Genomic DNA, 72,089 nt, shown 5'->3' with positions numbered 1-72,089 from the left:
AACACAAAGTTTCTTTTCAGTTGCAAACTCCACTCCATACATATATATGGGGAGGTCCTAGCTCCAACTCGGTTTTACAGTGAAAACTGCAGGAACTTCAAACCGGCACTAGGAAACAGACTGAGAAACCAAAGTAAAATTTCTCCTGCAACCCGTTCCCTTTGTGCTAGATGAACGAATGTCTCTCTACATGCTCATTTTTGAGAGATTAGCGTGTGTGAACGCCGTACTTCACCTAGCTTGTTGGGAACACAAAGTTTCTTTTCAGTTGCAAACTCCACTCCATACATATATATGGGGAGGTACTAGCTCCAAATCTGTTTTACAGTGAAAATTGCAGGAACTTCATACCGGCACTAGGAAACACACTGAGAAACCAGAGTAAAAGTTTCCCCTGCAACCCGTTCACTTTGTGCTAGATGAACGGAAGTCTCTCCACATGCTCAGTTCTGAGAGATAAGTGTGTGTGAAAGCCGTCCTTCACCTAGCTTGTTGGGAACACATAGTTTCTTTTCACTTGCAAAATCCACTCCATAGATATATATGTGGAGGTACTAGCTCCAACTCGGTTTTACAGTGAAAACTGCAGGAACTTCAAACCGGCACTAGGAAACAGACTTAGAATCCTGAGTAAAAATTTCTCCTGCAAACCGTTCCCTTTGTGCTAGATAAACGAACGTCTCTCCACATGCTCAGTTCTGATAGATAAGTGTGTGTGAAAGCCGTCCTTCACCTAGCTTGTTGGGAACACAAAGTTTCTTTTCAGTTGCAAACTCCAATCCATACATATATATGGGTAGGTCCTAGCTCCAACTCGGATTTACAGTGAAAATTGCAGGAACTTCAAACCGGCACGAGGAAACAGACTGAGAAACCAGAGTAAAAGTTTCTCCTGCAAACCGTTCCCTTTGTGCTAGATGAACGAACGTCTCTCCACATTCTACATTTCTGAGAGATAAGTGTGTGAAAGCCGTCCTTCAACTAGCTTGTTGGGAACACAAAGTTTCTTTTCAGATGCACACTCCAGTCCATACGTATATATGGGTAGGTACTAGCTCCAACTCGGTTTTACAGTGAAAACTGCAGGAACTTCAAACCGGCACTAGGAAACAGACTGAGAATCCAGAGTAAAAGTTTCTACTGCAACCCGTTCCCTTTGTGCTAGATGAACGAACGTCTCTCCAAATGCTCAGTTCTGAGAGATAAGTCTGTGTGAAAGCCGTCCTTCACCTAGCTTGTTGGGAACACAAAGTTTCTTTTCAGTTGCAAACTCCAATCCATACATATATATGGGGAGGTACTAGCTCCAACTCTGTTTTACAGTGAAAATTGCAGGAACTTCATACCGGCACTAGGAAACACACTGAGAAACCAGAGAAAAAGTTTCCCCTGCAACCCGTTCACTTTGTGATAGATGAACGGAAGTCTCTCCACATGCTCAGTCCTGAGAGTTAAGTGTGTGTGAAAGCCGTCCTTCACCTAGCTTGTTGGGAACACAAAGTTTCTTTTCAGTTGCAAACTCCACTCCATAAAAATATACGGGTAGGTACTAGTTCCAACTCGGTTTTACACTGAAAAATGCAGGAAATTCAAACCGGCACTAGGAAAAAGACTGAGAAACCAGAGTAAAAATTTCTCCTGCAACCCGTTCCTTTTGTGCTAGATGAAGGAACGTCTCTCCACATGCTCAGTTCTGAGAGATAAGTGTGTGTGAAAGCCGTACTTCACCTAGCTTGTTGGGAACACAAAGTTTCTTTTCAGTTGCAAACTCCACTCCATACATATATATGGGGAGGTACTAGCTCCAACTCGGTTTTACAGTGAAAATTGCAGGAACTTCAAACCGGCACTGGGAAACACACTGAGAAACCAGAGTAAAAGTTTCCCCTGCAACCCGTTCACTTTGTGCTAGATGAACGGTAGTCTCTCCACATGCTCAGTTCTGAGAGATAATTGTGTGTGAAAGCCGTCCTTCACCTAGCTTGTTGGGAACACAAAGTTTCTTTTCAGTTGCTAACTCCACTCCATACATATATATGGGGAGGTCCTAGCTCCAACTCGGTTTTACAGTGAAAACTGCAGGAACTTCAAACCGGCACTAGGAAACAGACTGAGAAACCAAAGTAAAAGTTTCTCCTGCAACCCGTTCCATTTGTGCTAGATGAACGAATGTCTCTCTACATGCTCATTTTTGAGAGATTACCGAGTGTGAACGCCGTACTTCACCTAGCTTGTTGGGAACACAAAGTTTCTTTTCAGTTGCAAACTCCACTCCATACATATATATGGGGAGGTACTAGCTCCAAATCTGTTTTACAGTGAAAATTGCAGGAACTTCATACCGGCACTAGGAAACACACTGAGAAACCAGAGTAAAAGTTTCCCCTGCAACCCGTTCACTTTGTGCTAGATGAACGGAAGTCTCTCCACATGCTCAGTTCTGAGAGATAAGTGTGTGTGAAAGCCGTCCTTCACGTAGCTTGTTGGGAACACATAGTTTCTTTTCACTTGCAAAATCCACTCCATAGATATATATGTGGAGGTACTAGCTCCAACTCGGTTTTACAGTGAAAACTGCAGGAACTTCAAACCGGCACTAGGAAACAGACTTAGAATCCTGAGTAAAAATTTCTCCTGCAAACCGTTCCCTTTGTGCTAGATAAACGAACGTCTCTCCACATGCTCAGTTCTGATAGATAAGTGTGTGTGAAAGCCGTCCTTCACCTAGCTTGTTGGGAACACAAAGTTTCTTTTCAGTTGCAAACTCCAATCCATACATATATATGGGTAGGTCCTAGCTCCAACTCGGATTTACAGTGAAAATTGCAGGAACTTCAAACCGGCACGAGGAAACAGACTGAGAAACCAGAGTAAAAGTTTCTCCTGCAAACCGTTCCCTTTGTGCTAGATGAACGAACGTCTCTCCACATTCTACATTTCTGAGAGATAAGTGTGTGAAAGCCGTCCTTCAACTAGCTTGTTGGGAACACAAAGTTTCTTTTCAGATGCACACTCCAGTCCATACGTATATATGGGTAGGTACTAGCTCCAACTCGGTTTTACAGTGAAAACTGCAGGAACTTCAAACCGGCACGAGGAAACAGACTGAGAAACCAGAGTAAAAGTTTCCCCTGCATCCCGTTCACTTTGTGCTAGATGAACGGATGTCTCTCCACATGCTCAGTTCTGAGAGATAAGTGTGTGTGAAAGCCGTCCTTCACCTAGCTTGTTGGGAACACATAGTTTCTTTTCACTTGCAAAATCCACTCCATAGATACATATGTGGAGGTACTAGCTCCAACTCGGTTTTACAGTGAAAACTGCAGGAACTTCAAACCGGCACTTGGAAACAGACTTAGAATCCTGAGTAAAGATTTCTCCTGCAAACCGTTCCCTTTATGCTAGATAAACGAACGTCTCTCCACATGCTCAGTTCTGATAGATAAGTGTGTGTGAAAGCCGTCCTTCACCTAGCTTGTTGGGAACACAAAGTTTCTTTTCAGTTGCAAACTCCAATCCATACATATATATGGGGAGGTCCTAGCTCCAACTCGGATTTACAGTGAAAATTGCAGGAACTTCAAACCGGCACTAGGAAACAGTCTGAGAAACCAGAGTAAAAGTTTCTCCTGCAACAGGTTCCCTTTGTGCTAGATGAACGAACGTCTCTCCACATGCTCAGTTCTGAGAGATAAGTGTGTGTGAAAGCCGTCTTTCACCTTGCTTGTTGGTAACACAAAGTTTCTTTTCAGTTGCAAACTCCACTCCATAAATATATATGGGGAGGTACTAGCTCCAACTCGGTTTTACAGTGAAAACTGCAGGAACTTCAAACCGGCACGAGGAAACAGACTGAGAAACCAGAGTAAAAGTTTCTCCTGCAAACCGTTCCCTTTGTTCTAGATGAACGAACGTCTCTCCACATTCTACATTTCTGAGAGATAAGTGTGTGTGAAAGCCGTCCTTCAACTAGCTTGTTGGGAACACAAAGTTTCTTTTCAGATGCAAACTCCACTCCATACGTTTATATGGGTAGGTACTAGCTCCAACTCGGTTTTACAGTGAAAACTGCAGGAACTTCAAACCGGCACGAGGAAACAGACTGAGAAACCAGAGGAAAAGTTTCTACTGCAACATGATCCCTTTGTGCTAGATGAACGAACGTCTCTCCCCATACTCAGTTCTGAGAGATAATTGTTTGTGAAAGCCGTCCTTCACATAGCTTGTTGGGGACACAAAGTTTCTTTTCAGTTGCAAACTCCACTTCATACATATATATGGGGAGGTCCTAGCTCCAACTCGGTTTTACAGTGAAAACTGCAGGAACTTCAAACCGGCACTAGGAAACAGACTGAGAAACCAGAGTATAAGTTTCTCCTGCAACCCGTTCCCTTTGTGCTAGATGAACGAACGTCTCTCCACATGATCAGTTCTGAGAGATAAGTGTGTGTGAAAGCCGTCCTTCACCTAGCTTGTTGGGAACACAAAGTTTCTTTTCAGTTGCAAACTCCTATCCATACATATATATGGGGAGGTACTAGCTCCAACTCTGTTTTACAGTGAAAATTGCAGGAACTTCATACCGGCACTAGGAAACACACTGAGAAACCAGAGTGAAAGTTTCACCTGCAACACGTTCACTTTGTGATAGATGAACGGAAGTCTCTCCACATGCTCAGTTCTGAGAGATAAGTGTGTGTGAAAGCCGTCCTTCATCTAGCTTGTTGGGAACACAAAGTTTCTTTTCAGTTGCAAACTCCACTCCATACATATATATGGGGAGGTCCTAGCTCCAACTCGGTTTTACACTGAAAACTGCAGGAACTTCAAACAGGCACTAGGAAACAGACTGAGAAACCAAAGTAAAAGTTTCTCCTGCAACCCGTTCCCTTTGTGCTAGATGAACGAACGTCTCTCCAAATGCTCAGTTCTGACAGATAATTGTGTGTGAAAGCCGTCCTTCATCTAGCTTGTTGGGAACACAATGTTTCTTCTCACTTGCAAACTCCACCGTATACATATATATGGGGAGATACTAGTTCCAACTCGGTTTTACAGTGAAAACTGCAGGAACTTCAAAACGGCACTAGGAAACCGACTGAGAAACCAAAGTAAAAGTTTCTCTGGCAACCCTTTCCCTTTGTGCTAAATGAACGAAAGTCTCTTCACAGGCTCAGTTCTTAGAGATAAGTGTGTGTGAAAGCTGTCCTTCACCTAGGTTGTTGGGAACACAAAGTTTCTTTTCATTTGCAAACTCCACTCCATACATATATATGGGGAGGTACTAGCTCCAACTCGGTTTTACAGTGAAAACTGCAGGAACTTCAAAGCGGCACGAGGAAACAGACTGAGAAACCAGGGTAAAAGTTTCTACTGCAACCCGTTCCCTTTGTGCTAGATGAACGAACGTCTCTCCACATTCTATATTTCTGAGAGATAAGTGTGTGTGAAAGCCGTCCTTCAACTACCTTGTTGGGAACACAAAATTTCTTTTCAGATGCAAACTCCACTCCATACGTATATATGGGTAGGTACTAGCTCCAACTCGGTATTACAGTGAAAACTGCAGGAACTTCAAACCGGCACGAGGAAACAGACTGAGAAACCAGAGGAAAAGTTTCTACTGCAACCCGATCCCTTGGTGCTAGATGAACGAACGTCTCTCCACATACTCAGTTGTGAGAGATAAGTGTTTGTGAAAGCCGTCATTCACATAGCTTGTTGGGAACACAAAGTTTCTTTTCATTTGCAAACTCCACTCCATACATATATATGCGGAGGTACAATCTCCAACTCGATTTTACAGTGAAAATTGCAGGAACTTCAAACCGGCACTAGGAAACACACTGAGAAACCAGAGTGAAAGTTTCACCTGCAACACGTTCACTTTGTGATAGATGAACGGAAGTCTCTCCACATGCTCAGTTCTGAGAGATAAGTGTGTGTGAAAGCCGTCCTTCATCTAGCTTGTTGGGAACACAAAGTTTCTTTTCAGTTGCAAACTCCACTCCATACATATATATGGGGAGGTCCTAGCTCCAACTCGGTTTTACACTGAAAACTGCAGGAACTTCAAACAGGCACTAGGAAACAGACTGAGAAACCAAAGTAAAAGTTTCTCCTGCAACCCGTTCCCTTTGTGCTAGATGAACGAACGTCTCTCCAAATGCTCAGTTCTGACAGATAATTGTGTGTGAAAGCCGTCCTTCATCTAGCTTGTTGGGAACACAATGTTTCTTCTCACTTGCAAACTCCACCGTATACATATATATGGGGAGATACTAGTTCCAACTCGGTTTTACAGTGAAAACTGCAGGAACTTCAAAACGGCACTAGGAAACCGACTGAGAAACCAAAGTAAAAGTTTCTCTGGCAACCCTTTCCCTTTGTGCTAAATGAACGAAAGTCTCTTCACAGGCTCAGTTCTTAGAGATAAGTGTGTGTGAAAGCTGTCCTTCACCTAGGTTGTTGGGAACACAAAGTTTCTTTTCATTTGCAAACTCCACTCCATACATATATATGGGGAGGTACTAGCTCCAACTCGGTTTTACAGTGAAAACTGCAGGAACTTCAAAGCGGCACGAGGAAACAGACTGAGAAACCAGGGTAAAAGTTTCTACTGCAACCCGTTCCCTTTGTGCTAGATGAACGAACGTCTCTCCACATTCTATATTTCTGAGAGATAAGTGTGTGTGAAAGCCGTCCTTCAACTACCTTGTTGGGAACACAAAGTTTCTTTTCAGATGCAAACTCCACTCCATACGTATATATGGGTAGGTACTAGCTCCAACTCGGTATTACAGTGAAAACTGCAGGAACTTCAAACCGGCACGAGGAAACAGACTGAGAAACCAGAGGAAAAGTTTCTACTGCAACCCGATCCCTTGGTGCTAGATGAACGAACGTCTCTCCACATACTCAGTTGTGAGAGATAAGTGTTTGTGAAAGCCGTCATTCACATAGCTTGTTGGGAACACAAAGTTTCTTTTCATTTGCAAACTCCACTCCATACATATATATGCGGAGGTACAATCTCCAACTCGATTTTACAGTGAAAATTGCAGGAACTTCAAACCGGCACTAGGAAACACACTGAGAAACCAGAGTAAAAGTTTCCCCTGCAACCCGTTCACTTTGTGCTAGATGAACGGTAGTCTCTCCACATGCTCAGTTCTGAGAGATAAGGGTGTGTGAAAGCCGTCCTTAACCTAGCTTGTTGGGAACACAAAGTTTCTTTTCAGTTGCAAACTCCACTCCATACATATATATGGGGAGGTCCTAGCTCCAACTCGGTTTTACAGTGAAAACTGCAGGAACTTCAAACCGGCACTAGGAAACAGACTGAGAAACCAGAGTAAAAGTTTCCCCTTCAACCCGTTCACTTTGTGTTAGATGAACGAAAGTCTCTCCACATGCTCATTTCTGAGAGATAAGCGTGTGTGAACGCCGTACTTCACCTAGCTTGTTGGGAACACAAAGTTTCTTTTCAGTTGCAAACTCCACTCCATACATATATATGGGGAGGTACTAGCTCCAACTCTGTTTTACAGTGAAAATTGCAGGAACTTCAAACCGGCAATAGGAAACACACTGAGAAACCAGAGTAAAAGTTTCCCCTGCAACCCGTTCACTTTGTGCTAGATGAACGGAAGTCTCTCCACATGCTCATTTCTGAGAAATAAGTGTGTGTGAAAGCCGTCCTTCACCTAGCTTGTTGGAACACAAAGTTTCTTTTCAGTTGCAACTCCACTCCATAAAAATATATGGGTAGGTACTAGCTCCAACTCGGTTTTACACTGAAAACTGCAGGAACTTCAAACCGGCACTAGGAAAAGACTGATAAACCAGAGTATAAATTTCTCCTGCAACCCGTTCCCTTTGTTCTAGATGAAGGAACGTCTCTCCACATGCTCAGTTCTGAGAGATAAGTGTGTGTGAAAGCCGTCCTTCACCTAGCTTGTTGGGAACACAAAGTTTCTTTTCAGTTGCAAACTCCACTCCATACATATATATGGGATGTTACTAGCTCCAACTCGGTTTTACAGTGAAAACTGCAGGAACTTCAAACCGGTACTAGGAAACAGACTGAGAAACCAGAGTAAAAGATTCTCCTGCAATCCGTTCCCTTTGTGCTAGATGAACGAACGTCTCTCCACATGCTCAGTTCTGAGGGATAAGTGTGTGTGAAAACCTTACTTCACCTAGCTTGTTGGAAACACAAAGTTTCTTTTCAGTTGCAAAATCCACTCCATACATATATATGGGATGGTACTAGCTCCAACTCTGTTTTCAGTGAAAATTGCAGGAACTTCAAACGGGCACTAGGAAACACACTGAGAAACCAGAGTAAAAGTTTCCCCTGCAACCCGTTCACTTTGTGCTAGATGAACGGTATTCTCTCCACATGCTCAGTTCTCAGAGATATGTGTGTGTGAAAGCCGTCCTTCACCTAGCTTGTTGGGAACACAAAGTTTCTTTTCAGTTGCAAACTCCACTCCATACGTATATATGGGTAGGTACAAGCTCCAACTCGGTTTTACAGTGAAAACTGCAGGAACTTCAAACCGGCACGAGGAAACAGACTGAGAATCCAGAGGAAAAGTTTCTACTGCAACCCGATCCCTTTGTGCTAGATGAACGAACGTCTCTCCACATACTCAGTTCTGAGAGAAATGTGTGTGTGAAAGCCGTCCTTCACCTAGCTTGTTGGGAACACAAAGTTTCTTTTCAGTTGCAAACTCCACTCCATACTTATATATGGGGAGGTACAAGCTCCAACTCGGTTTTACAGTGAAAACTGAAGGAACTTCAAACCGGCACTAGGAAACAGACTGAGAAACCAGAGGAAAAGTTTCACTTGCAACCGGTTTCCTTTGTGCTAGATGAACGAACGTCTCTCCACTGGCTTAGTTCTGAGAGATAAGTGTGTGTGAAAGCCGTCCTTCACCTAGCCTGTTGGGAACACATAGCTTCTTTTCACTTGCAAACTCCACTCCATAGATATATATGGGGAGGTACTAGCTCCAAATAGGTTTTACAGTGAAAATTGCAGGAAATTCAAACCAGCACTAGGAAACAGACTTAGAATCCAGAGTAAAAGTTTCTCCTGCAAACCGTTCACTTTGTGCTAGGTAAACGAACGTCTATCCACATGCTCAGTTCTGAGAGATAATTGTGTGTGAAAGCCGTCCTTCACCTATCATGTTGGGAACACAAAGTTTCTTTTCAGTTGCAAACTCCACTCTATACATATATATGGGGAGGTAGTAGCTCCAACTCGGTTTTACAGTGAAAACTGCAGGAACTTCAAAACGGCACTAGGAAACATACTGAGAAACCAGAGTAAAAGTTTCTCCTGCAACCCGTTCCCTTTGTGCTAGATGAACGAACGTCTCTCCACATGCTAAGTTCTGAGAGATAAGTGTGTGTGAAAGCCGTCCTTCACCTAGCTTGTTGGGAACACAAAGTTTCTTTTCAGTTGCAAAATCCACTCCATACATATATATGGGGAGGTACTAGCTCCAACTCGGTTTTACAGTGAAAATTGCAGGAACTTCAAACCGGCACTAGGAAACACACTGAGAAATCAGAGTAAAAGTTTCCCCTGCAACCCGTTCACTTTGTGCTAGATGAACGGAAGTCTCTCCACATGCTCATTTCTGAGAGATAAGTGTGTGTGAAAGCCGTCCTTCACCTAGCTTGTTGGGAACACAAAGTTTCTTTTCAGTTGCAATCTCCACTCCATAAAAATATATGGGTAGGTACTAGCTCCAACTCGGTTTTACACTGAAAACTGCAGGAACTTCAAACCGGCACTAGGAAAAAGACTGAGAAACCAGAGTAAAAATTTCTCCTGCAACCCGTTCCCTTTGTGCTAGATGAAGGAACGTCTCTCCACATGCTCAGTTCTGAGAGATAAGTGTGTGTGAAAGCCGTCCTTCATCTAGCTTGTTGGGAACACAAAGTTTCTTTTCAGTTGCTAACTCCACTCCATACATATATATGGGATGGTACTAGCTCCAACTCGGTTTTACAGTGAAAACTGCAGGAACTTCAAACCGGCCCAAGGAAACAGACTGAGAAACCAGAGCAAAAGATTCTCCTGCAACCCATTCCCTTTGTGCTAGATGAACGAACGTCTCTCCACATGCTCAGTTCTGAGAGATAAGTGTGTGTGAAATCCGTACTTCACCTAGCTTGTTGGAAACACAAAGTTTCTTTTCAGTTGCAAACTCCACTCCATACATATATATGGGATGGTACTAGCTCCAACTCGGTTTTACACTGAAAACTGCAGGAACTTCAAACCGGCACTAGGAAAAGACTGAGAAACCAGAGTAAATATTTCTCCTGCAACCCGTTCCCTTTGTTCTAGATGAAGGAACGTCTCTCCACATGCTCAGTTCTGAGAGATAAGTCTGTGTGAAAGCCGTCCTTCACCTAGCTTGTTGGGAACACAAAGTTTCTTTTCAGTTGCAAACTCCACTCCATACATATATATGGGATGGTACTAGCTCCAACTCGGTTTTACAGTGAAAACTGCAGGAACTTCAAACCGGTATTAGGAAAAATACTGAGAAACCAGAGTAAAAGATTCTCCTGCAATCCGTTCCCTTTGTGCTAGATGAACGAACGTCTCTCCACATGCTCAGTTCTGAGGGATAAGTGTGTGTGAAAACCTTACTTCACCTAGCTTGTTGGAAACACAAAGTTTCTTTTCAGTTGCAAAATCCACTCCATACATATATGTGGGATGGTACTAGCTCCAACTCTGTTTTCAGTGAAAATTGCAGGAACTTCAAACGGGCACTAGGAAACACACTGAGAAACCAGAGTAAAAGTTTCCCCTTCAACCCGTTCACTTTGTGCTAGATGAACGGTATTCTCTCCACATGCTCAGTTCTCAGAGATATGTGTGTGTGAAAGCCGTCCTTCACCTAGCTTGTTGGGAACACAAAGTTTCTTTTCAGTTGCAAACTCCACTCCATACGTATATATGGGTAGGTACAAGCTCCAACTCGGTTTTACAGTGAAAACTGCAGGAACTTCAAACCGGCACGAGGAAACAGACTGAGAATCCAGAGGAAAAGTTTCTACTGCAACCCGATCCCTTTGTGCTAGATGAACGAACGTCTCTCCACATACTCAGTTCTGAGAGAAATGTGTGTGTGAAAGCCGTCCTTCAACTATCATGTTGGGAACACAAAGTTTCTTTTCAGTTGCAAACTCCACTCTATACATATATATGGGGAGGTAGTAGCTCCAACTCGGTTTTACAGTGAAAACTGCAGGAACTTCAAAACGGCACTAGGAAACATACTGAGAAACCAGAGTAAAAGTTTCTCCTGCAACCCGTTCCTTTTGTGCTAGATGAACGAACGTCTCTCCACATGCTAAGTTCTGAGAGATAAGTGTGTGTGAAAGCCGTCCTTCACCTAGCTTGTTGGGAACACAAAGTTTCTTTTCAGTTGCAAAATCCACTCCATACATATATATGGGGAGGTACTAGCTCCAACTCGGTTTTACAGTGAAAATTGCAGGAACTTCAAACCGGCACTAGGAAACACACTGAGAAACCAGAGTAAAAGTTTCCCCTGCAACCCGTTCACTTTGTGCTAGATGAACGGTAGTCTCTCCACATGCTCAGTTCTTAGAGATAAGTGTGTGTGAAAGCCGTCCTTCACATAGCCTGTTGGGAACACAAAGTTTCTTTTCAGTTGCAAACTCCACTCCATACATATATATGGGGAGGTCCTAGCTCCAACTCGGTTTTACAGTGAAAACTGCAGGAACTGCAAACCGGCACTAGGAAACAGACTGAGAAACGAGAGTAAAATTTTCTCCTGCAACCCGTTCCATTTGTGCTAGATGAACGAACGTCTCTCCACATGCTCATTTCTGAGAGATAAGCGTGTGTGAACGCGGTACTTCACCTAGCTTGTTGGGAACACAAAGTTTCTTTCAGTTGCAAACTCCACTCCATACATATATATGGGGAGGTACTAGCTCCAACTCTGTTTTACAGTGAAAATTGCAGGAAATTCATACCGGCACGAGGAAACAGACTGAGAAATCAGAGTAAAAGTTTCCCCTGCAACCCGTTCACTTTGTGCTAGATGAACGGAAGTCTCTCCACATGCTCAGTTCTGAGAGATAAGTGTGTGTGAAAGCCGTCCTTCACATAGCCTGTTGGGAACACAAAGTTTCTTTTCAGTTGCAAACTCCACTCCATACATATATATGGGGAGGTCCTAGCTCCAACTCGGTTTTACAGTGAAAACTGCAGGAACTTCAAACCGGCACGAGGAAACAGACTGAGAAACCAGAGTAAAAGTTTCCCCTGCAACACGTTCACTTTGTGCTAGATGAACGGAAGTCTTTCCACATGCTCAGTTCTGAGAGATAAGTGTGTGAAAGCCGTCCTTCACCTAGCTTGTTGGGAACACAAAGTTTCTTTTCATTTGCAAACTCCACTCCATAAAAATATATGGGTAGGTACTAGCTCCAACTCGGTTTTACACTGAAAACTGCAGGAAATTCAAACCGGCACTAGAAATAGACTGAGAAACCAGAGTAAAAATTTCTCCTCCAACCCGTTCCCTTTGTGCTAGATGAAGGAAAGTCTCTCCACATGCTCAGTTCTGAGAGATAAGTGTGTGTGAAAGCCGTCCTTCACCTAGCTTGTTGGGAACACAAAGTTTCTTTTCAGTTGCAAACTCCACTCCATACATATATATGGGGAGGTCCTAGCTCCAACTCGGTTTTACAGTGAAAACTGCAGGAACTTCTAACCGGCACTAGGAAACAGACTGAGAAACCAGAGTAAAAGTTTCTCCTGCAACCCGTTCCCTTTTTGCTAGATGAACGAACGTCTCTCCACATGCTCATTTCTGAGAGATAAGCGTGTGTGAAAGCCGTCCTTCACCTAGCTTGTTGGGAACACAAAGGTTCTTTTCAGTTGCAAACTCCACTCCATACATATATATGGGGAGGTACTAGCTCCAACAATGTTTTACAGTGAAAATTGCAGGAACTTCAAACCGGCACTAGGAAACACACTGAGAAACAAGAGTAAAAGTTTCCCCTGCAGCCCTTTCACTTTGTGCTAGATGAACGGAAGTCTCTCCACATGCTCATTTCTGAGAGATAAGTGTGTGTGAAAGCCGTCCTTCATCTAGCTTGTTGGGAACACAAAGTTTCTTTTCAGTTGCAAACTCCACTCCATAAAAATATATGGGTAGGTACTAGCTCCAACTCGGTTTTACACTGAAAACTGCAGGAACTTCAAACCGGCACTAGGAAAAAGACTGAGAAACCAGAGTAAAAATTTCTCCTGCAACCCGTTCCCTTTGTGCTAGATGAAGGAACGTCTCTCCACATGCTCAGTTCTGAGAGATAAGTGTGTGTGAAAGCCGTCCTTCATCTAGCTTGTTGGGAACACAAAGTTTCTTTTCAGTTGCAAACTCCACTCCATACATATATATGGGATGGTACTAGCTCCAACTCGGTTTTACAGTGAAAACTGCAGGAACTTCAAACCGGCCCAAGGAAACAGACTGAGAAACCAGAGCAAAAGATTCTCCTGCAACCCATTCCCTTTGTGCTAGATGAACGAACGTCTCTCCACATGCTCAGTTCTGAGAGATAAGTGTGTGTGAAATCCGTACTTCACCTAGCTTGTTGGAAACACAAAGTTTCTTTTCAGTTGCAAACTCCACTCCATACATATATGTGGGAGGTCCTAGCTCCAACTCGGTTTTACAGTGAAAACTGCAGGAACTTCAAACCGGCACTAGGAAACAGACAGAGATACCAGAGTAAAAGTTTCTCCTGCAAACCGTTCCCTTCGTGCTAGATGAACGAACGTCTCTCCACATGCTCAGTTCTGAGAGATATGTGTGTGTGAAAGCTGTCCTTCACCTAGCTTGTTGGGAACACAAAGTTTCTTTTCAGATGCAAACTCCACTCCATACATATATAGGGGAGGTACTAGTTCCAACTATATTTTACAATGATAACTCAGTATCTTCAAACCAGCACTAGGAAACAGAATGAGAAACCAGAGTAAAAGGTTCTCCTGCAACCCTTTCCCTTTGTGCTAGATGAACGAACTTCTCTCCACATGCTCAGTTCTGAGAGATAAGTGTGTGTGAAAGACGTCTTTCACCTAGATTGTTGGAAACAAAAAGTTACTTTTCCGTTGCCAAATCCACTCCTTAAATATATATATGGAGGTACTAAATCCAACTCTGTTTTACAGAGAAAACTGCAGGTACTTCTAAACGGCACTAGGAAACAGACTGAGAAACCAGAGTAAAAGTTTCTCCTGCAACCCGTTCCAATTGTACTAGATGAACGAACGTCTCTCCACCTGCTCAGTTCTGAGAGATAAGTGTGTGTGAAAGCCGTCCTTCACCTAGCTTGTTGGGAACACAAAGTTTCTTTTCAGTTGCAAACTCCACCCCATACATTTATATGGGGAGTTATAGCTCCAACTCTGTTTTACAGTGAAAACTGCAGGAATTTCAAACCGGCACTAAGAAACAGACTGAGAAACCAGAGTAAAAGTTTCTCCTGCAACCCTTTCCCTGTGTGCTAGATGAACGAAAGTCTCTCCACATGCTCAGTTCTGAGAGTTAAGTGTGTGTGAAAGCCGTCCTTCACCTAGCTTGTTGGGAACACAAAGTTTCTTTTCAGTTGCAACTCTACTCCATACATATATGTGGGGATGTACCAGCTCCAACCCTGTTTTACAGTGAAAACTGCAAGAACTTCAAACCAGCACTAGGAAACCGACTAAAAATCCATTATAAGTCTTTCTACTGGACCCACTCCCTTTTGTTTGTTGAACAAACGTCTCTCTATATGTTCAACATTGAGTGTTAAATTTTTGGGAAGTTTTCAATCTTCTAGATTTTTAAGAAAACATATTTTTTCTGTTGGAATCTGCCCTTCTTACATATATATGGTGATTACTAACTCCAACTCAGCTTTACAGATATAGTTCATGATATTTGCTCGGATCTAGGATAAGATACTGAGAAACCAGTGTAATTTTTTCTACTACAGTCCATTCCATTTATACTGGATGATAAAACTTCTCTTCTCATTCTCAATTCTGACAGATAAATATTTGTTCATGGCATCAGAAAGCTTAATTGTTGGGAAAACCGTTTCTTTTCAGTGGGTAAATACACTACATGCATATATATGGGGAGGTACTAGCTCCAACTCAGTTTTACAGTGAAAACTGCGTGAACTTCAAAGCGTCACTCTGAATCATACTGTGAGTCCAGGGTATGTGATTCTATTTCAACCCTTTCCCTTTTTATATATGAACGAACTTCTCTCCACTTGCACAATTCTTAGTGTTAAGTGTGTGTGAAAGTCTTCAATTAAATTTCCTGTTGGGAACACACAGTTTCTTATGAGTTGTTTAATTCACTACATTTGTATAAATGTGGAGATACTAGTTACAACTCGTATTTACAATGAAAACTGCATGAGCTTCAAACCAGCACTAGGAAGCATAGTGAGAATCCAGTGTAGGTGTTTCTCTTGCACACCATTCCCTTTATGCTAGACAAGTGAATATCTCTCCACATTCTCAATATTCAGAACTGAATGAGTGTTGAAGCCATCCTTCATCTACCTTGTTGATAACCCAGATTTTCAGTCCAATGGAAATTACTTTTCTTTCATATATATAGGAACTTTCTAGCACGGACTCGGTTTTATACTGCAAACTTCTTTTATTTGAAACCGGCTTTGAGAAACATGCTGACAACTCATAGAATCTGTTTCTGTATATCACTTAACCTTCAATGCTGGATGAAAAAACTCCTCTCCACAGGCTTACTTCTGACATCTGAATTTGTTTTGGAGACGACCTTCACTTAACTTGTTTGAAAACCAGAGGTTCTGTTGTAGGGGAACTGAGCTACTTACGTATCTAAGGGCAGGCGCTCACTCCAACGTGGTTTTCCACACTAAATCGCTTTTACATTGAAAACGGCGTTAGGAAACATGCTGAAATTTTAGAGAATGTGTGTCTGTAATACCTCTGCATTTTATTCTGCATGAAGGAACTCCTCTCAACATGCTCAATTTTCATAACTCTATGAGTTTGGAAGCTGTAATTCACCTAGCTTGTTGGAAACCCAGAGTTTCAGTCCAAGGCAAACTAAGCTGCTTCCATATATATCGGGATGTAATAGTACTAACTCAATTTTAAACTGCAAATCGCCTTTACTTGAAATCGGCTTTGAGAAACATGCTGAGAAATCACAGTAATTATTTGTGTATGTCACTTAACCTTCAATGCTGGATGAAAGAACGTCTCTCCACAAGCTCAATTCTGATATCTGAGTTTGCGTTGGAGCCGTCCTTCAGCTAACTTGTTGGAAATCCATAGTTTCTGGTACAGGGGAACTACGCTACTTACATATCTAAGGGGAGGCACTCGCTCCAACGTGGTTTTCCACACTAAATCGCTTTTACATTGAAAAAGGCGTTAGGAAACATGCTTACAAATCAGAGAATTTGTGTCTAGAATACCTCTGCCTTTTATGCTGCATGAAGGAACGCCTCTCAACATGCTCAATTATCAGATCTGTACGAGTTTGAAAGCCGTTCTTCACCTAAGTTTTTGGAAACCCAGTGTTTCATTCCAAGGTAAACTACGCTGCTTTCCAATATATGGGGAAGTACTAGCATGAACTCGATTTTTCACTGCAATCGGCTTTAACTTGAAACCGGCTTTGAGAAACATGCTGAGAAATCAGAGTACTTGTTTCTGTATGTAACTTAACCTTCAAGGCTGGATGAAAGAAGCCTCTCCACAAGCTCACTTTTGACATCTGAATTTCTCTTGGAGCTGTCCTTCACCTAACTTGTTGGAACCCCAGAGTTTCTTGTATAGGGTAACTACGCTACTTACATTTGTAAGGGGGGGCTTTCGCTCCAACTTCGTTTTCCAGATCAAACCGCTTTTACATTGAAACCGGCATAAGAAACACGGTCAGAAATCAGAGAATGTGTGTCTAGAAGTCCCTCTGCCTTTTATGCTGGATAAAGGAAAGCCTCTCCACATGCTCAATTTTCAGGAATATAGGAGTGTGGAAGCCACCTTTCACCTAGCTTGTTGGAAACCCAGATTTTCAGTCCAAGGTAAACTTCGCTGCTTTCATATATATGGGGACGTACTAGCACGAACTCAGTTTTTCACTGCAAACCGCTTTTACTTGAAACCGGGTTTAAGAAACATACTGAGAAATCAGAGAACGTGTTTGTACATTTCACTCTGCCTTTTATGTTTACTGTGAAACGCTGGTTTGAAAGAAAAATCACTTTGCTTTGGTAAACTGCTTTGAATCGAGTTCCTCCGCTTTGATATGTAAATTGGGTAGTTCCCGTTTTCCAGAAGCTCTGGTTTTCCAACAGGTTAGGAGAAGGACGTCTCCAACACAAATTCAAGTGTCAGAAGTGATCTTGTGGAAAGGCGTTCTTTCATCCAGCATTGAAGGTTAAGTGACATACAGAAATACTTACTCTGAATTCTCAGCATGTTTCCTAATGCCAGTTTCTAAGGAAGAGTAGTTTGCTGTGGAAAACCACTTTGGAGCGAGAGCCTCTGCTTAGATATGTAAGCAGCGTAGTTCCCCTAGACCAGAAACCCTTGTTTTCGAAGAAGTTATGTGAATGACTCCAACTCACATTTAGATGTCAGAAGTGAGCATGTTGGGAGGCGTTCCTTCTTCCACCATTGAAGGTTAAGTGACATACTGAAACACTCACTCTGATTTCTTAGCATGTTTCTGAAATCCGTTTCAAGTAAAAACGTCTTGCAGTGGAAATGAGAGTTGGTGCTAGTTCGTTCGCATATATATGAAAGCAGCGTTGTTTCCCTAGTCCAGAAACTGTTGGTTCCCAACGAGCTAGGTGAAGGACGGCTTCCATACATATACAGATTTGAAAATAGAGCATGTGTAGAGGCCTTATTTCACCCAGCATAAAAGGCAGAGTGACATGTAGAAACACATTCTCTGATTTCTCAGCATGTTTACTAATGCCGATTTCAAAGTAAAAGTAGTTAGCTGTGGAAATCCACGTTGAAGCGAGTGCCTCCCCTTAGACATGTTAGTAGCGTAGTTCCCCTAGACCAGAAACAATGGGTTTACTGCAAGTTAGGTGAAGGACAGTTCCAACACACATTCAGCTGTCAGACGTGAGCATGTGGAGATGCGTTCTTTCATCCAGCATTGAAGGTAAAGTGACATACAGAAACATTTACTCTGATTTCTCAGAATGTTTCGCAAATCCGGTTTCAAGTAAAAGCGGTTTGCATAGGAAAACCGAGTTGGTGTTAGTACATTGCCATATATATGAAAACAGCGTAGTTTCCCTAGTCCAGAAATTCTGGGTTCCCAACAAGCTTGGTGAAGGACGGCCTCCACACTTATACAGATCTGAAAATAGAGCATGTGGAGTGATGTTCTTTCATCCAGCATAAAAGGCAGAGTGACATGTAGAAACACATTCTCTGATTTCTCAGCATGTTTACTAACGCCGATTTAAAAGTAAAAGTTGTTTGTGTGGAAAACTGCATTGGAGCGAGTGCCTCCTCTTAGATATGTAAGCAGCGTAGTACCCTTAGACCAGAAAATCTTGTTTTCCAACATTTTAAGTGAAGGACGTCCCCAACACTCATCCAGCTGTCATAAGTGAGCATGTGGAGAGGCGTTCTTTCATCCTGCATTGAAGGTTAAGTGACATACTGAAACACTATCTCTGATTTCTCAGCATGTTTCTCAAAGCCGGTTTCAAGTAAAGCGGTGTGCAGTGGAAATGAGAGTTGGTGCTAGGACGTCCCCAAATATAAGAAAGCAGCGTAGTTCCCCTAGTCCTGAAACTATGGTTCCCAACAAATAGGTGAAAGAAGGCTTCCATACATATACAGATTTGAAAATAGAGCATTTGGAGTGGCGTTCTTTCATCCATCATAAAAGGCAGAGTGACATGTAGAAACACATTCTCTGATTTCTCAGCGTGTTTACTAACGCTGGTTTCAAAGTAAAAGTGGTTTGCTTAGGAAAACCGCGTTGGAGTGACTGCCTCCGGTTACATATGTAAGTAGCTTAGTTCCCCTAGACCAGAAACTCTGGGTTTCCAACAAGTAAGGTGAAGGACACCTCCAACACACATTCAAATGTCAGAAGTTATCATGTGGAGAGGCGTTCTTTCGTCCAGCATTGACGGTTAAGTGACATACAGAAACACTTACTCTGATTTCTCAGTGTGTTTTTCAGAGCCGGTTGCAAGTAAACACGGTTTGCAGTGAAAAACCGTTTTGGTACTAATGCATCCCCATAGATATGTATGTAGCGTAGTTTCCCTACCCCAGAAACTGTGGGTTCCCAATTAGCTAGTTGAAGGACAGCTTCCAAACTCATACATTATCTAAAAATTGAGCATGTGGTGTGGAGTTCTTTCATACAGCATAAAAGGTGGAGTGACATATAGAAACACTAACTCTGATTTCTCAGCATGATTCTGAAAGCTGATTTCAAGTAAAAGCTCTTTGGAATGGAAAAGCCAACTGGAGCTTGTGTCTCACCTTATATAAGTAAGTACCGTAATTCCCCGAGACCAGAAACTGGGTTCTCAAAAACCTAGGTGAAAGTTGGCTTCCACTCACATATGTTTCCAAAATGGAACAAGTGTAGAAGAATTCCTTTGTCTCACCTAAACAGCAAGGCTAAATCTCAAGAACTTACCATGATTTCTCTGCATGTTTACTTGAGTAGATTTAAAGCTAAAAGCATTTTTCGCTCAGATACCTAGTTAGAGCTTATTCCTGCTGTTATATATATCGGTCGGGCAGTGCCCCAACACCACAATTCTGTTTTTCCAGCAGTGTTGGTGAAGGGTGGCTTCCACACATATTCGGTTTTCTCTCATTCTCACTCTTCTGCTTAGACATCAATGCAGGTTGTGTATTGTGGAAGCCAAGGAAATTTTTTTCATTTAGGATCAGCCTCGGAGAAAACTGAGACCTGCTTCTTCTTCTTTTCCCTGCTAGATTTCCTCTTGGTGCATTACCAATCCTCAAGAGTGAGTTCCTTTAACCAAGTATTTCAAAAAAATGAGCAGGTTTCCATAGGGCCATTACTTCTTTTATATTCTTGCTTTTTAACACCTCTCTTCCATCTCTTTATCTCCAGGTGTCTTATTTCTATGTCCTTTGGTTTGGGCTGATGGCTAATCAGCATTAGTGTAGAAATTGTTGCTTGATATTACTGATCTATATTCTTTCCATGGATATTTGATTTATCATTGGATTTTAGGGAAGATAGTTTCTTTAAAAAATCTCTGGTAAGTAACTTGTGGAGGACCCTGATTCTGTTGGTCTAGATCTATAATGCTTAATTTCTGAATAAGTGATACTTTCACAGAGCTCAAAATTCCAAAGGTTTGAGTGCCACCACTGTCCCGAAGACTTTCAAACTTTTCTTTGGGGGCACTCAGAACTGAGTGTGTGTGTGTGTGTGTGTGTGTGTGTGTGTGTGTGTGTGTGTCCTTCTGGACTTAGTTTAGCCTGAAATGAGCAAAGGCAAGTACCCCCCATTTTACACAATTAATAGACGACTTTCAAAATTTTATACCTTTTAAAAATATATGAACTGTAATGTTGTAGAATTTTACAAGAGGCAGTGACCTTCAGGACTGTCAGCAATGGAGGCAGAACAGTTGGAGGGACAGCAGGTGCTCGTGCTCAGTGGCTGAAGTCACACAACATCCACGGCCACCTCTGGTTAATCTTATAGAGTGGGTGCTGTCTGCAGGCTTTCAGGGCTGTGCCCCCTCCCCACCAAACATATATATTAGGAAAAGTGGTGAGCCTCAGTATGAGAAACAATAAAGAATTAGTAGGGGAAATTGAGTTTATTGTTTTTAAAAGAAAAATTAACATCCAGGTAGTTTAATTTCAGCTCCTAATAGACTGATGTGTTGACATTCACAAGGATGCGTAAACACCTGCAAGATCATGGGACAGGACCGGAGACTCTGAAGCAGCAATCACCACACACAACTTCCACTGCTGTCCTTGACAGCCTTATAGAATTACTTGATTAAGAAAAGGCCATAGATGTTAAATATCATCATTTTGAGAAACCAGTTCTTTTGAAATCTTATATACTAATGTAACTGAATTGGATAAAGAAATGTTAAATGTGTAATAAAGTATCCAAAGAGGTAATGATTACTGAAAACACCACAAATTGAAGAGGACCACAGCATAATGTGCATATATATTTTAATGATCTGGAAGAATCAGCTCAGCAGTGTATTCGAGACATCTAGAGATGATGTCAAAAGTGGGTGTCCTTGGATAGCTTTTTGTGAATGTTAGAGTGAAGTCAGGGTCAGGTACACAAATTTAGTTTAAAAACAAAAGGTGTACCAGATTTCTTTTCAAAAATCTATTGTGTCTTGTTAGAAATCATCAAATCCAGTGTCAAGGGAAGGAAAAAAAAACCTAGTGACCACGTGAGTGTTTCAGGAGCTGGAAGTAAAATGACAGTTGACAATTGTGTAAATTAGATATGATCTTGATGTCCAACTGACCCAAAGATTTTTAGTCCATGTGCCAATAATATATCAAGGAATAAATAGTGATATATGTTTTATCAGCTCTGTTATCCCCCCTTCAAGCCTGCATTTTGATTGGGAAACTAAGAACTTCTACTGCAGGGAGGGGGATTTTCAAAAATGGAGTGTCCCCCAACCGAGAAAATTAAGAAAATATAGCCATACACTGTAGAGACACAGGGAGATCTGTTGAGCCAGATGACACTTGCTTTACTGTCAACTAGTGGAGGTGCAGCTTTTTGAAGACTTGGGTACCACGTTGCTGCCTTTCTCAAGGTATTGCCCACGGCTCTTGAGAAGCGTTGAAGTGAGGCCAAGGAATTAGCCTCCGAATGCCCTTTGCCATGGATGTTGTCTCTATTCGCCACTTTTAAGATTTAGCTTAGACAAGTTGCCGTGTCTTGCCAAGTGAGCTAAATACAGTAAGTACATCTTGAAGCACACGACTCTTTCCTCCTCACTGCAGCAGAGGACCTCTGCATTGTAGCATCCTGAGATGTCATCAATTGTCATTTTTCATGTTCGGAATCAGTAAGGATGCTATGTCCACATGGATGAGGAGGGTAAGATTTCAGTCTCTAAAGTGGCAATGATGGGTTGACCTTTTCACTTAAAGGGTCTCACATCAACAAATGCGTGTCTGTTCTGGACCAAGAAGAAACAAGTGTTTGCAAAAGAATAGCTTGAAAGGTCAGTGAGACATGTCAGGCATCTCCTTCATGTCCTCAAGTTCGGGTATCCAACATGGTTTTCCTATCCTGAGTGATACTGACAATTTGCCGTGCTCTGTGCCACATGTATACCAAAGGCTTTCCTAAATAAAATATCTAGAAATGGTAACATTCTTGATATGTGTTAAACCGGGGGATGTGAAGGATTTAAAATTAGTCCCTAATGTGCATTGATTTTTTTAAAGACATCAATTTTATAGAAACTTTTGAAGAATTAAAGTGACAGAAAATTACAAAGCACCTTTTCCTTCTGGTAAGAAAGGGTTCTGTATTCCTTTATTGATGAATCTAACATAGAATCAGTACTAATATTGTTTGTATTGTACTTAGTGTTTACAGAGTGATTCACAGATATTCTCCTATTTCATCTGTGCAATGACCTCTGGAAGATAAGATTTCCTAGTTATGCTTTTTAATGTCTATTTTTAACTCTGTCTAAAAGCAGATTGATTGAGCACCATTTGCTCAATTTAGAAGGCTGGACTGATATTGTGTCAGAACATTCCAGGAGGCAGAGGAAAGGAAGAGACTGGGGTTCTACACGATGGAAGCTGCTCCTGAAATGATTTGATCAGCAGTCTTATCCATTTTTCCCAAGGCTGGAAACAAAACATAACCCAAGACAAGGAAAACAGGGAGCCCATGTGACTCCATCCTTGGCACGTAGAGTCACTGCTGTCCTTCTGTGCCTTGGAGAGGAGGATGCTTTGGGTCTCTGTTCTACAAACTCTGTTTTGTTTATGTCCACAGTGTCTTGTTTTACTGGCATATGCTGTAACTTGATCTACATTTCATAGCATTAAAACAAAAATCAAGATCTCTTTATCATTTATTAACTATTTGGTAAAGAGTTTTTGGTGAATATTGAACTTTATTATTAGGTCTTACCATGGCAATGCACAACACCTTGTTCCCCAGATAACAGCAGTGGCTTAAACATGCTAAAATTGTATTTCCCTCTTACATAAAGAAGTCAAGCAATCGGTAGCCCAGGGCTGGTTTGCATGATGGCCCCTGGGTCAGAGAACAAGATGCCTGTTATCTTCAGCCCATCAACCTGATGGCCCAAAGTGGCTGCCTGAGGGTCAACCATCAGGTCCACATTCCAGGCAGCAGAGAGGAGGGAAGAAAGGTGCTTCAGTTCCCTTTTGGGATGGTTCTGTAAAGTCCCAGGTAGCTTTCCTGCTTTTATCTTGCTTTAGACTGAGGGCTGAGAGACAGCTTGCTATGAGGTAAGCTCAACTCAGGACCAGCCTTCTCCCTCGAGGGGAGGGGAGGGAGTGCGCGGGGAGGAACCGATCATACTGCACATGGTGTAAGACACCACGATGAGCCGCCGGGGGCCTCTGCAGTCCGCCCATTGCTTTGGGCTGCACTGAGCGTTTGGTAACGGTTGAGATTTTCACGTAGAGGTGCGTGTATGCTTGAACAATTGCTCGGTTCATTTAAACTAGTGGCTACCAGAGCACGTTGGAGAACACATTTGTTCTCACCTTCTAGCCAGTGACCCTCCCGCCAGGTTGCTGTCCTGCTGTTCATTTCCACGTTATTTTCCAAGACTTCCAGAGGAAATGTAAGCAGCCTGATGCTCAAATGCTTTTGTGTGTGATTCCTCCCTTGTTCTTAGAAGGAACAAGAAATTGCCTAGAGAAGAGTGGACAAAATTCCAACCCTCCATTTCTTTAAAGCTCTGAGATTTGGTGTTAGGAAATAGAAGAAAATTCCAGAAACACCGTTAAGAAACATTATTTCTTTCAAATGTGATTTTTAACAGCAAAGGACAATATAATTTATAGAACAACTTTTAAGACAATTGAATTGGCAGTAAGTTCACATAATGAAACTTCCAACAAGTCTTTATATTTCTCCTGGAAATTCCTTGGCTATTGGTGTAAATTATTAATAATTAATATCAGCTTTCTATTCTTTCTCTTCCTGTAGTTGTAGAGTTAACGTGAAAATAGCTTGTTGTGTCACTGAGAAAGCCTCCTGGTCAGCCTTCTAGTTAAACAGCTTGTGTACGTTTCGGTGGCAGGTGTGCTAAATAGTAGTTTTCAAGCACTTGGGGGATGCCCATCACATCAGCACTGTGGGAGCCTATTTCTCACCCACGACCAGGTGAGACCCTCCTTTCCTCCACTGCCTCGCCCAGCCCCCCACATTCTGGTTATTTCTCACCACCCAATTTCATCAGATTCAGCCCTGCACAAGCAGAGCAAGTCTTGGTTTCTCAAAGACCAGGATCTTAGTTCTAGGCTTTCTGTTAAAGGACAGTGTATAAAATCAGGCAAATTTATGTGTCTATTGAGGCCTCGGGATCTCTGCAATTAAAACAAGATGTTGAGTTACAATACTATTCTTTTCCACTTCTGAATTTCTATAACTCCACACAATAGCTTTTTTATTAATTAGCTAAAAATTTTTCCAGAATATATTTTCCTAAGATTCACAAATATCTGTTACTTTATATTTAAAGATGCTATATTTAAAAAATGGAATAATTATTTACTTTTAAAAAGTAATTTAAGTCAAGAAATGTTTGATACTGAAAGTTTACTATGAGTCCAAGTATGTAAGCTTAATTTTTGTGGTACTGTCGTTAAAACACACAACGTGAGAGTTGTGGGTTAAGTTTTATCTGGGGCAAAATGAGGACCAGAGCCCAGGTGTCAGCATCTCAGAGAGCTCGGAGGAACTGCTCTGAATTTGAGGGGGATTTCAGCATTATATGAGATTTCATTGAATGCTGACGTGCAGTCAAGTATACGTTAAGTCAGAGGCTGCTGCTATTCGAGGAACAGGTGTCTCTGTTAATGATTTTAGTGCTTTTCTAGATAGGAGGAGATGCAAGAATTTGGGCTCATAAAATTTCCTGAAAATGTCTAACTATCTGAAAGATTTTCTGCCCATTTTCCCAGAGCACAGAGCGCCCCATTCCTGATCTCCACCCTGAACTACTTTCAGAGGGTGTTCAAGGTCAGCAGCTGCAGCGGCTCATGACTTAATCAAATCAGAGGCAGATGACAAGTGCCAATTTTTAGTTGACAATATGTATATATTGTAAGAAAAAATGTTACTTTCCAACCCTACCCCTGTTTCACTTTTAGTTAGAGGTCAACTGATAACTGTTAGATGACTTAAGTCAGATGAGGGGTGAAGGAGTCGTCTCGTGAGCCGGCCAGTGCTCTATGTCAGCCTCCTTGATCACATTCAATTTTCTTTCTGTTCAAAGAGCATGCATCTGATTTTATGAAGTTTGGAGACTGTCCTGAGCACATGGGGTCTGGAAGTGGCCCTGTTCCTGTGGTCTTTGTTTATTCTGTGAATTATGGTGTGAATCTTTATGGGCCCAAGTTTCATCATAATTTCAAACTTTAAGGATTTAAATATGGGAGATGGATGCCAAGTTCTGGGAATAGATTTTCAGGATAACAGCCAGGATTGGTAAAAAGTAGGGAGAATGGATACAGACTTTAAAAAAGAAAAGTTATTTTACAATTTCTGGCAGATAAATTAAAGTCCTTGTTGGGATTCTATCAGGAATGTTTAATTGGGAGACCTACCTCCCATTTTCATGAAATAAAATAATTTTATTATTTGTTTAGTGCCTACTGTCTAACAAATAAGTATCCCCTTTGCATATATTTTTATCATTTAATCTCTACAAAGATTCCCTGGAGAACACACGTGTCACAGGTGAGGGAACCAAGATCATCCAGGGTAAGTGGCTGGAAGGCAGATGGGTTGGAGGGCTTACCCTCCTTCAGGCTGAGACAGAGACACCAAGGTTTATTGACAAGCGTGTAGCTGAAGTGGTTTATTTAATACTTTCCTCCCTGATGAATTGGATCTCTTGAAATTGTTTATGTCTGTCTTATCTTCCCCTCTCTCCTCTGCCTCAGGACTTCTCCTCGTAAGTAGTATGAATTCAGCCTGAGCTGGTTCAGGAAAATCAGAAAATAAAAAATTAGCCCACACAAATGACTTCTTAGTCCTTGTAATTCAGTACTTCCTAAAATTCTCAGAAACGCAAGGAAGGTGTTTTACCTCGGGGACTGAGTGCATTTGAAGAGTGAGAAATGTTAAGTGTGATCTGGTAAAGGCACAGGCTCTATAGACAGTGATCCCTGTTTGGATCCTGGCTCCCCTAAGTACTGGAAACATGACCACCCATAGCCTCAGTTTCTTCATGTGTTAAATGGGCTGATGGGGCTCACCTCCAAGTGGTCAGGTCAAAATGAGATGGTACGAGTGACTCTCAGGCAGAATGCTTGGCAAAGTGCTAGTTGCTCTTGCTGGTTTATAATGTCCTCTTAGGTAATTCCGTTGTCCATTGGCTTGAGAATACCTCCTCATTTGATTTAAGAAAAATAGCATGCCTTAAGAATTTTAAAAATAAGGAATGAAGATTTACTGATTAATGCTTGGTGTATTTTTATAGGTCATTTATTTAAAAAAAAAAAAGTAGGAGTTCTCTAAAGAGAATTTATTCAGTGTGCCTAGAATATGATTCAGTTAAAAATGGTTTTCCTTTAAATACTTTTCAGAAATTTTCTGTGATATTTTTCTTGAAAAGTACTTGAAGATTTCTGAGGAGGTTTTACATTTAGAAAAGTTTATTCTTGTAACAATTGACACATTAAATAATTGATTCATATCCCTGGACAGCATAAAGCACTGGCTTTTTTTTTAATATATATAATTTTGGTGGTTAGTTCTATGACATTTTATTGGGTAGAACTATCTCCCATTTCCATTTTACAGGCAGAGAAGATGAGTCATACGATACTCACTATACAAGAGAAGCAGAGGCTGATTAATTTGGGCAGAAGTGTAAAAGGGTGTGGAGAAAAAAATCGTTGACTCGCAAACTGGACACATTCTGTGGTGCTGTGCAGCTGAAACGGATTTGATTTTGCTTCTGGGTTGTCTTAGGTTTTGGCACATGTGCCTGGAAATGTCTCTCGGGCAAAGATGCTTATTTAAGAAGGTTGTCATTGTAAATGTTCTTAAGAGTATTAAACAAATTCCACAGCAAATAAATGAACATGTTTGGAAGGTTCTCCACCCTAATGTAATTTCCAGAAAACAGACATGATTCACTTGCTAAACCAAACACACAGGTACAATAATGAGCCTGGCTCACATGACTGGACAGCACGGAGGGAGCCTCATCTATTGGCCTGGGTTATGCTGCAGTAACTGCACCTGAAATTTTAATTAGAATTTATTTACAGCGAGTGCTGCTTCCGCGTTTTTCTCCCCAAAGAAAGGAAGCGCCCTCAATGCCTGGCCATTAGTCTGCAGAGCCCCGCTGCTCACACACTCCCCTGCTCATCAGGAGGCTGATGGAGCCAGTTTGCTTAGACACACTTAGCTACACTCGCAGCGGGGATCATCAGTCTCTTCTGTGTGTTGATCTCCACGTGCAGGGGAGAAAATCGACTTTTGCTGCCGACAAAAGCTAATTGACTACCAGTTGTTTCAGAGGGACTGTGATGTTGAAAACTGGTGTCCCATTCATTTTTATATGTTGGATGCTGACAAATTTCACGGCAACACCTTCACGGTAAGTACACCCACCAGGGAGGGTTTCGGAGTTTGAATCTGTGTGTTTTGTATTCAGATCCTGGCACTGGTCAGTTTACAGTGTTCTCGCTGGGTTTGGGAGACTGTTTCTGGAGCGATTTCTTTGGCTTCCAATAAATTTGCAAAGCCGTCTCCTTCAGTCGATTTCTGATGAGTTGAGTTGGGAGGGGCATGTGAAATTGGGGCGGGCAGAGATGTGCAATGAAAACTAGCCACCATCTGGTTACCTTTCATTTTTTGTGGGCCAAAAATGCTTGTCTTCTTTTCTTTTCTCCTCCATTCATCCCTTCAGGTCAGGGAGTCGTCTTCAAGAATTTCTTCCTAAAATGTAAAGTAATGATGAAAGCAGTGTGTTTCTGTGGTTGATTTCATTTGATTTGCTTTCATTGTTAAAGATTTTCTGGTGAGGTTCTTATGAGCTCTTAAAAGCTGGAAGAGCAGCAATACCAAGGAGAGAAACTCAGAGAAATGAGTCAGCGGCCCCTGTGAGGTCTGGGGGACGAGGGCAGGAGGTGGGGCGGAGGCAGCACCGTGGCCTCACCTGCAGCCCTGAGGGCAACGTGCGCATTTAAAGCCAGCGTCTCTTGTCACCATGTGTTCTAACAGGACTTCCACTAAAGGAATGCGAGGAGATTTGGGGAGGTCTTAACTTTTACCCTCTTGCCAAACATCTTTAATGCTGACTGTATTTATTCAAGATGACACAGAGATCACCTGCAGAGTGTGAGGAAGCGGTGCTTGCTTCCTGTCTTGCCCGCCCCAGGCTCACTCATCAGACACCTGATTCTTGCAGGCACTGCAGTGCCCGTGGGGGGAGCTCTGCTCCTCGGGGAGCTGGGCACGGCAGTGCGCACATTGAAGCCGGCCGCACCATCGCTGATCCCACTCCAAATGGTGAGATGAGCCCTTTGTGTAAGTAGTAGAGGTGGGATCCAGAGTCTTCCTGTGTTTGAGTTTTGCAGTAAAGCCAACTTGGAGGAAAGAAAGAAAATGCCTACTGTTCCATGACTGTGTCCTAAGGGTTTAAAGCTCACTGTGGAGCACACGTGAGATCTCATTCAGTAAATACTCTGGGGTCTTGATTCTGACTTGTCTTGAATTTGGCATTCTCATGTTATTTCTCTTAAAATATGTCTAAGCAATCATTTTAGTTTGATGGATATGTGTGCATAAGGGTCCTGAAGAAACTGTTGTGGATGGAAATGTGGGTACCAGAAGGGCTGTTGGCCCTGGGGGCTGCCCGAGCTCCACACCATTTGTTACCAGCAGTCTTTCAGATTGCATCTTATTCCAGAGCTCATTGGGGCTCCCATCTCTCACTACGTGTCTTTAGAGAATATTTGTTCAGAGGGGAGGGGACAGGGTGCTTCCAAGTTTGGGTTCTGGGGTTCCCTGTCTAAAGGTGGCACTGGAACAAATCATTTATTCATGGAGTAATGAAGCCCCCCAGTCTCGTGGCTAATTGGGACTCCCTGTCCTTCTTCATTTTAGGAGCTGGAGGGCTTGGGTTAGGCCCCCAAACCTGTTTTTTGGTGAGCTTTCAGTCCTATAACTCCACCTGGGTTGTCCCGTTTCAGTCACATGACTTTGATTTTTGTAGGTAGGTGTGAATCCTGGATAGTGACTGGGACTTCCTGGTTTCCCCTACAGTAGGGACACTGAAGAAAGTTCACCCCATAAGGTGTGTTCGGGGGCCTCGAGGACAAGTAGGGACCCACAGACAGATGTCTGGATGGGTGGCGATCAGGCCCAAGTCTTGGAAGAACAGAGATTCCATTACTGTTTTAACAGTGAAATTGAAAGAGTAATTCTGGAAGGTCTGATGCAACTGAGATTAAAATTATTATATGGTTTTTATTGTTAGCAGGAGTGGTTTTTAATCCTTAGACCCAGTCCCCCCTATTGACAATAAATATTTTGTAACCTTTCTTTTCTGGTGCCCGGAAGTGAACGTCATAGAAAATGTAACCTAACTATAAATATGATAAAAAAAATAGACAGGTAGATGGAAAGATGTTTTGCCTAAATTCTTATATTATGGGGTATTTTATATTCTATGCTAATTAGTGACCACTCAGGACAAAAGGCACATACAAAGGGAGTCACTTCTAATAAACTATTTTTCCAACCCTTACCTAACTGGGAAACAAGTGGCTTCAGAATGTTAGAGCACCTCCCAAGTCCCTGGGGAAATCTCCTTGTCAGAGTTACACTTGCTTATGGTGTCCTGTGCCAAGTGCAAGCAGATGCGGTTCGGAAGCTGCCCGGAGGCTGACTCCGGGGATTCCTTCTCCGTCGCAGCTGTGAGGGAGCCTGTCTTTCCTGACCACAACCAAAGAGGCGATTTTGAATCTCTTAAAACTGCCATACCAGTGTATATCACAACCCACACAAGATACGTTGAATAAAGTAGAAAACTTTAAGTGTCTCCTTTAGGATAGAAATAGGGTATAAAAGAAATAAATTAAAAAATTCTAGTGCCCGAATAAGTGCTACATTACACTGGCTGCATTATAAGTTTAGAAAACTTCATTACCGCTTTACATACCACATCTTGTATTTAGATTTTATTTATCTTTTTTTCCCTAAAGAAAAAACAATCATTTGATGAGTTCTTGTGTCAGAGATGATGAGCAGAGAGCAAGTGTAAAACCGGGAATCGTGGTGCTGGTTAGTCTAAGACCATCTCCGTCACTGCGCAGATCATCTTTACTCATTTTACTGCACTTTTTGGAATCACCTTCTCACTTGGAAAAACTCCCGTGTCAGTTGGATTTGCTAGTAAAACAATTATTTTTCTTACCTAGAACATCAGTGATGTTTTCAAGATGATAAAAAAAATTTGCCCATGGCATTTAAACAGTTACTTGTTCTCGTAACTCATGGCTCACGGTCTCGTATTTGTCACAATTGGAACTGTGTTTTCTTTGTGCAAATTCTCATTGCTTTGGTGACGCAGGGACACTTGTCCTTACTGGATGGAGTATAATAGTAGTTTTTTGCATTCTCTCCCTAAATCTGGAGTCCTGTGTTATGTTTCCTGTTAACTTAAAAAATAGGAATATTGTTATTTACCTAAATATCTAACCTCACACCAGTGGTGCATATCAAATTGGTCCAAATAAGAATTCCAATATTAAATGAAACAGTAATTTCACAACCCACTTTTCCAAAAATTTGGATTGATGGTTCAATTATACCAGGGACATTAGCTGTTTTAATTGAATCAATCATTGCTTTCTTCAATAAAATTTTCCATTCCATCTGCTCTTTTGGTTTATTGTTCTTCAGTGTTTCATTTGCTTTCTTTCCCAAAAATATATGATTTTGGCTTTTGTCATTGAAAACCCTTACTGGTTTTGCTACCTCATGCTGGAGAGGAAGGCTTGTGACTGTTTTATAGTCACTGGTTTCATGGTTGTATCAGTGCTTAATGCCACGTTGCAGGGGTGTGGAGACCTAATGAATTGTGTACATAAAAGGCTTAGTCTACACTGAGTGCAGGGTTAGTGTTCACAGCACATGTCATCAGTATCATAATTAATCCATTACAATCATCCTCTATTAATCAGTGTTTTCCTTCTAACGTCTCCAGGAGAGGAAATGTAGTAGTCTAAATGCAAATCTTTGCCAAACTTTCAGTCAATTCAAAACCTTTAAAGCTTTGCTGTCAATAGGACTGTGTGCCTTCTATCCCTAATTCTGCTCCTCCTGACCCAGGACGCGGTCTCCACAGCTGATGATCCATGAGACACTGGATTCTTGGTCCCATGGCTCTGTGTGTTCTGGGACTTCTGGGAACTTCAGCACTGTTTTAGGGGCTTTGGGTCCCACCTCTTCATAGCATTGCTGAGATGAGATCTGTGGGTTCACCATCATTCTTGACTGTATGGTGCATTTTTTCTAGAACCAACACACGCCACCGTGGCAGCACTACTTTGAACACGTGCTGGGGCAGCGTGTGCTTGTCAGTTCTTGGGTTTAAATTTTCTGTTCTAATTTCTATAATGGGGTATATTGACAGATACACTCCATGTAAACAGAAGCTCTGTAGGGTTTTCAGCAACTTCTAAGAACATAAATATTCCTGAAGCAGCTAATCTTCCTCCCAAGAAGTGAGGAGCAAGCCGGCAAGTCCTGGGGTCCTGTGGCGGCCAAGCTGTGCAGCCCAGGCTGCTCACCGAGGAACAAGGAGAAAATCTTAAAAACCTACTTCCATGCTGTCTTTCACAGAATCTCAGAAATGAACGTTTTAATATCTAAAGAGGGGTGTTTTTTTAAAATAAATTTTTTATTTTTTTCCTTTTTCAGTTTTATCAGGTAGAATTTTTACAGTTCAACTTCACATACACATATTGCATGTAAATACATGTATAGAGCATACTGCATTTTTTAGTTTACATATATGTACTAATTATTGTTTCATAAGAACAGATTAGAGCTTTAGATTTTTAAAATTAGTTACCAGAGGAATTAGGACATCTACAAAAGAATAAACAGAATATGGTAATCCAATCACAAAGGACGGTCAGATGTGCTTGCATATATTCAAGAAATCAAAACAATATTTAGTTCATTTGTAGTCTTATTATTATTGCTATTAATTTTAGATTCCCCATAAATGAAGTCATATGGCATTTTTCTTTCTCTTTCCACCCCACTTCACTTAGAATGACAGTCTTCAGGTCCATCCATGTTGCTGCAAATGGCATCTTTTATGGCTGAGTAGTATTCCATTGTATATATGTATCACCTCGTCTTTATCCAGTCATGTGCTGATGGACATTTGTGTTGTTTACATGTTCCTTGTTCTATGTCCCTTCTGGCAACAATTACGGATTTTAAATATTTTCCACCTTAAAATCCTTCCTGAAGGAGATGTGGTAACTGGAATCAAAAACAGTTACAGCACAGGGTTGTTTGTGATGGCCTTGGGGGCTTGGTAGAAAGGTTGGCAGAAAGGATTTCAGATTCTGATCAAATGAGTCCTCCTCTTGTAGCCCTGCTGACCGCCTCTCTCACGGCCTGCCCTACAAGTCTGACCAGTCACTTCTGTGAATCCTACTGTATTGTGCACAAATTTTGTCCAATTGGTGTCATCCAGTAGGAACCTTAAGTGAGGCACCCAAGCTCCTGTGTTGGTTTCTTCCATCAGCCCTTACTTCCTTGGGAGCCAGGACTGTCTCATTGCCCCAAGGATCCCTAATGCCTAGTGAGATGCATGATAAAGCTGGTACTTAATGAGCACATGGGTCAAATGGAAAAACCTGATCAAAAAAAGGCCCTCATTTTTCAGACATGCCTACTTGAGCACATAGGGTAAAATGACATGTCTTCTTGGATTTGCTGTCAAATACTTCAACAAAGGACAAATAAAAGAACAAAGGTCTGAATAAAGGAAATATGGAAAAGTTTGTGAATTCCTTAATCTGGGTGATTGGCTTATTGTACTATACTTACTCATGTATACTTAAGTTAGTTTATAATTTTACTGTCATTAGCTGAATAGCAAGTATTAATGCGTATTAATTGAAATCCTTAGAACTGAACAAACTTACCCCACACAAAATCCTTAATATCCTAGTAGTTTGTCTTTCAGAAATCTTTTCCCACAAAGACAGGAAAAAAGGGAAAGGCAGATCCGTGCAGTATTTCCACGTTGTCAAAAGACCAAAGGCCGATACAAAAGAAGAGATTGTAAAAAAGATAAAGAGGCTGAAATCAATGTCCGGAAAACCTAGCTAACAATCCTAAATGGCCCAAATTAACTAACCTCAGCACTGCTGCATCAAGAATGGGGCAAATAGCACCTAGTGGATTTTTTTTTTAATAAATAAATAATGATCCAGTTCCTACCACAGGCAATTATGATAAGACTGAGTATAATTTCTAACACCAACTAGTGTACAAATCATAATTTCTACTTGATTCAAACTGCTTCTTCTATAAAATTTGAATCTTTGTATTCTTAAGACAGATTTGTGGCCTATGACCTAGTGATAAAATGTTCAACTGGCTTGTATTAAAAAAGGTTCACCATAGTGAGAGTTTATTACATCAAGTATTCCTTTTTGGGAAACCCATGTGCCTTGTCACTCTCTTTCATAAGATTTCCTGTGGAAAATTCAATCCTTCATTCAGGAAAAGGCTGAGCAATATATCTCATGGGAAAACCTTCATAAACTGCAACACAAGAAAATGAAAATGACAGTGAGCAGCCCGTGAAGCCGGCAGACACACAGCGCACGGCTGTGTTCCCGCCTCGAATTTCTTTAACCAGCAGGGAAAATGTGCATTTCAAGAAATAGACATAAACAATTTTCAGGACCTGAGCACACAATTTCCCTTTCAGGTTTTAGTGGGCTTCCATTTAATTCTATGAGAAATGTTTAAAACAACAGAACAACAGCTGAGATAGGGTTTAAAGTAACTTTTATGTCTTAGTGAAAATAAAGCCAACTGATAGTTATCATTTTTACTTTATTTGATCTCACTCTCTTACTTTACCTCCCCAACCTCCTCCAGAAAATGATTGTGAACATCCCCTCCTGTGTCAGAAGGCTAAGTAGAAAGTACCAATCAAATGGAGGTGGGCTTTGTTGTTTTATTTTTCAAAACAAACAAGTTTAATTCATGTGATTTAATAATTTACATCAGAAACAAAGTCTACTCAATAAATGGTAGCCAACACATGTCATCATAGCTGCTCATCAGGTTTGGCCCCACGTTACACACTTTTATATCGACATGTGCAATGTGCTGTCATGGGAAATGGTGAGTGGGGACAGGGCCTCTGCTCTCACAGAGCACACAGCCTGGTGGGGAGGTGGTGTTCAATCATTGCCCTTTTTTTTTAATATACTTACAAATTATGGGAAATGCTATTTAAAAAGAACAAAATGAGTCAATGAAAGTGAAAAATACAAGGACAGTATTTAGGCTGAGGGAAGACAGGGAACCTCTTTGAAGAGCTGACACTCCACTGAGACCCAAAGTACAACTCAGGTGCTGCAGGTGAAGGGCAGGGACACATTGATAAAGGGCTGATATCCAGAATATACCAAAATCTCTTTAAACTCAACAAGAAGGATGAACAACCTGATTAAAAAATGAGCAAAATTCCTGACACAGATCTCATCAAAGAAAAAATCTAGATGCCAAAGAAGTCTATGGAAAGATGCTCCACAGCATCTGTTATCAAGGGGATGCAGACTGAAACAGCGAGGTACCACTGCACACCTGTCAGAACTGCCAAAACTCTGAACACTGACAGCACCAAATGCTGGTGAGGATGTGGAACATAAGGAATTCTCATGCATTGCTGGTGGGAATGTAAAATGGCCCAGATACTTTGGAAGACGGTCTGGCAATTTTTTACAAAACTAAACGTACTCCTAACACATGATCCGGCAACTGTGCTCCTTGGTGTTTACTCGACGAAATGGAAACTTATGTCCACACACAAAACTGCATACAGATGTTAATAGCAGCTTTATTCCTAATCACCAGAACTCAGAAGCAACTAAGCTGTTCTTCAGTAGGTGAATGGATTTACTGTGGTCCAGCCAGAAAATGGACTATTATTTGGTGCTAAAATGAAATGAGTTATCAAGGCATGGAAAGACATGGAGGAACCTTAAATGCATATTACTAAGGGAAAGAAGCCAATCTGGGAAGGTTCCGCAACTGTCTGATTCCAACTGTATGGTGTTCTGGGAAAGGGAAAACCACAGAGACTAAAAGATCAGTGGCTGTCCGAGGCTAGAGGGGAAGGAGCAATGAATGAGGTGCAGCACGGAGCATTTTAAGGTCACTAAGAGAGACTACTCTGTATGATGCTGTGACGGTGGATACATGTCATTGCACATCTGTCCAAACCCACAGAGTGCACACCACCAAGTGTAAATCCTAGTGTCAAGTCTGGGCTCTGGGTGATGATGACGTGTCAGTGCAGGTTCACCCATTGTCGCAAATGCATGCTCTGGTGCAGGCGTCAATAGTGAGGAGGCTGTGGGGACAAACTGCAGTTCATACACTGAATCCACCCCCAGACACCGCTGTTAATAAAGCTCTGTGGGTGTGTGGAATGTCCGGATGCTCTGGCGTCTGAACAGCAGGGCTGAGCAGCTGCACCAGAGATCAGGATGTTTGCAGACCCTGAAATATTTACTCCCAAGCCCTTGACAGAAAAAGTCTGCTGAGCCCTATTCTAAACGAATCAGAATTCACCCTGATGAGACAGGACAGCAGGGCCCAAACCAGGCATGGTTAATTGGACTGAAGCAATGTTTTAGTTCCAACACCTTTGCTGAAGTCCTGCAGATCCAGCGACAGACTGTAGCCAGGAAGCGTCTGCACAGGGAGTCGGTAGCAGGCCTTCCCGCCAGGCTCCGTAATGCCGGGGGCCGCGCGCTGCACGGGGGCCACCCGCTTGAAGAAGGCGGACTTGCGGTGGAAGCCGATCAACTCATAGAGCTCGGAGAGGATGCTGCACTGCTGAATTCTCTCCTAGGAATGCTGAAGCACAGGGAGAAAAGCAACAAGCATCTGAACGAAACATGTAATGGAAAAAAGACCCGTAAAAAATTTTCCCTTAAAACAGAGACCGAACGACACAGGAAGGAAGAGGAAGGCTGACTTCATGCACTGATGGGGCCGGATGCAGAAATGCAGGGAAGCAGCGCTGTGCGGATGCTCCAGACCCCCTCTGGGCCCCACCTTTCCGCGTTCCGCCTCTCCTTTTACTAGAAAGGTCCGTATTCCCTGAAACAGAGGAATCTGCTACCTAAACATGGGACACAGAGAAGGGAAAGAGGAAAAGGACGGGAAAGTAAAGGAACAACAGTTCATCTACACCCTAGGGTTTGGGCGGGACTGTCACCAAACACACAACATCTCAAAGCACAGAGCACACAGTGAGAGGCTAACAGAGTGACTGCGACTTCTGCTCCTTAAACACCAGCTACCTGCCAGAACACCCTGTGCCCGTTACTGAATCATTACAATCATTTCAGAAACTATTACTACCCCAGCTCACAGGCAAGGAAATCTGAATCTCGGGGAGGATTTATTATCATCCTGGACAAATTCCCATGGCCCAGAAGTGTCAAAGCCTCCGGCAGACCCTGGACTAAAATGCTCCTCATCACCACGGGCCCTGAGCCTCAGGCTGAGGCCACGTTAGGTCTGCACCGGCCCAGAGCACGAGTCTGTGGGACAGGGAGTGGTCCCATTTGAAGTGCCAGGCCAAGGCCCTCAGGAACATATGTAATGAAACCAAATACCCAAACTCATTTCCAACGCACTTCCCTGTCCGGTAGGACTGCTCAGCACATCTGGCTTATCACCTGTGCACAGGCTGTGCAAGGGGCCCAGACAGTGACGTGACGTCCCCATGGAAGTGGCTCAGAGACCGCTTCATCACAGGACAGACTCTCCCGGCTTCCAACGTTAACTCTCCATTCCATTTCCAACTGGAAAGTAAGTTTAGACTTGATTTCCTCTCCAGAAACAAAGACACTGGTAACATCAGCGGGAAACTCAAGACTGAGGAAGAGTCTCCTGGACATTTGGAAGGATAGGCTGGGGAGGGAACAGAGATAGGGATCAGAAAGACCCGTGTTCCAGTCCAAAGTCTGCACATCACACGCTTTGACAGTTTCCTTATTAATACAGGTGATAAAATCTAATTATGATTTTTTTGAAAACTAAAAGAAATAACGTATGCCACTAGCATAGGTGTAAAATCCTCCATGAGTGTTCCAGAAATGGACGTGACCATGGTTAGATACTGTCTGCCAAGTCTTGTGTGCTAAGCTCACATCAGCCAGCCAGAGATGTGCCAGAGAATGCCTCAACAGCCAGCAGCCTTCTCCAACTTGGAAACTCACAGTGTCCGAAGAACAGGCAGTGGTGGATGCTTTGGGACACTGTGGAGGTTGCACTCCAGTGATGACTTTAAAAAGTTGGGGAGAATTTAGGGGACCATACAGTTCAAATACAGTAAACTCATTCCATGTCTACAAATATTCATCTGTAGCCATGATGATTCAGAGAGGAAATACATATTCAAACGTATATCATTTTCCCACATAAGTGCATCAAAACAATTTGGAAAGAATGTAACTTTCTTCTCTAGATCACACAGTGGGGATTACAAGGTTTGTATTGACAGCACTACGTGTAAATCATCTGCAAACGTAACTGGGTCCATTATCAGTCATCATCATTTGAAGGGATGGATGGAAAAGAACAAAGCCAAGCTAATACTCTTCGGTAATTTGTTGGGTTACGATGTCACAGAAGAGACGGACAGCTCAACCAGGAACCACTCTGCCGTGATCACGGAGCCGGGGAACGGGATGGGCGGCAAGATGTATGGCGCAGCCGTAGCTGTGCCTGCCCTTCTAGGCAGGTACCCAGTCACTTTGACAAGGTGTCAAAAGTGTATGCCCACGTCCTCATCACCTGTCATGCATTAAAGAGAAATGGAAACCTATTAACGGCCAATAACCTCGGTGGGTACACCGTCCAAAGAGCAACGTCACAGTTTGACAACTGGCCATCCCGGTTCCCTGGGCTTCATTCTTGGAGAACCTTAAAAACCACTCCTCTGTCCTCAAGAAGTTCTGCCTACTTGTCCTATATTTGGCTCAGGGATACAGCACGTTCACGTGGACTTTAATGTCTGCACAGATTTGACTGTCTTTCTCCAGGTTCACTTGTCCATTCTGAAGAGTCCTGAGTTAAGTCCAAACTCCATAAGATCAATTCCCTCCAGTGACAACTCAACGAGCCTGCAATTACAAACCAACTGAACAGGACTGTCCTCAGCTAAAAATGTCACCCGCCCTTCACTGCTTTCTTAATCTCCTGTCCTGGCTAATTGCAACAGTCTAACACCACCCTCCACCAAGTTCCCCAACTATGTCAAATAGAAAGTAAGGTCCATAAAAGAGGTGACAACTCCATAGTCACCTCTGAATTCCTAGCATATATTAATGTCAATAAATAGAACTATGATTATGGCTTCTTTCCTTTAAAACCTTTCTGGTTATTTAAATAAGACCATGGAAGGGAGGTGTTTGGGTCCAGTATCTTGATCCAGAAGACTCTGGAGACCTTTTTCGGAATGGCTGCCCACTGATTCATTCAAAACACAACTTCTCTTTCCGGGAGGAGCTGTGATTTTCTGCCAGGAGTTTGTTGTCAGTCTCATGCCAGAACAGATTTAAACTAAATACTTACATTGGATATGTTATTTTTCCCCGCTTCCAAAAAAATTGACTTTCCTTACTTCCTTGCCTTGAGAAATGCTTTTTTACTTTTCTTTCTAATTCACCCTTTTATAAAGCAGGATTATCAGGATGTGCTTGGCCTTACATAATAACAGCCATCCAACTCCCAGTGTGAGAGGCCTGGGGCTCACCTCCTGCCCTCCTGTCAAGGCAACTGAAACTCAGTTCAGGAGCCAACTGGCCCCCAGGGCTTCTAAGGCTCGTGTATCTCCCAGAATCCCTTCTTTCTGGTTGACTTGGCTTCTGAGGATTTCCCCTCACTTTCTTGACAATTAGCTGTGCAGCTTGAAAGATGAGGAAGGAAGGTCTTATTTCTTAATCAGCATTTTAAGGAACTTATGTAATGAAGGTTTTCAAGAGTTTCTAGAACCCTCCATTGCCGAGACAGAAAACACACTAGATATATTCTAAATCTAGCTATCATGTGCATTTTTTATTTGCTTTTGTTTTCTTAACTGCTAACAGACATTTTTGAATTAAAAAATAAAATAAGGCCCCAAATAGGATAGAACATTGAAGAGGAAACAAAATTAAAGGGGAAAGACAGAAAAATGATAAGTACTCTACAAAGTTAATAGAAAAAATACACTATGGATCAGATCAGCAGTTCTCAGTAACAGCTAATTGAAACCTGACCATGAGGTAAAATGTCTCTCCTGTCAGGAGACGGCCAACAGAAAACAGAATTAAATCAACAAACTAAAATTCTAAGTCTGGCGAAGTAGAGAAGTCTACCAGCTAAATGTGTTTTCTTCTGGAAAAGAGGGAGACTCACAAGATCTTTTCTGTGGAGCCTGAGCCCAGGTGAGGATGGTGAATTGAGCTCTGTAAGTACCCAATTAGCAAAGTGAGTGATGAATAAAGAGACGTAAGCTTTGATGACAGAGATGATACTACTATTCACTTGTCCTGTAAGTATGTCTTCACGTTCAATGATCAATACCTCGGCGTCCTCAGGGATTGAGATTATAGGAAAATGCACAGCCTGGGCCTAGACCTCCACTGTGATTGTGGCACTGCACTTAGATGTTTCAAGGGCACCACCAACTCCACCCTCTGCCTTTCCCAACTCAGTCCCATCACTCACAGATGTGACTGGACCCCTCATTCAGGGCCCAATTTCCTCAGTCAATGAGTCACACCACCCACACCTCACCTACAAAGTTCTCACTGGCACTCCCTCTGCACTGACTGTGTGCTGGGGACCACGCTGCACATTGTGCACACGTTATCTCACTGGATCTCCACAGAAGTCCTGGGAAGTCGGTATATCACTGCTTCAAGTAATAAGATAAATTGTTTCACTTCCTTGAGTGCGTCATCCAAAGTGACACGGCTACTGAGCCACAAACTTGGGACTGAAAACCATTTGAAAATTGAATACTGCTACACCTCATAGCCACCCTACTCTGACTTATCACATCACCTCCTGCCGAGCCTTCTAAATGTTTCTAAGCATTCTACAAGACAAAAGTGATCTACGAGAGCACCCCTCTCCCCTACTTAAATTCTGACAATGACGTTCCACTTCCCTTAGGAGAAAGCCCCACCGGGCCTGAGCACAGCCCAACGGCCCGGCATCCGCGTTCCCTGCGCGGCCGCGCCGCCTCACCCACCACGCAGTGCTACACGTGCCGTGTCCAGGACAGGGATGCTGACTCCGTACAACCCGGGGCTCGTCTTACTCAAACAATGATCAACCTCTTCAGTGCTGACTCTCAGAAAAATGTTTTCTCTGGATGAATCAGTATCTTTTTCCTTACAACTTCCCATCATTGATAATGAGCTCCCCCCAAAAGAGAGAAAACCTAATACTCAGACTCCTTATCTGTAAAGTGTGAATAACAAGGAAATATGAGAGGTTTTAAGCGGAATAATATTCATGTGAGGCTGAGGGACAATTCCCAACATACAGTAAGCACTCAATATGTGCTTACTTAATATTAATAAAATAGATTCCATTCCAGCAACCTTAAATCAATGCTTTATGGCTTTGTCCAAAAGACTACTGACAAACTATTGGACGAACCCCTTTGAGCAGATCCACCCAAGCGTACTGGGATAGGTAAGACTTGACTCCAGTTACAGCTGCAGCCAACCAGCACTACGGGGCGGGGGCAGTTTGCTCAAACTCTTACATGTTGTTTGAGCATTTAGTTGTAGTTATTGAATAAAGACAGGTATTATATAGTCAAAGCTCCTGAAACATAAATCTTCAAAGATTGATGCAAATTAGTTTCAAGTACAACACTCTCACTAGAAATTATTTGAAAATTATAGTCTTAGCTCCTCCACATATCGAAAGGGCATTTTCTTAATGTATCTGACTATATACACTGAAAGGATTGTTTAAAAGAAATTAAGATGAAGCCATAATGAATAAGCTTTCAGTATAATCTGCACAAAGCCCCACCCAAGGTTCTCACTTCTCACTTCCACATAAGTGTTCAGGTAGCTTAACCTGGGTCTTGGTCTCTTATGACACGGGGGTGGGAAGAATTGTGGATAGATTTATGTAGCAAATATAAATCTAGGGTATTTGCTGTGTAGGAATCCTAGAAATAAATAAATTGATATATAGTCCCACCCTTAGGAAGCTCAGCCTTTCCAATTACAACAGCATTAAAAATAAAATGAGATACATTTAAGAAGATTTTACAAGATTTGCACATTGAACATTTTGAAGTATCACCAAAAAAAAAATTAAAACATCTACATATATGGAAGGCACCCCATGTTCATGGAATGGTAGACAATATTGTTAAAAATGTTAAGAATCCCGAAAGTGATCTACAAATTTAATGGAATCCCTATCAAAATTCCAGCTGACTTCGTTGCAAAAATTTAAGAACTGATGCCAAAATTCATATGGAAGTGCAAGGGACCCAGGTCAGCCAAATCAATCTTGAAAAAGAAGAGCAAAGTTGGAGGACTCACTCAATGGTTACTACAAATCTATATTACTCAAGTCATTATGGTACTGGCATAAGTTTGGATGCATAAATCTATGAGAAACAATAAAAAATCCAGGGGGGAAACTTACATTTACAGTCATTTTTCCAGAAATGTGCCAACAAAACTCCATTGAAAGAATAGTCTATTCAACAAATGGTGCAGAGACACCTGGGTATCTGAAGGCAAAAGAATGAATCTGGAATCTGGACCCCCGTATTTTATATAACAAATAAAATATTAATTCAAAATGGATCACAGACGGAAACGTAAAAACTAAATGTATAAACATTCTAAAAGAAGACATAGTTTAAATCTTTGTGGTTCAAGTATATGCTATGGCTTCCTAGATACAATACCAAGAGCACAAGTGAAAAAAAAGAAAGATAAAATTGACTTCATCAAAATTAAAACCATTTGTTACAAAGGACATCATCAAGAAAGTGAAATGAAGGGGAAGGGTGTAGCTCAAGTGATAGAGTGCGTGCTTAGCAAGAAAAATAAAATGAATAAATCTAATTACCTCCCCTAGAAAGAAATTGTTTTAATGTTTAAAAAAACTAAAGTGAAACGACAATCTGCAGAATAGGAGAAAAATTTTGCAAAGCATATATCTAATAAGAGACTAGTATCCAGGATATAAAACAAATGCTTACAACTGACCAATACAAAGCAAATCGACCCAATTTTTAAATATGCCAAGTATTTAAATAGATACACAATTGGCCAATAAGCATATGAAAAGATGCTCAGCATCACTAGCGAAATCAACATGAAAATGATATCTGATTTTACACTCACTAGGATGGTTATAATCAAAACATGGACAATAACAAGTGTCGGTCAGGAGGCAGAAAAATGGGAACCCTCAATACGCAGCCATTGGAAAGGGGCAATGGTGCAGCTTCTTTGGAAAAGCCTGGTGTTTCCTCAAAAGGTTAGAATTACATGGCACAGCAATTCCACTCCTACATATAGAGTCATCCCTCAGTATCCTCGGGGGGTTTGTTTCAGGAACCCCCCACCCTGGATACCATAATCCAAGGATGTTCGAGTCCCTTTACAATCAGCCATCTGGATCCATGAAGTGGAAACTACAGAAATGGCGGGCCAACTGTACAGCCAACAGAATGAAAATATATTCTCACAAAAACTTGCACATCAATATTCATGGCAGTATCATTCAGAGTAGCCAATGGTTACAAACAATATCCATCCATCAATGAACGGATAAACAAAATTACCAAGAATAGTCCCACAAACTTTTGGTCATTAAATCTTTGACAAAGGAGGTGAGAACATACAATGGAGTAGACAGCCTCTTCAGAAAATGGTGTAGGGAAAAGTGGACAGCTGAATGTAAATCAATGAATTTAGGCCACTCCCTCACAGCATACACAAAAATAAATTAAAATGGCTTAAAGACTTAAACATGTAGACAAGACACTATAAACCTCTTAGAAGAAAACATAGGCAAAACATCTGACATACATCTCAACAATGTTTTCCTAGAGCAGTCTACTCAAGCAATAGAAATTCAAGCAAAATAATACAAGTAGGATCTAATTAAACTTACAAGCTTTTGCACAGAAAAGGAAACAAAAAGCAAAACAAAAAGACAATCTATGGAATGAGAGAAAATAGTTGCAATAAATGAAACTGACAAGGGCTTAATTCCCAGAATATGTAAACAGCTTTTACACTTAATAAGAAAGAAAAACAAACAATTCAATTCAAAAATGGGCAGAAGTCCTAAAGAAACTTTTCTCCAATGAAGACATACAAATGGCCAACAGGCACATGAAAAAAATGCTCAATATCATTATCAGAGAAATGCAAATCAAAACTGCAATCAAGACTCAACTCTCACCAGTCCGAATAGCCATCATTCAGAAGTTCACAGACAGTAAATGCTGGAGAGGCTACGGAGAATTGGGAACCCTCCTGCACTGTGGTGGGAATGCAGTTTGGTGGAGCCATTGTGGAAAACTGTATAGAGGTTCCTCAAAAGACAAAAAATTGACCTCCCATATGACCCAGCAATCCCACTCCTGGACATATATCCAGAAGGAACCCTAACTCAAAAAGACACTTTTACCCCAATGTTCACAGCAGCACTATTTACAATAGCAAGACATGGAAACAACCTAAATGTCCACTGAAAGATGACTGGATAAAGAGACTGTAGTATATTTCTCCAATAGACTACTATTCAGCCATAAAATAATAATAAAGTAATGCCATTTGCAGCAACATAAATGGACCTGGAGAATGTCATTCAAAGAAAAGTAAGCCAGAAAGAGAAAGAAAAATACCATATGAGATCGCTCACATGTGGAATCTTAAAAAAAAAAAATCAAAAAACAAAGACACAAAAAGATAAACTTATCTACAAAACAGAAACAGACACAGAGACATAGAAACCAAACTATGGTTACCAGAGGGGAGAGGGTGTGGGAAGGAATATATTGATAGTTCAAGATTTGCAGATACTGAGTATGTATAGAATAAACCACAAGTTTATACTGTATAGCACAGGAGATTATATTTAATATCTTAGAGTAACTTATGTTTAAAAGAATATGAAAATGAATACAGGTATGTTCCTATTTAACTGAATTGTTGTGCTGTACACAAGAAACTGACACAACATTATAAACTGACTAGACTTCAATGAAAATATTTTTAAATAGACCAAAAACGAAAAAAAAGAGAAAGGATATTATGAAACCAAAAGAATAAAGTACTGACTCAGGCTACATTATGGATGAACCTTGAAACTTTATGCTAAAATAAGCCAGACACAAAAGGACAAATAGTGCCCTTTAAGGTGAACTGTATCTAAGCGTTTACTGTATTACTTCTGTAAATTTTCCGGAGGTTTGAAGTCTATCAATATCAAAATAAAATGTATTATTCATTAAAATCATAAAACGCTTCCTCACAGGAGGGCTTTAATTATTAAATGCAGAAATGCATGTAAAGCTCCTGGAAAAACACTATGCACGTCCACACACAGACACTGCTGTCACTGCCGCTCAGAGGGTGGTGCCAGCGCTGATGAGGGCTGCCTCCACTCGCTGCCCTGCAGACAGGAGTGAGGGCCTGGGCTCTGACAGGCAGGGTGAGCGTGACCCTGGGTCAGACACAGCCATGCCCCAGACTCTGCGTTACCCAACTTTCTTATACAAACTGCAACATGTAATGTAAGGCTACAGGGATGTATCTTACAACACAGGGAATACAGCCAATGTTTACAGTAACTATAAATGGAGCATCTATTGTACACCTGAAACATATCATATTTCAAATCATCTATATCTTTGTAAAAAATTAAAAAATAATTTAAAAATGTTATCACTTTAATATTCAATTCGGTATTTAAGTAACTACTAAACAGCTTAGAATGTATAAAAGCATTTAAGTGTGCTGTTTGTTTACATATTTATTTACTTTCAGCCTCCTGCTAAAAGAGAAATTAAACAATTTTTTTAAACACACCTTAACAACCATAACAACAAAAAGGCAAAACTGAAAGTGAAGAGAAATTGGAGATTAAATACTTAAATGAAACCTGGGGGAGGTAAAGTCATAAAAATGGATTCCCTGGAGTCAGGGCAAGTGTTAAAGGCCGACTAGAAATTCAGCTGTAAGATTCTTGGCAGCTAAAGCAAAAAGAAAAGATCATGGGGGGGTTGTAGAGGGTGTGCTTAGCGTGCACGGGGTCCCGGGTTCAAGCCCCAGGGCCTCCACTAACAGATAAATACACCTAATTACCTACCCCCCCAAAAGAGTCCCAAAGAAAAGAAAAAGAGAAATTTCTTTCCAAAAAGACCTGATATTAAATTTGGATTAAATACTTAAAAAAAAAAAAAAAAGAAATATAGAAAAGATGAATGACACTGTGAAGGAAAAGCCCAGCTGGGCTAACGAGCTAAGTCACAAATCTAAGTGTGATAAGTGTCGGTTTACTGATCTAAGTATTGCTGGGCTAACTCGTAAATCTGAAGTTTAGTGTCAGTTGAATGGGCTAATAAGCTAACTCGTAAATCCAAGGTCAACAATTGTCAGTAAAGTGATCTGTTCCAAATTCATAAGCTTCAGTGTACTGATTCCTTGCTTTTTGTTGTTTGAGACTTATTGGCTAATAGCCCCTTACTTGTAATTAACCCTATAGAACCTCATGTGCAGGTCTTGGAGGTGCTCAGAGCTTCGGAACAGAAGCCCCTCTGAGCCCGCCGGCGTAATAAATCTCAGTGCATGTTTCTTGGCTGGCCTGTTGTTTCTGTAACAACACAAGCGATAATGTCCTTGAGATAAATCTGTGATGGCTGCTGGCAGGTCCCCATGTCTCACGTGGCAAAATCTGAAACATCTTTCTCACCACTCACAGTCATCATAAGCCCACTCCACACTTCCTGCTGTTAAATGCAGGAGCACAGGCTGGGTCCGGCCTTTGCTCTCTCTGTGTCATCACAGTGAGACAGAATGGAAGGGGCAGAGCACAGCCATTCAAGGAAGGCCACAGCAATTAACAACAAAATGGTGAAGGATTCAACCCCCAGTAGGCCTTGAAGCTCAGGATGAAGAGATTTAACTTCTAGCAGAGCTTGAGCTTCATTATACACCCATTGTAATAGTAACATGGTGAATAACATGCCCCAAGGCTCCATGGCAGTCCCAAGGCTAGCCACAAAAGGTCAAAGGGTGGGAAATGGCCAACTCCCTGGGAATCCCAGCCCCTTGCCCTTAGGCTGGTCCTTCTATATATTAGCAAATGAAACCACCAAGCCCAAGAAAACGAGCAACACAGCGCCACCTCGCGGTCACCCCTCTCTCTCCCTCTTCGGAGAAAGCCCACACTCCGTGGAGTGTGTACCTACTTTTAATCTGAGCACCCAAACCCCACACCTCGTGGCCTTTCTCTTGCCTTTCAATGTGTCTCTGTGAATAAATCTACCTTTCCTCAACACTGGCTTGCTCTTGAATACTTTACTGCACAAAGCCAAGGAACAAAATCTGGTGGGACACATCCCAGGGGCTCAACCAAAGCCTGGGACACAGCCCTTCTCATGCCTCACATTTTATTCCTTGTATCAACAGGACTGGGTTGTGAAGGGAGCTCTGAGGCCCCAGCTAAGGGACAGAAGCTGCCCCCAGGGCTCGAATTGGCGGGCAGCCTCTTCCCCAGCAGGGGCCTTGAGGTCTGCACGGTACTGTGTTTCTCTGTTGTGCTGAATCCACAGCCACAGAGCGTTCTCCCTAGGCCTGTCCCCACAAAACCCTTCTCTCCAAAATACAAGCACATCATGTCACAGTCCTCTTGTTCAACCAGGAAATGCTTAACCCACTTTTTCCCTCCACAGTAAAGTACCTAACTGTCCTCCCTCCCATCCCAACACTTCTTTCTTTGTGAGAACTCTGCACTCCCCACACACCATCCTGAACGCAGGTGCCTTGCTGGCTGGGACCGAGATGTTTCAGTCTCACACAGCCTGCATCCTTTCACTTTCCCCTTGTTACCATAAAAAAGCCTTTCCTGAGTCACCCACAAATCTGATTCTGAACTTCATAAAGTGCTGAGGTTGCAGTCACTGTGTGCATACCTCCCAGGTTTTGACTAGGTTTCCTTCACGAGATCTTCATTAAGGAGCTGCATCAAGAAGTTGAAAGAGAATATTCTTACATCTGAGCGGAGGAGCCTGCAAAAAATTTAAATGGCTTTGAAGAGAGAGTTAACCAGGGACAGAGAGGTCGCAGGTCCTAGTCAACAGTGTCATGAGGCAAAATGTTCTTCAAAGGCTCAGAGTGGCTTCTGAATGCGGAGACGGCAGGGAGGAGGTGACACGCAGTGAGTGGGGTGAGTGACACAGGGTACGCTCCCCCAGCTGGGGAAGAATTGGATTTTGTTCCAGTTTTCCAAACAAATTCTTACTACCTTTTTCTCCTATTGTCACATACCATTTCCTACGAATTAAGAATATCAATGTCAGTCATTTGAGACACTTGGGAGAAGCAACACGATGCCATTCACATGGCTGGGACATGACAGCCACACCAGTCTAGGTTGTAAGACCAGTGGGGGTATTTCCATGGTGATCACGGGCATGCAGCAAACTGCTCAGCTTCAATGACCTCATCTCAAAGGTGGGGCAATAAAACTACCAAGAAAAGTGCGTGATGATTATGGAAGACATCTGTTTACTAGGTAAGTGCCCGTGACAGCTGCAGCTTAATGGGGAATGAGTATGATTAACAAGGCCCTCTCTACCTGGCCACACGCTCCCTGCTTTCCTGCCTTGGTGCAGCAGCAGAGTTTGTTTAGCTGAGATGAACGCCCCCAGAGCAGCCCCGACGGGAAAGCTCGCAGCTCTGCATGGCGAGGCGTGTTCCTTTCCTTCTCAGTGCTGGTCACAGTTTGCTGTCATCTGTTTTTATGATTATCCCTTTTGTAACTTCCTCTCCTCCGGAGTTTTTGCTCAAGCAGTGCAGAGCCAGGTGTGTCTTGCGGCCTGCCCGATATTCTGGGCTGGGAAACAGCCGACCCCACATCTGGTCCTGGTGCTGAATGGAGAGGGCAGAAGGCCCTGGGGCCCATGCTGAACAGAGGCCCCTGCACCCAAAATTATGGTCTGACTTTGGGCAAATTACACAGTCTTCTTTACCCTGAGATTCCTCATCTGTCCATGAAAATAACTTCCCATGGCACACAGAGTTACCAAGATTAAAGGGAATCACCATATTCACAACCTATTCAAGGGGCTACCAGTGCATCCTCAACAGACACATGCTGCCTTTACGGCTCTGACACATGCCAAGCGGGGCGGCCGCACACAGTGAACACTGCTAAGTGCCAGTGTGTTAAGTGCTTCATGTGTGCTACAATACTCTTTAGAACTTACAACAATCCCAGGAAGAAACGAATATTATCATGCCCATTTCACAGATTCACCAACAGGTTAAGAGAGGTTGCATTCTATTCCAAGGCCGTATGGTGAGGAAATGCCGATTTAAACCGGAATCTGGGCCCAGGCCTAGGCTCCGTCTCTCTCCCATCCACCTGACCATTTGCCTATGAATTCCACCTGTCCAATACACAAGTTTGCAGCCGGCCAGCTCTTAAATGCAATGTGTGCCACCATTTGTCAATGTTGGTTAATTACCATAAACTGTTCTCAGAAACCACTACAGAAAAGAAAGGTGGACTTAAGGAATTCTGCATTGCCTTCTCCTGTATTGTGCAGAAACCCTTCCCTACACCACCAAATCCAAATGTATGCTTCCTCCATGTTTATATTTGCACACGGCTTATTAAAGAAGAATGTACCTGCAGTAATTCCATCTCGGTTGCTTTCCAAGTTTGCAGATTATCCATAATCAGTCCGTGAATGAAAATACTACAATGTGAATGAAAATACTGCAACCATGTCAGTAAACAAAGAGTGCTGAAACCAAGTCATTAGCGGCTGCCGCCAACTCCCAGCGAGGACAGGCCTGCAGCCCAGCAGCTGCAGCAACTCACAATGGTGCCCTCTGAGCAGACACAGAATAAGAAAGGACAGGATACTGGCCCTAGGTAGCTAGGTGCTTGTTTAAAGAATGAATTCAGGGAGTCCAAAATATTTGCTTCCTCCCATACATAGAAAAGCACTAAATTCTTGAACTTGAGATACCTGGCTTTCTTTAGATAACAAGCAATCTTTTACTGTTCCAACAACCTGGTCTTTGTTGTAAAGCTCCTATATATCCCAGCTCCTCCTCAACCTCTTGGGAGCAGTCCCTCAGAGAGATCTGAGAGGCTGTCATCACGGCTCGAGTCGTCCCGCCAAGTAAAACATAACTCTTAACTTTTAGGCTGCACATGTATTTCAGTCAACAGATTTGGACACCATGAAGGGACCCAGAGCAGACTTTCTCCACCTGAACTCTCCGAGTATCTGGACCCTTGGTACCATAAGTGGCCCTTTGTGCCCATCTGCCTCCTCGGGGAGTCCAGATGAATTTGGGTGAGTCTCTCTTGGTTCTCGGAAATCACATATTGTTTGATGATCCTGAGTTTTATTTGGCGGTGTTTCCAGGTAACTGGCCCTCCAGTTGAAAGATACTGTGGTGAATTACCCACCCAGTGGAGACATACTGGGTGGGGCCTGGTTGAAAGATAACGGGAAATACCCACCTTGCGGAGACGTCCGATGTGGGGCTGGTGGAAACATACCAGGAAAATACTCACCCAGTGGAGACGTCCCGAGTGTGTCCAAGTTGAAGGACACTGGTTTCAGGGCTGAGTGGTTAGGTAAGAGGTTGGTCTAATGTTTTCCTCAATTTGGTTACCTCCTTTGAATTTTTCAGGATAAAAGTAAAACTCTTATGAGTAATCTTTCAACTCCAAAAATGGGACCCTCCTCCTGGCTGGTAACAGCTTTCTCTGGTGACAGAGAATCTTGCAGGAGTGGTAGAGGCAAAGACTTCATGCCATAGAGTTGTCCCTGAGGGAAATCTTACTAGCAAATTTATTGTGAGAACCCGACCTTACAATGTGGAATAGAACTTTCAAAAAAAAATAAAAAACAGAAAAGAAAAGAAATAATGACAGATTGCCAGCCTGCAACTATTACCCCAGCCAGGTTTATGTACGTACAAAACTTACAGCATTAATTGGGAATTAGAAAAAAAAAAAACCTCACTATGAAAGTAACTAACCAGGCCTGATAAAAACATTTTTTGGAATTCTGAACTTATACAAACAAAATTCCCGTTAGGGGGAACTTGGATTTCTCTTCCTGTGTCCTTGAAATGTAAACGTTTTATCTTTCTCTGGGTGTTTTAAGTGTGTGTATGTATGTATATATAAGTTTACTTTTTTTTTTAAAGGAAACCTTGGACTCTGCCATAAAAAAGGTTCAAGTATTGTGTACATATGGTGGCCACGCAAATAAATTGGGATTCTAAGCAATTCTTTGTACCAATTGTCAGATATTTTGCCATCTTAAACTTTGTTTCATCAGCCTGGACCACAAAGGCCTTTAGCTTTTGAAGACTAAACCTTTGAATTTTATTTAGGCAACACCCCCACTCTCATGTGGAAGAGCCTCTTCATCTTATTGGTTTAAAATCACTATATATATATTATATATATATAATATATATATTATTATATATATATATATATAAAATGATGGCCATATGATGGATCCTTTAATTTGGAAAAACTTTTAAATTGGTGAGAGTTGAAAGAGATCTCATTATAAACAGCTGTTTTATTGGTATCTATTAAAATCAATTTTAAAGGTAGAAAAATATATCTAATGTTTAAGCTAAGAACTTAGTGAAAAAAATAAAACTGGTTTGAAAAGCTACATTTGTGTTTTTCCTTTCCGATAAATGGTTCTAGGGATGCTAATAAAAACTTAGAATAATTAATGTTAATTAGGTTGAATAACTGGAAAAAGGATTGTTAAAATGTCGGGAAAAAAAAGATAAGGGGCTTAACTCAAGTGGATAAATATTTTTATATGGTTATTTTGAATGAGATAAATAAAATGGACATTTTTGGATTTAGGTACAAGGTTTTGATACTACACTACATATAGTAAAAATAAAGGGCCAAAGAGATCACCTACTGCCCCCCAACATTATAGTTCAAACAAGTCCGTTTTATTTGCCGCAGTTTAAAATATATGTATATATAGACTGAAATACTTGATCAATGATTGGGACAACAGACCAATTAATCAAATTAAAAATTGAGAAGGGTCTAAGCTCTTTGGCTGAAACTTGGGCATCCTAGAGACTTTTCTATAAAATTAGATACAATGCACACACAAAAAAAAATGGCTTCTGGCACTCCTTCTATAAATAAGAATTATTGATTAAAACATAAATATAAAAATTAAAGGTATAAGATTTAATAAAATTGAGATAAAAGTCTGTAAAATTGGTATATTTAAATGGTCTTTATATAAACCTTTTGCTTAATTATGTTGTGGGATAGATCTGTTTCAATGGAAAAACGCTTCCCCTTCTTGGTGTTATAATTCTGGGCACAAATCTGTCCCTCAGAAAATATTAATTGAACAAAGTAAAAGAAACAAACAGAGTTACATGAGCCGTCCAGTATAACGTAAAACTAAAAACTAATATTCAGTGGCTAATAAAAAAATATAATAAGAGGTTTACCCTGGGTTTAACTTATAACTCAAGGAAAAGAGGCCTTACTAAATGCCTTATGCAAGCTTTGGAAAACATGATAAATTAAACCTTAAGGTTTTAAAAGATGGAATTCTTTGTTTACAGCTCTTCTCACTGATAAAAAATAATGCCAATTAAGGAGAGAAAATTGGGTCTGGGTGACAGAGCAGTTCTCTGGGGAATTGGAAGATTGTGTCTTTGTCTTGCAGATCAGAAATGGAAATACAGCAAACAGTGACCTAGGACTGAGCCTAATTAGCTCAACGAAATAAAACTTAAGGCCAAGAAATTTTTGGCATTTTAGAACTCAGAACTCTGACGTGTCCTTCAGACTTTGTCAAGAAATCTTAAATGTCTGTTTCATAAATAGCAAGCCTTAGTGATTTGAGCAAGCAAATTCACTTTACTCCAACTATTATTATACCTATCTTATAAGTAAGTTTTAAAGTGAAGCTATGAGATCTCTAGCTTTTGTCTGTTTATAAGACTGTGTACACATTATTGATGTGAGATATTTCTACAGCTAAAAAAAAATCAAAGTCAAAGAGATCTGCTTAATTGACGTAAAACATAAGAGCTTGAAAATTAAGTATTTTTAAAATAAAAACTGAACAAATTGACTTTCAGCGACACGTGAACTGGAAAATATTCAATATTAAGATAATATTTGATATTGTTTAATTTAAGAATGTTCTAATTAATATAGACATCTTTAAAGTCATCAATATTAAGTATAATGCTTTTACTGTACCTAGGTTTAATGAAAGTCAAATAAGATCCTGTTATATCTGTTGCAGAATTGTCAAGAAAAAAAAACAGTAATGTGGTGTGGTAAAATTTTAAGTAAATTAAATGCAAATGAGATGAGAGCTTTGGGTAAATTTTTAAAATATATTTTTAAAATGTATGCTTAAGATAATCTCTAAATGTTTGGTATCTTTAAATTCTAGAGTTGTGCTAAATTAAGTCAAATGATAGGATTTTATTAATAGCTATGCCATTTTCAGATAAAATAAGATTGAAATATGAATTACTTAACATGTAACTTCCTCTTACAGAGAAAATAAAGGTGTTTAGAAATACTAATAAATGGATGATGCCACACTGAAATAGTCTCTATTATTAAGGGAATGATCTCAGTATCCTAGGAAAGTAAGATAAATGTGTAAAGGAAGTTATAAGAATGGAATTATATTTTGTTAATGAAAAATAGTGAATTTCTCCTGAAGCTGGTTACTTCTGAATGGAAGAGAAAATAAGGGACACACTAATATGACTATAGAAAGCTATGGAAGGCTTGTGGAAGAGGAACCCTGAGGAAAGAGTTTCATACGTGGTCGGAAATGGCTAAGTTTAGAATCAACTTGGGCAAAGTAAATGAATCTTAGAAGTAAGCAGGTACAAGACTAGATTTGGTTTTCTCGCTGTTAAGAGGAAAAAATTTTCTTAAAGTGTTAATCCACCTTCAGTAACAGATTGTAAAACTTCTTATACCACTTAACTGATCTGTTCTGCCATTACCTTTGACGCATTTTCTTGTTAATGAATTAGTACTACGTTACAGTGATCTATATGTTTATCTGACCAAGTGTTCTGAAATCTTTTAACAAGTTCCCCAAATATCAATTTCTAATTAAAGTTCTTTTAATCTCCAGTTAAGTTTGGGATGCTACAGAGGGCCCCTGAAACATCCCAAAGAGAGATTTTAATCTAGTAAATTTCATTTGGCATGTTAAATAACACGGTATTGTCAAATGAATAATAAATTTTCTAAGGTTATATTGTATGAGAAAATATTATTAATATAGATATTGTAGAAATTATATGGACTCCCTAAAATTCTGGTATATCTGAAATGTTACCAGTGATAATTCTGGGTATAGTGACCATGTTTCTTTATCGATTATAGTGTAACGGTGTTTAACCATGATTTTAAATCTTTTGTCATTTATAGACAGTTAATGGTTGTCTTCTGATGGTTTTGCAAAATGCTTGCTCTTCAAGGAGATTTACTGATTTCTAATAAATTTCAAACTATAGCAGTGAACTAAACTGGGTAAGGAATTTTAAATTTCCAATGAAAACTGTGATTAAAAGAATTAGTTACATGTGACTGAGTAAACTGGTGAATATGGTTATAATTTTTGATTTTGTTTATAATACTACTGGCTTTTAACCTGTTTCCCAGACATAAAGAATCTCTTCTTTTTAAGCTAGCTATGATTCAAAGCAATTTGATAAATTATACCTATGTAATCAGACTTGGAACAGTTATCTTTTCTCTCTATCTGATCCCTCAATAGACTAAAAACTCTTAGGCCCCCAGTGGCTCTATCAGACAAATGAGGAAGATCATCTCCTAACAGATATAGGAATCTCAAGGTACTTTAAGGATTTTAAAGAGAAAAGAATTTACCTAAATCTGTAAGGCAGAAATCCATGACAAGCCCTTGACGGGGCTTTCCTGGCCTTAGCAAACCTTATTAACATTCTACCCTGAGACTCCTAATTAAAAGTTCCAACACAGCCAATTTAAAAAAGCCTATATGATCAAATAATCAGACAACTTGTAAAGCAATTAATCTTGACATGGCTTTATTTGAGAAAAATGAGGGTAACTTTAGAGAGAAAAAAGATTATATTTTAGTGGATATTAAATTCTAGCTTTGTTAATTGACGTCCATATTTACTAACACACTTCCCAATCATTCCTTGCTGTTATGTCACATTGCTGTACAGTTTAACTGAATTATTAATAGGATACTCTAGCTTTGTTTCTGAAGCTCACTAATCTATCCTTGGGTAAAGTTCCAATGCCCCATGACCTGCAGCCAGGGGATTATACAAACTGGAACAGGCATGACTTAAAGAACTGTCTCCAACCTGAATGGAAGGACCTTTTATCAGGTACTCTTAAATAGACCATACAAACCAAAGTTGAAGGAAACGGACTTTCGGGTTCATTTCCTATCAGAAATAGCCCCTGCAATGCACTGACCTATAGAGCACTGCTCACCTTAAAACAATGCCCAAATGGAGAAAAAGCTACCAGGCCAGGATGAGAAGAAGACGATATCTGAGGTAGACAGCTGACCCAAGACACCGTACCAGGCCTGCATAAAAATTACTGTGATAATTTCTCCTAACTTTGATTATGAACTACTCCAATTGTTAAGTTTATGGTAAATTACCTATGTCTAGTTCTTCTGTGTTACCTTTGTGAGTTTCCCTACTCCAAGGCTCTAACTAGATAGCCCTCAGAAACGTTATTCTAAAAAGAAATTATAGTTCTGTTTAGGCCTCTGTTGATCTTACAAGGTGGGAGACCTCACCTGACCAATTAATACCTGCTCTGAGACTGACCATAAATATGAACTTTCTCATAAGTTCACTCAAACTCAATCAGAAACACAAGCAAAATTTTAACCCCAAAATACAACTTCCCGACTATTAAATTCTTAGTCGTGACTTTATTAACGTTACTAGCTGTATTACTTATATCCTATCTATTTTATAAAATTGTCTGTTACATTTCCCAAAGTGTAACTAGGCCTACAAAATTGATGATGACTAAACATCTTGAAGAAATAGATAAAATTTATAACCCTGAATAAAGTAATTGTAATAGTGTGATTCTAGGTATGGGAATGAGCAATGAAGGGAAAACACTTCCTGGATCATAACAAACAAGTAAGACAGGTGATCCAGAGAATTTTTAGTATCAAAAGGGCCTGATAAAAAACTAACACCTTGAATGGCAACTCAGAAGATTCTTCACCTGAACTAGGATTGAGCCATCCTAGCACCATGGGACAAAATTGGTCATGAAATGTCTCTCAAAACATTGACAGAATTTAGGACCAAGGGGGAGCACTGTGAATGAAAATACTGCAACCATGTCAGTAAACAAAGAATGCTGAAACCAAGTCATCAGCTGCTGCTGCCACCCCCAACGAGTGCATGCCTGTAGCCCAGCCTCTCAGCCACTCACAGTGGTGCCCTCTGAGTGGACTCAGAGTAAGAAAGGACAGGATACTGGCCCTAGATAGCTAGGTACTTGACAAAGGGATAAATTCAATGACACAAATGTTTGCTTCCTCCCATACATAGAAAAGCACTTAATACTTGATCTTGAGATATCTGGTTTTCTTTAGATAACAAGCAATATTTTATTGTTCCAACTACCTGGTCTTTCTTGTAAAACTTCTATATATCCTAGCTCCTCCCCTACCTCTTGGGAGCAGTCCCTCAGAGTGATCTGAGAGGTTGCCATAACGGCTCGAGTCCTCCAGCCAAATAAAACATAACTCTTATTATTTAGGCTGAACGTTTATTTCAATGAAGTCCCAGAATAGACACAACTCATCAATTCTGTAATGGAACACACTGGATCAGGAAACAAAAGCTTGTTTTAGTCTGGAAAAACTACGGTTTCCTCTTTCTTCCTGTCATTATACAATCCCACCAGAACTCATTAATTTGCTGTCTGCTCATCTGGCAACCAAAATCAGAGGAGTCAACTCAGCAGAGTGCTCTACTCGGGAGAACACCCCGCAGTAGCACTGCAGGCTACCTGCCTTCCCGCATGCTCTGCTGACCCTTGGTGTCCTCCGTGACAACCAGGAAAACAGAGCTGTTCCCAAAAGCTGCGAAGTCCCACACGTTAAATAAATCATTTTATTTTATACGATATTTTACGTATATACCCATCTCTGAAAAGAGATTTGCTAGAAGCTCAAATCTTCAGCATCAATCTGCAAAGGCAAATCCGGTCCGCAAGGGAAAACAAGACTTAAGACGAAGCTAAGGCGTCCAAAGTACTCTCCACGACCTAAGGCCTCCAAAGTCCCCTGCAGGACCTTCAACCAAACTTCCTGCAGGCCTGCAGCTGCAGGCGGCAACATGTCTGCTTTTAAAGCAACCCCTTCCTGCCGTCGGGCACTACAATGTCCCTCTACGCCCTCCCTTCTCAGGGTAAGAGCAGCCGCTGCAGAACCTCACAGGGCAGCACAGACAGGACTGGGCACAGAGGATCAGAGCTAAACTAAGCCTTCTGATGACACGAGCTTGTCACTCTGTCACTTTACAGACGAAGATATATATATAGAGAGGTGGGGTGATCTTGCTCAAAGTCACACAGCTAATAAGTGGCAAAGTCTATAACTCTGCTCCTCCCTCCGGCATGACGCCCCAGCTGGGATGCCCACAGGGTTCTCTCATGCCTGCCTGACCAGTCCTTTCCTGTCACTCATAAAACACCACAGGGTCTGAACCTAGCCTGCCTTTTCAGCATCTTTTACCTCCAGTCTCTCAGTAACAAGGCTGCTCGGGCCACTGTATGACTTCTGGCTTCCCAAACACTCCGTGCTCATGCTGGTCTTGCCTGTGCATCCTTCCCCCTGCTCAGAGGCTCTTCCTCACCTGCAGGAGGACGTTTCCACTCTCTGCAGGGACACCCCATCAGGGAAGCACTCTTTTCGCCCTCAGCATTGCAGGTGTCCCAGGCCACATCCCGGGCTGCCCCATTAGGACTGCATGTACCAAGGGGACTAATCAGACTAGCAGCCTCAGAGCCAGGGATTATACCCGTGTCTCCCTGCAAACCTACTGCCCGCCTAACAGTCCCCAGCCAGCAGGTCACCTGGAAGTCACAGCAAGTGCCCCACCCAATCCAGAAGTCTCTTCATTTGCCAGCACCGCTGAAGAGTGGTTTCCAACCTTTGGTCAGTTTTGCACAAAAAGGACCTTCCACTGTGAACCGGGAGGGGTTTTGCTTATGCTACTCACCCTTACTGGAAACGTCAAGGGAAACCAAAAGGCCTTTTCTTGACACTTTTTTGATGACACCCTCCCACCCACAATACTCAAATGTTCAAGAGAATTGGGTCCACGTGATTTTGTTTTCCTTACGCTAAGTGGCTCAAAACACTGCAAGGTTCTTTCTCTTTTGAGGGTATTTGTAGTAAGTTTATAGGCTTTAATCTGCTTTTGTCTCACTCTTCAGTATCCCTAGCAGTTGCCACTTCTTAATCCCTTCAGCAGCCTCCCTCCCAACATCAAGTCTAGGAAATCAGCTGTGATGAGGGGCCCAGGGGCAGTCACAGAAGATGCAACTAAGGCACAGAGAGGTGACATAATTTGCCCAAGGTGATCAGCTTCCACCCCTAACAGTGTGTGTCACGTCCCTCTGTTTAACTCTTATGCTAAGCAAGCGATCTATTTGTAGATTATGGTTATAAACAGATGAGGTATGAAAATACATACAAGGACACACATCAACTCTAAGATGTTCATTATCTCCACTACTTTGTTTCTATTTATTTTATTTCTCTTAAAAAAAAATTAAGAACCTCTGCAGTCAATATAGCAAAATGTTACTGGGCTTTAAATACAGAATATAGAGGTTTTAAGTGTGTCATTACTCATCCTTATTTGTATGTTCACAAGACAAACTGATTTGAAAGTCTCTCTCCCCTCCCCCTACTCACTACTGGCTCTCACCTGAGCTCCCAAACCACACATCTAACAGCCTTTCACATTACCCACAGCTGTACTCATCAGTTATCCCCCAGAAATCCCTCTACAGCTTTCCCTCCTCAGAGCACAGCAGGACCATCACTTACCTCATTAATCCACCCAGAAACCTGTTCCTTCCTCCATCCTACCTTCACAGACAGCATTCATCCTTTCCTTTTTACCATCTAAACATGCCTTCAATCTGTTCGCTTTTACCCACTTACCATCCCACCGGTCAAGTGGAAGCCACCAACACTGCCCACCTGGACTCACGAGTCTCCCAAGTGGCCCCAAAGCCACTCTCCCCTACTTGAGACAAATGGGATTGTGTCACTCCCACGCTTTTAGGACTGATTTCAAACCCACTGTTCTTAGAAGAAAGTCAAGTTCTTCACCTGATGAAGGTCTTCCCATCAAATTGTCAGCTCAGGGAGGGGAGGACACGCCCTCTCCCCTAGGACCCGCCCTCTGGCAGAGCATCAGCTTGGGAGGACCTGCTGAGCTACACCAGCCTGTATTCTAACCCTGGTCTTGAGTTCTTAGCAAACTGCTTCACTTATCCATACAAATCCAAGGTAGATTAGAAAGATATTAGATGTTGTGCTAGACTATTGATTTGGGGATTTTGCACTAGCAACCTGCAAGTACATGTTCTAATGATTCTGTCTTCTTAAAACCACACCCAGATTTAAGTAGTATTTGTGGAATGTCTTCGGATTAAATGGGACTGTAGTTTTACAGACTTTATGTTTTATACCATGAACAACCCGGACAGGGTCACAAATGGAACCGCCTCAGAAGTGACAGAAGACAGGTGAGAGGCACAAAGCAACAGGTCACAAAGATGGTAAGAGCAAAGTTGTTTCTCCAACCCCCCAAAAATTTTTTGAAAGAACCGAAAACTCTGAATTTTGTAAGTAAAATACTATCATATAAAGAAATAAAATAATCCTCTTCATCAGGGTTTCAAGATCTGACTCCAGAATTTTTAGCATGCCATATTGAATCCAAGCACAGAAAAATCAGATGGACTTGTGGTGAGTAAGTTCCAGGAAAACTGCAGTAATTCCTCCACTTGTAAAAAGACATAAACTCACCTGTCGAAGATGAATGTAAACCGCATTCTGGAGAAATTCGGTAGCTCCCAGGCTCCGCTTCTGGATGGCAAGGACATGGACAGCTTCGAAGCATGCTTCTAACTCAGTCACCAGCATTCTTACACTGCAGGGGGAAACGGAGGCCCTCAGTCAAGAGCAGAGGTGTTCCTGTCGTGTCTCGCAGGCCGTGCCTCGGGGACTCAGTGCCCTGTAGCAGCCCGGCCCCAGGCGAGGACCCGCAGCATGGCCCACCCAAGCAGGAGGTACACTGTGCTTGAGAAAGCCCATCCCCGATGGGGGCAAGAGTGGCTGGTGGTTTTGAGTGAACATATAAATGCCCATAGAAATATGCCTGCATTCATTCAAGTGATACAAGCAACAGTAGCAGGCTATTTAACAAAGTTTCAACTGTCAGTGGAAATTTACCATTCCTTTCCACTTGTCCCCTGCACTCTGAGACAGGCTTAGGCTCTCTCACACCTGCAGCTCTGATGCAATAGTTGTGAAGTCGTTTTACTTTGCTGCAAGTGTCCTCGCTCCCCGTGTGGCTGTGACTGTCGTCTCTTAACACAGTCAGATGTCTTCCTGAATCTCTCCCTGCGTTCCTTGCTCCTGCTCCTCAGATCCTAAGATAAAGGGCAAGTGAAGACACATGACCAGAAAAGGCACCGTGGACTTGAACGAAGTCCTCAGTGATCCCCTAGGTGAGTGCTGCCCACCCCTTACCTTCGATTCTCAAGGTTCTGCCCAGGGTGACATCCAGACAGGAAAGCGTCCTAGGCCAATTTAAAGCTGTGTGACTTGGGCCCTGGGACAGGTGCAGGAGCTGGTTCCAGAGCCGTGCCCCTCCCCACCTCTGCTCCCCTCTCTCCCAAGGACCCACTGCCAAGCCCCCAGGTTCCCTGATATTCTGTCCTTCTCTTCTAATCTAATCCAAGCCCTTTTCCTCTTCCTTTATTCCCTAATTATCACCAGCTGAAGCGGTTTTTCAGTCACATTATCTGAAAAAATTTCCTGCAGCTGAAAAATGTCTCCAGAGGTGAATGCCCATATGCTGGTTCCTGAAGAGAGCCCCTGGTTATGGGGTCCCTCACCAACACCCACGGGGCATCAGACATGTTGCAGAGTCGACCACACCCAACAAGAGTTTGCTGTGATCCCAATGCCCACACAGCATCCCTGCTCTCATAAATGTATTTGGCCCAATTATCCGTTACTAAGAAGCAAAAGTAAAAAAATTGCTCATGTTTCTTACTAAAATTATTTATGTGGTGGGAAAAGAAATTGTAATAGAAAAGAATAAATTTGACTGCATGTTAGATCTGTTCATTTGGCTTTAAACCTTTGCTGTTTTCTAGGCTCAGACTTGGTAGCTCTGTACCTTTTGTAAAAGAAAGTTGCCTTTAGCCTGAAATATCCAGGAGAGCCTATTCTCCGGGCTCTGATCTTTCACGATGTTAACTCTTCTGCACTTATGTTGAGATGGCAAGTTGCAAAATAGAAAATCAACTTTGGTTTTTTTTTGGAGGTTTAACAGGGGCACCATGATTTGACCCACGTGGACAGCTGCAAGAACAAAGAATTCCAAGGAGAAACAATTCGTACTGCAAGAAGTTTGCAACAACCAACCACATCCCCGCCCCTTTTTAGTATAAAAGCGGACTGATTTCTGACTTGGGGGAGACGGTTCTCCAGCATGTCATTCAGCCATCTTCTGGGTCTGCCAGCTTTTCAAATAAAGTCACTATTCCTTACTCCAACACCTCAATCTCCCGATTTATTGGCCTGTCATACAGCAAGCAGTACGAGTTTCGACTTGGTAACAAGATGACTGCATTGGAGGTAGTATGTCTCCACTCTTTCCTCATTTCCAATATGTAACATGCACATCATTTATGATCTAGTTCAAATAATTCATCAAAGACAACCACAAAAAGAAACTACACTCACCTAGCTATCAACACTGAAGTCACAACCTATCAATTTTATATGCTGTTTAACAACACAACTAAAAAACCTAACATAGGGAATTGATTCCACAGAAATAAAATTATTTCTACTCCTTCAAAACCTTTTTTTCTTTTCTATTTTATTTTGTTTTGCATATTGAAAAGAAAATAAAAGACAAATCATTTTATTTCACGTATTTTGTTATAGCTACATAATTTAAATACTACAAAGATATTTAAATTGCAATAAAAAAATTGTTCATATATTGTACAAAGATATATACACAATCAATGTGGATAAGGAAAGGAATGGACATTTACTAAAAATCCACTGCACATCCAGTTTTTTACAAGCATATCCTGGAATATAAGCTCTATGATCCAGGGGTCCCCCACCTGCATTCTCACTGCTGAGTCCCTTAGTAATCTTCTACCAAGGCACCAGCATAGAACCACGCGATCAGTATTTTAGGTATAAATGAGGAAATTAGCTCATTCAATTCTAAAACAAAAACCCTAAAATAAATACTGAACTTATTTACAGATAAAGAAAATTGGACACAAACAAGTACAGTTTCTTCCCCAAGTTCACAAAGCTAATAACTGGTAAAGGCAAGATTTGAACTTATCTGTCTGATTCTAAAAACTAAGGTGGAAATCCCTTTCGACTGGGGAGGGTCCAGCAGCACAGCCTATCACCCTATCTTTGTTCAGATCTAGACTTAGACAGCCTGAGACAGCACCCCATTCCTATGGAACTTGAGGGCAAATGATAACAATAAGGATTTTATATCCAGTAGTTTCTTAGGTATCATTTATATAAACTGTCAGCAGGACAGCAGAAAAACTCTGGGAAATATGAGTGGGTCCAGGGCTTTTTGCTGATTAGAAACTCAGTCTTTCAGGACAGATTGACCTTCCCATGAGAGGCCACACGGACCTAAACTAAAGACAGCTGAGCAATGAAAACTAGCAAGATCCTGGAACTCAAGCAAGAAGGATCCCTGCCATCTCCCTCCCTGTTGCCTTTTCATCCACGTGGACACGAAGACAGAAGACCCGGGTTCTTGTCCAAGTTACACCATCATGGATTCTCACCCATAAAATGTTACGACTTTATGCTGTCCTAAGTCCTTTCCAACTCAAATATTTTGACACCAATATCTCAGGAGAATGTCTATGTCTCCACATCCTCTCTTCTACAAGAATAGTTCTATGGCCACAAAGCAGAAATCCAATTAAAACACCATGCACTAAGCAAGGTGAAAGTCTGCGTAAGAGACTTTGCTCTCATGCTCAGTGAATGAAAACTGAGAAAAATTGGTCCTTCTCCCTCAGCAAGTGGTAGGTATGCTGATTGTGTGTGTGGGTGGGTGTGCGTGTGTGTGTGTAAATCAAATACAATGACGTCTGGGATCTGTACAGATTTTTTTTAAGTTACTGTCATTTCATGAGGATGAGACACCCTTTAAAGTAATTTGAATCTAGTGTTCTGAGAGAGTCTCAGGATCTTTTGGTGGAGGAGGGGAAAGGAAAGGAGGAAAGAAGTAAATGAAGCAAAGGAGTAAGAATACTGCAAGTGAAAGGCAAGACATTAATTTTGTTCCTACTTGCATCACAAACAAATTACGGACTGGCTTTGCCCCGATGTCCTGTCGAGCACTGAGTTGCAGATGAAGAGGTGACAGCCCATTTCTCACTGAGCTTGTGACTGTACGTGGCATCTTATAGAAACAAATCATTTATCCTGATCAAACACTCTAGCAGCAGGCCGTAATTCTCCTATTTTGAGAGATAAGAAAATAGGAGTTCAAAGAGGGTAGATAACTTGACAAAAGTCAGAGGACCAGTAAACAAGAGAGGATGAATTCAAACTCAGATCTGAATGCAGAGTCTGATCTTCCAACTCCCAAGACTGGAAAATCCTTAACAAACAGACTCCCCAGCTCCCCTGCAGTGTTCCTGGCACCAAGCATTTCCCATGGCGATGGACTCCAGTTCTCACAGACACAGCGCTCTGTGCAGCCAATGACCTTGATCAGACCTTGATCATCTACCTGCCACGCCCACCAGGCTTCAACATACAGGTAGGAAAGCTGGCTTTCAAGTGCATACAAAGCCACCCTTGGTCTAACCTGGGCTCTTCTGGGGCTTCTCCAGCCTAAAGGCAGCCATGAAATTGCTCAAAGTTTGTACATGAGCCACACTACCTCTCTCCATCAGTCTCCACACCTATACTTCTTAGCTATGACCATTTTGATAATATTGGAAACAAATATTTAAAAACACAAAAGAAAGGATCCTGGGACAATTACTTAATACTTACAATTTTAAATGATTTGTTACAAAGTGAGTATTTACAAACCGAATCTGCCTTCCTAGGTGTCAGTTTAAACAGTTAAAAAATATAATAGCAAAAAATTCTCACTTACAAAATTAAGAAAAACATCAACAATAATCTGGAATAAACTCAAAATTAATGCCCATGTTGTACATGGAGAAAACTACAGGACTGTACTGAGGGGTAAATAAGAGGTGTGAATGTAGAGACATCAACATATTGCATGGAGGAAAACAGTTTTGTAAATATGGAAGTTCTCCTAAAAATAATTCAAAACTTAATAAAAATCCCATGAATACTCTTATCTGACTTTTTTTTACTTGAACAAAATATTTTAGAATTCTTTAGGAATAATAAAGTCATAATAATAGCCAAGAAAGTTTGGGATGGAAGAAAAGAACAAAAAAATATCGCACTGTCAGATAATAATTAATTTTTACAATATGTAAGATATGGCGCTGGAATAAGGAAGTATGATTGACAGAAATATAGCATGAGCTCAAAAAGAGACTCTAGTGTACATAAGTATTTTGTGCATGTGGGATTTCAAATCAAAGAGCAAATTGTGAATTCAATAATTGTCCTGGGACAATCAGAGAATCACCTGGAAAGAACAAATTCTATTCCTGTCATAATGACCACAAAAAAAATTACAGATAGTGGTTTAAATATTAAAATACTAATAACAGCATATACAACTCTTTGCTCACATTAATTCAACTTCTCCTCACTATAACAAGTACTATTATCATCTCCATCTTAGACATTAAATAAACCTACATAAGAGATTTATACCATTATAAGAAAGTATTTCTAAGAATAATAACAAAGATAAAACCCAAAAGGAAGACATTTACTATCTTAAGAATATTTTGAGCCACAACAAATATAAACCTACTGAACAAAATGAAACGAAAGAAATGACAAGGAAAAACTCTGTGATAGATGTTGATGAAGACAAGGGATTAATGTTCATAACATACAAAGAGTTGTCACAAAGCAAAAAGAAGCTTCCTCACTTAAATTTGTGCAAAGGACAAAATGGATCATTCACTTTTCAAAAGTCAGATGGCTAATGAGTGAAAAATGCTCAATACCTCACTGGTCATCAAATGCAAACTAAAACAATGAAAAAGCACTTTTGCTCATCTTATTGGTAAATATTTTTAAAAGATATTGTAGCTAGTGTCCATCTGTGGGAGAAAAAACTGTGAGCGACCTTTTTGGAGGATGACATGTCAATGGATATGTAAACTCTGAAAACGTGTGTACACACTGATTCAACCCCACTTCTAGGAATCGTTTCGTTTAGAAAAAAAATCAGTTCAAATAGATGTAGTGGTTACAGTGGTGGGAAGAAAAGCTGAAGTGAAAACATATCCAGCAATAGAGAATTGGTTACATAAGTAATTCTACATTTTTCATTCCACACTGGAGAAGGAATTTCTAGTCACTTGAAAGTAGCCTGTGATGAACATAAATGTCACATCCAGGGACTAAATTTCCAGAAGACTTAACTAAAGGCATGCTCATACAAGATCACAGGAATGTCTGTTAAAGAAAGATGCCAGTCAAACATCCTTTCTGACAGTGGAAAATGGAGAAAATTTAAGTGTCCACCATCAAGACAATGATGCGGTAAATCACGGCGAATTGTGGGCACTGAGGGGGCCGGCGTTTCCCCGTGGCCCAGGGCCTTGTCCACAGCACTCTCCCACCAATGGTGTCCTTGCACAAGAGACCACACCTGCACATCAGGAGACCCCTCCAGTCTATCTGAAAGGACCGGGTGAGTCTGGAGTGGGAGGACGTCTATGATATACCCCTGAGTGAATAAAGCGAGCTGCAGAAAACATATAGTATGGCCTTATTTTTCAAAAAAGCATATATACACACATATACATAGATTTCTCATATGTATGTATGTATCTATGTATGGGTATATATATATGTCATAGGCATAAAGGTCATGAAATATATACACCATATTGGCAACAACTTTTACACTCAGGAAATAAGGGGAAGGGATGTAGGGGCCTTTCGGTACCACCACAGTTCTCTTTTCAGTATTTCAGTTAAGTACACTTGGAATTTAAAAGTTTATTTAAGTCCGAAGTAAAATGGACAATGCCTCCACAAGACATAATGCTATACTGGTCATTAAAAATCATGCCAGGGGAGATAGAATATTGTAGAAAATCATGTAATAAGCCGAATGGAAAATGGAGGTCTCCACACAGTAAACAGGCACAGAGTGCTCACTGGTTTTTATGACAGAGCTGATACACACTGATGAAAAGAACAGAAAGTAGATGTTAAAGTGTTCATTATTATTTCTGAGTAGTGGGACCTGGATAGCCTCTTTTGTCCCTTTTTTCAGACTTATTATATTAAATATACATTATTTTTCATCTGAAAAAGCATTTTTAGATGTGTAGTAACACACATTGGAGAATAATACACGAGTACTTACAGAAACAGATAACTAGGAGACACCGCAGCAGCGCCACACAATGTAGAACGGGCGATCCTGATTAACACCGCGCAGGTACATAAGGACCCACAAAATGACAGCACCTGCTGTAACAGGGCGCGGCCCCCTTCTATTTGTCACTTGTGTCTTCAGGGCTGAGGTAGTTCTGAGCATGGCCAGTGTCAGTGTTGGTGTCTGGATGGATGCCACTGGATGTGAGGGCACCTGCAAGCCGAGAGGAATAACAGAAATCATCCTCTGCCTTTTCTGCCTTGTTACTGTGTTACTTTAAAAGAGAGGCATAAATAAGTTAAACTGTTTATCTTCCCTACAGAAATTTCTGTAATGAAACCGTTTTCAAAGTGTTCACAACTTATATTCTGCCTATAACAGACTTTTCATCAAAGCTTCATATTTATTAAATGTTAATTAACTCAGTTAATTAACTCCCTGTTGAAACCTTCTACTATAGAACATGAAATGCACTATGTGAAAAGACCACGCCTGCAGTGACTGGCTTGGCTGTCTTGACGGCAGTGCAGTCCGCCCCCAACATCCCGTGGCTCTGAGCTCCTGATGCTGCTAAGAGAGCACGCTGCCGCCTCAGATGGAGAGAAAGTGTGAAAGCATTTCCTGAAATCTACAGCACTGACAAAACATAACTGACAAATCCCAGGCTCCTTTGAAGCTGTCATTTTTGGTTTCTGGCCAACCCCCGTCAATGAGCAGAACCACCCCATTCCCGAGCAATGGCACTCACTTGGTAAGAAGTTCTGGAGTAATTTCCAGGTATAGAATGTAACCAACTATACGTAGAACTCTGACAAAAGAAACAATGCAATACCCTGATTTTGGAAGACACTCAAAATATTCTCCTAAGCCTTTGTAGCTGGAAAGGTTGGGCTTCTCCTGAGCCACTTATTTATTTCACAGCCAGTGAGCATCTCCCACAAACCCTGTTACCCTGTGTCTGCTGGGAGCATCAGGTACAATCATGCTGTCGATCTTATAAGTCACAGGGCAGAGGCGTGTGTCTCATGGCTGCAACCATCACACAGGCTCGCCTCCTAGCCTCACAGTTTGAACTTGGCCCAATTTTCTAACCTGTTTATTTGGTATCTGTTCTTCTGTAAGCTGCCTGAAATGCTTTTTGGAACAAGTCAGAAGAATGAGTGGGTAGATAAATGGACAGATGAACAGGTGAGAGATGGGCAGACCGAAAGAGAGACTCCAGGAAAAGGGGAACAAATAAAATTTCCTGTGCAAAACCCTCTTCTAGTCAGGGAAGAAAACCACCACGGAGAAGAGTGAAGACGCAGGTAGCTTAGGACTGTTTCCTGGATTCCATGAAAAGTCACACCAAGAGATGAGAGGGTAGAACTATAAATAATAAAAGAAATAAAGCACACATGCTTGAAAAATATATCTACAATATGTACTTTCTAAAGAATAGATTCAAATCAGCAGGGCCCAATACCACAATCCTTGGGTATTTACAGAAATGAGAATCCCATCTCCAAACCACAAGGCATCCCTTTGGAGCACTGAGACTCTACACGGGGCGGTCATAAAGCCATCACCGCAAAATCTATGCTATCTTGCACTTACGAGGAACGAGCAGTTGTGCACGCGTGACAGTTACACGCCACAGCACCTCTACGGGGGAGGGAAGCCTAGCGAGCCCCATCTCTGCAGGACAGAAAACCAGTCCTGGAGAGCCTAAGCCGACCTACCAGTTCTCCATCTCACAGGACTGGTCACTCCAGAGCAGGACTCGATCTCAGACCCATGTTTGTAACCACAGTACTACCGTGCTTTATGTGCTTTTTGTGTGTATAATACATTTGTTTCTGCCATGAAAGGATATTTAATAAATTTTCGGTTGTCTTGTCTATCTCATTAGCTCACAATCAATCTTTATACTGTTGAATTGTTCTCTTTTCCTCTGGAGAACGGAACGGAAAGAGCGGGGGTCAGAATGAGGTGGAGCTCCATTCTTTATCTGGTATCTCATCTCATCCAAGTCCCCAACCAGTGAGAAAGAGACAATGTTCTCTTCATCTTTTAAAGAAAGGGGTCCACTGATGATGACTTACTCAACCCAAAAACCAAGGCTGGGGGAAGGGCACATGTAGCAACAAGAGCAGTATCAGATTTAGGAAAGTGAAAAGAGCTCACGGGAGGGCTCAGGGGGTCAGCCTGATTTAATTTCAATCGATAAAAAATACCACACTGTAAAAATACTAGCATGCAATGGATTTGCTCTTTCTTGACATCTAGCAAGTTTCCACAGCCCACGTGTAACATTATCGTGAACCAGTGAAAGGAAGACTCTACAGACAGGGAAAATCAATGTCACAGGCAGGTTGAAAACCAGGCTGGAGTTTAGGAAGAGAAAGGGCATAGTTAAGAATTGGGGAAAGGCAGGAGGAAAAAATCATCACAAGGACTCTCAAGCATCATCCTTCAATCATATATTCATTCATTCAAGAGAGAGTTACTGAGGTCCTATTTTGTGCAAGATTGTACACAAGGCAAAGCAAGAGCGCAGCGACCATGTTGGCAGCAAGGGGCGGGGCTAAAATACACTTCTGATCCCGGTACCTTGCACACTTGTCCTCAGTATAAAGGCAAAGAAAAAAAGTAAAATAATATTCTGTAAACTCAAAGCATTGCTGAAAAAAAATTAAAGAAGGCCTAAATACCTGGACAGACACGCCACGTACATTCCTGGATCAGAAGACAGTGCTCTTGGAATGGCAGTGCTCCCCAGAGTGATCCGTATATTCTACGTGGTCTCGATCACAATCCCAGTGGGCTCCTCTGCAAAAACTGATTAGCTGCTGTTATAATTCATATGGGAATTCGAGGGTCTCAGTAACCAAAACGATCTTGAAAAAGAAGAACAACATGAGAGGACTTGTAATTCTCAATTTGAAACTTTACAACTGTATCTCTAGGTGAGATTAGAGGCCATTTTTAAGTTATTACTGTGTTTATCCTTATTTTCTAAATTCTCTAGAATGAATATAATTGTTATAATAAGGAAAATAAAAAGTAAGGTATCTTTTAAAACATGCACACCGATTCATTCATTGGAAAAAATGTATTTTAACTATAAAGAGGTAAACAAATATCTAGTGAAAAAGGACTACTTAAAAACAAGAGTGCATTTACATTTTTAAGAAATTGAAAACTGAAAAGCACAAACACATCAAGTTTCTAGGGAGACAAATACAACATATTAACACTTATTTTCAAAAATTCTAATTGAACAATGAAAATTCAAGAAAGGGAAAATCGCGATTGACAGCCAAATGCAAACACATGGAGAGCAAAGGCCTAGAAATCACAGTTCCTTTAACTCTACTACTACCTCAGTAGGGGAGGAAATTCCTCACTTAGGAGACAATGGAATCCCATGCATAAGACAGGATACACAGTACAAACTGCACTAGAATCTGGGGTGATTTTCTTAGAAGAATTCTAAAGTTAGAACATTGCTGAAAAACTATAAATACACTGACAGACAGATTAAAACACACAGTCATATATATTATATAGAAACATATGAAGTCTGCTCCCATGTTACATAGAAATACAAACATATTTGTTCATTTATGGGCACTGATTACTTTTTCCCAGGTAGAATATTTCAACTAAAACAAATAATCAATAATACACCCCTCTTGTCAAATCTAGTTGATAAGTTACTCTGCTATGTAATCGTAATGTACCTAAGATAGATCTAAAATAAGTGAAAAAGATCTTTGTATGGTTTCTTGAACTCTTCTCAACATTCCAAACTTAATTTTAAAATAGATCTGAGCAGTATTTCTATATTAACTTTTCCCTCGTGAAATGACCAATAGAGTCTGTTGTCAAAATTCTGTCCTTACAATGATTCACGAGCACCGTATCCTCACAAAACTGCTGGACAGCAAGTCACTATCCAGACACTGTGACCAAACAAATGAAACACAAGGAAGACAGTGACCCTATTCTGGAGGGCTTACCGACTGTGTCAACACCGGGGTTTTTATTTGATTGGTTTGATTGGGTAGCAAAATAAAATCAATCAATTATTTTCTTCTCTGAGCATTCTGTAAGTCATGACTCTTTTCAGTGTCATGAGCAGGAAAGACTTAAGCATGACTTGATTAGGTCAAATAGCAACAATGATCACCGGAGAGTGAGTAATAAAGAAGTTAACTGATAGCAATGCTTCTGCCTACATGAGACCTAAAATAAACCTACACTGATATCCGAAAGGAAAATGAGGAGATGAGGTTCCCAATGAGAAAACAAACAAACAAGGAACCAAAAAAGGAAAGACTTTTTCATTAACGATTCCAGGCAGTAGTGGAGCATGGTGGTGAGGAGCATAGATGCTGGGGACAATAATGAGGCTCTGAACTCCCACAGCACTGGGTAGCTTTGACACTCATAAGTCAGTGAAATTTTCTGCATCTCAGCCTCCTATCCATAGACTGGGGACAACAACAGCACCCGTCTTCTAGGACGGTCCTAAGAATTAAGATATTTTATATGTAAATTTTAAATCAAATACCTCAGATTTTAAATATTGCCCCAAAAGAACAAGGAAAAAAGAAAACAGAGATATATTTGAGTTCATCAAATTTAAAACTTCGCTTCAAAGGACACCATCCAGAATGTGAAAAAACAACACTCAGGAGAAAATATTTTCAAATAATTTATCTGATTAGGAATTTGTATCTCCAAATAAAACAGAGCTCCTCCAATTCAACAAAAAAGACAACTAAATTAAAAAATGAATAAAGGATCCGAAACGGTATTTTTCAAGGAAAATATACAAATGGCCAATAAGCACAATGAAACGATGTTCAAAATCATTAGCTGTAAGGGAAATCATGTCAAAACCACTAGGAGAAACCGCTTCACACTCACTACAAGGTTATATTTAAAAAAAGAATAACAAGAACTAATGAGGACACACAGGAATCAGAGATAGCAGCCCTTGCTGGTGAGATGTAACACAGTGTGGCTACTTTGGAAAACAGCCTGGCAGGACCTCAGAGAGTTGAACAGTTGGTTTCTGAATGACCCAGCAATTCTGCTCTGTGGGCACACACGTAAGAGAACTGAAAACAAATGTCCACATAAAAACTCCTACAGGAATGATCAAGGTGCCATTATTCATCACAGCCAAAAAGAAGAAACAACCAAAATGCCTATCACCTGATGAATGAGTAAACAGAGGGGCCCAGCCATACAGTGGAATATTATTCAGCAATAGCAAAGCATGGAGTACTGACCCAGGCAA

General features: G+C 41.3%; 1 long non-coding RNA gene across 1 annotated transcript; it reads right to left on the bottom strand.

Annotated features, from left to right (window-relative positions):
• Positions 1-34,409: 34,409 nt before the first annotated feature.
• On the bottom strand, positions 34,410-61,602 carry LOC141573435 (uncharacterized). Its single transcript, XR_012499124.1, has 4 exons — positions 61,403-61,602; positions 60,448-60,647; positions 60,022-60,145; positions 34,410-36,488 (listed from the first exon to the last, which is right to left on the bottom strand). It is a non-coding gene; the product is annotated as an uncharacterized LOC141573435 (long non-coding RNA).
• Between the last annotated feature and the right edge of the window lie 10,487 nt (positions 61,603-72,089).

The sequence above is a fragment of the Camelus bactrianus genome, chromosome 15, assembly GCF_048773025.1.
Source record: "Camelus bactrianus isolate YW-2024 breed Bactrian camel chromosome 15, ASM4877302v1, whole genome shotgun sequence".
Lineage (NCBI taxonomy): Eukaryota > Metazoa > Chordata > Mammalia > Artiodactyla > Camelidae > Camelus > Camelus bactrianus.
The sequence above is the reverse complement of the archived record's forward strand: the minus strand, read 5'-3'. Positions and strand labels throughout refer to the sequence as shown.